Source organism: Pteronotus mesoamericanus, unplaced genomic scaffold (assembly GCF_021234165.1).
Source record: "Pteronotus mesoamericanus isolate MK-2021 breed Mesoamerican mustached bat unplaced genomic scaffold, CSHL_Meso_final contig_56, whole genome shotgun sequence".
Classification (NCBI taxonomy): domain Eukaryota; kingdom Metazoa; phylum Chordata; class Mammalia; order Chiroptera; family Mormoopidae; genus Pteronotus; species Pteronotus mesoamericanus.
The window spans coordinates 29,085,016-29,157,104 of NW_026555201.1; the positions used below are offsets into that span (position 1 = coordinate 29,085,016).

General features: G+C 34.0%; 1 non-coding gene and 1 pseudogene across 1 annotated transcript; both read right to left on the bottom strand.

The window, feature by feature from the left end:
• Positions 1-5,259: 5,259 nt before the first annotated feature.
• On the bottom strand, positions 5,260-5,367 carry LOC129076089 (U6 spliceosomal RNA). The gene has a single exon (XR_008529703.1). It is a non-coding gene; the product is annotated as a U6 spliceosomal RNA (small nuclear RNA).
• A 9,101-nt stretch (positions 5,368-14,468) lies between these two features.
• On the bottom strand, positions 14,469-39,890 carry LOC129075746 (heterogeneous nuclear ribonucleoprotein Q-like; annotated as a pseudogene).
• Positions 39,891-72,089: the final 32,199 nt, after the last annotated feature.

A 72,089-nucleotide genomic window follows, 5' to 3' on the forward strand; every position in this document is an offset into this window, starting at 1 on the left:
CTTTTATAGATTTCATTAATTTTTAAACATAGATTACCATGTTGTAGGTGAATATAGGCAGTTATTTCTTCCTAATGTGATGGCTTATTTTTTTTCATTACTGCAAAGACTAGAACTTCCCATGTTGTGGGAGTCAACATCATCGTCTTATTTCTTATTTTAAAGGAAAATTATTCAATTTTTTTACTGTTATGTATGATATTAGCTGTAGGTTATTCAAAGATACCTATTACCAGATTGAGATTGAGAAAGTTTCCCTCTATTTCTAGCTGAGAATTTTTCAATCAGGAATAGATGTTGGATTTTGTTAAATGTTTTCATGTGTCTATACAGGTGACTTTTTTCCTTTGTTAATGTAATAAATTATGTTGATTCATTTTCAAATGTTTAATTAGTATTACATTCTGAGATGAACACTTAATCACAGTGTAATATCAATTTTATACACTGTTGAATTTTTTCTTTATTTTTTTATTTTTCAATTGCAGTCAACAATATTATTTTATAATAGTTTCAGGTGTGCAGCATAGTGGTTAGACAATTATAATTTATGAAGTGATCCTCCTGATAATTCTAGTACCCACCTGGCACCATACATAATTATTACAATACAGGGTGGGGGAAAGGCAGGTTTACAGATGTATGTATGGAAAGTAATACATTAAGTAATAAATAATAATGCAAAAATAAACTTGTTTTGTATACTCAACAACTGTAAACCTACTTGTGCCTCACCTTTTATTATTGACTATATTCCCTATACCACACTTAACAACATTGTGACTACTTCATAACTAGCAATTTGTACTTCTTAATCTCTTCCCCTTTTTCTCCCAGCCCCCATCCCCTCTCATCTGCCAACTCTCAGCCTGTACTCTGTATCTAAGAGTCTGTTTCTATTTGATAGTTTATTTTGTTCTTTACTTATACATATAAGTGAAATCATATGATATTATTCTTTATCTGATTTCTTTCACTTAGTCCCATATTACCTTCTAAGTCCACTTATGATATCAAAAATGATAAGATTTTTCAAAAAGATTTTTTTTTTTAATTTTAGAGAGAGGGGAAGAGAGGGAGAAAGAGAGAGAGAGAAACATTGATGTGAGAGTAAAACATTGATCTGCTGCCTCTTGTATGCACCCTGACCAGGGACTGGGAACTATTGACACCAAGCCTACAATCTAGGCATCTGCCCTGACCAGAAATTGAACTGCAATCTTTTGCTTTGTGGAAGATGCCCAATAAACTGAGCCACACCTGTCAGAGCAAGATTTTATTCCTTTTTTTATGATCAAGTAATATTTCATTGTACACATGAACAATTTCTTTCTTATCCCATCATCTATTGATGGGTACTTGGGTTGCTTACACGTCTTGGCCATTGTAAATAACACTGCAATGAACATAGGAGTGCATGTATCTTTTTGAATTTGAGTTTTTGATTTTTCTAATATATACCCAAAAGTGGAATTTCTGAGTCATAAGGTATTTCTATCTTAATTTTCTGATGAACCTCCACTGTTTTTCATAGTTGTAGCTTCATCAGTTTGCAATCTCACCAACAGTGCATGAGGGTTCTCTTTTCTCCGTATCTCACCAATATTTGTTGTTTGCTGACTTATTGATGATAGCCATTCTGAAGGGTATGTGGTAATATTTCATTGTGGTTTTAATTTGCATTTCTCTGATGATTAGTGACAGTAAGTATTTTCTCATATGTCTATTGACCATCTGTATGTTCTCCCTGGAGAAGTGTTTATTCAGTTCTTTTGCTACTTATAATTGGATTGCACTTTTGTGTGTGTCTTGAGTTGTATAAGTTCTTTATAAAATTTAAATATTAACCTCTCCAAAAATGTATCATTGGTGAATATTTTTCCCAATTAAGTAGGTTGTCTTTTTGTTTTGTTAATAGTTGACTTGGCTGCTAAAACATTTTAGTTTGATTATTGTCCCATTTGCATATTGTCTCTTTTATTTCTCTTGCGTGAGGGGATATATCAGAAAAAATACTACTAAGTGAAATGTCAGAGAGTTTACTGTCTATTTTTTTTCTAAGATGTTTATGGTTTGGGGACTTCCATTTCAGTCTTTAATCAGTTTTTGAGTTTATTTTTGTATATGGTGTAAAAAAGTGGTCTACTTTTGTTTTTTGTACTTGTCCAATTTTCCCAACACCATTTATTGAATAGACTGTCTTTATCTCATTGTATGTTCTTGCCTTCTTTGTCATGTATTAGTTGTCTAATAGACAACTAATAAGTATGTATAAGTGTGGGTTTATTTCTGGGATCTCTATCCTGTTCCATTGATCTATGTGTCTGTTTTTATGCCAGTATTATGACGTTTTGATTACTAAAGACTTGTAGTATAGTTTTATATCAGGTAGCATAATATCTGCAACTTCGTTCTTCTTTCTAAACATTGCTATGGATATTTAGGGTCTTTTATGATTTCATATAACTTTTTGATTAGTTTTTCTAGTTCTGTGAAAAATGCCATTGGTATTTTGATAGGAATTGCATTGAATTTATAGATTACTTTGGAAGTATGCACACTGTAATGATGTTAATACTTCTTATCCACAAGCACGGTATATGTTTTCATTTATTTGTATCTTTTTTAGTTTCTTTCTTCAGAGTCTTATATTTTTTTGAATCTAGATCTTTTCCATCCTTGGTCAAATTTATTCCTAGATTATTTTTTATGCAATTGTAAATGAGGTTGTTTTCTGAATTTTTATTTCTGATCATTTATTTTTGGTATATAAAAATGCAATTGATTTCTGAATATTAATTTTGTATCCTGCTCTTTTACTAAAATTTATTTATCAGTTCTAGTAGTTCTTCAGTGGAATCTTATTTATAATCATGTCATTTGCAAATATTGACAGTTTTATTCTCCTTTTCCAATTTGGATGCCTTTTGTTTATTTAACTTGTCTGATTACTGTGGCTAGAACTTACAATACTATGTTGAATAAAAATAGTGAAAGTAAGCATTCTTGTCTTGTCTCTGATCTTAAGGAAACATTTTTAGTTTTTACTCACTGAGTATAATATTAGCTGTGGATTTGTCATATTTGGCCTTAATTATGTTGAGGTATGTTTCCTCTATTCCCATTTTGCTGAAGGTTTCTATCATAATTGGTTATTGGACTTTGTCAAATGCTTTTTTTTCTGTATCTATTGATAGGTTCATGTGATTTTTATCTTTCTTTTTTTACATGGTATATTGCATTAATTGATTTGTATGATTTTTTAATGTTCTGCTGAATTGTTTTATCAATATTTGAATTACATTTAGGATTTTTGTATCTACATTCATCAGGAATACTTTTTTATTTTTTGTAGTGTGTTTGTTTGGTTTTGAAATCATGATAATGCTGACCTTGTGAAATGAGCTTGAGAGTTTTCTCTCCTGTTAAATTGTTTTGAAATAACTTGAGAATGATGGGTGTTAACTTTTTTTTAGTGTTTGGTAAAATTTAACTGTGAAGTCATCTAGTCCAGGACTTCTGTTTGTTGGTAGTTTTATAATTACTGATTTGAACTCATAAGCAGTAGATCTGTTTTGATTTTTTGGTAATAAAATCTACTATTTTATTGTTTAATTTATTTATTTTGTATTATCTTTTAGAGATCTGTTTAGATTTTCTATTTCTTCTTGATTCAGACTTGGAAAATTGAATGTTTCTTTGAATTTATCTATTTCTTCCAGACTGTCCCACTTATTGGTATATAATAGTTTGGAGTATTTTTTTTTATGATCATTTGTGTTTACATGATATCAATTGTCACCAATTCTCTTTCATTACTGATTTTATTTATTTAGGTCCTCTTTTATTTTTTCTTTGTAAGTCTAGTTAAACATTTATTAATCTTGTTTATCTTTTCAATAAACCAGCATTTGTTTTCACTGATTTTTTAAATATATTTTTTACTTTATTTTGTTTATTTCTGCTCTAATTTGTATTATTTTCTTCCTATACACCCTTCAGGCTTTCTTGGTTGTTCTTTTTCTAATTCCTTTAAGTAATGATTAGATTATTTATTTGATATTTTTCTTGTTTCTTGAGGTTAGGCTTGTATCATTATGAATTTTCCACTTAGTACTTCTTTTGCTGTATTCCATAGATTTTGGTTCACTGTGTTTTCATTTTTATTTGTCTCAAGGTATGTTTTGATTATTTTCCTTTACCTCACTTTAACCAATTCATTGTTTAGTAACATGTTGTTTAGCTTTCAGTTGTTTTGTTTTTCAGTTTTTTTAAAATAATTTCTTTCTAGTTTCATTCCATAGTGGTTTGAGAAGATGCTTAATAAGATTTCAATTCTTCTTAAATTTATTGAGGCTTTTTTTGTGGCCTAATGTGTGGCCCATCCTGAAATATATTCCATGTGCACTTGAAAAGAATGTGTATTGTGCTGCTTTGGGATGAAATGCTCCCAAATTAAATCCATGTGGTCTAATGTGTCCTTTAAGGCTGCCTGTTTCCTTGTTGATTTTCTGTCTGGGAGATCTAACCATTGTTGGCAACAGGGTGTTAAAGTGTCCTATTATGACTGTATTACTGTCAATTTCTCCCTTTACATCCATGAAACTTTACTTTTTATATTTTGGTGCTTCTTTGTTGGTTGCATAAATATTTTCAAGGATTATATTCTCTTGTTCGATTGATCCCTTTATCATTATGTAATATTCTTCTTTGTCTCTTATTATAGCCTTTGTTTTAAATTCTACTTTGTCTTATATATTTCTACCCCAGCTTTTTTGAATTTCCATTGCATTAAATATCTTTTTCCATATATTTAGTCTATGTGTGTCTTTTGAGCTGAAGTGGAGCTATTCTAGATAACATATATATATTTTTTAATTTTATTTTTTAAGATTTCATTTATTTATTTTTAGAGAGGGGAAGGGAGGGAGACAGAGAAGGAAAGAGACTCAGAGTGTGGTTTCATCTCTCACACCCCCTACTGGGAACGTGGCCCGAAACCCAGGCAAGTGCCCTACTGGGAATCAAACTGGTGAAGCTGTGGTTCACAAACCAGCGCTCAATCCACTGAGCCACAACAGCTAGGACTGGTTTTGTTTTCTCATCCATTCAGCTACCCCAAGTTTTTTGATCAAAGCATTTAATCCATTTATATTTGTTATTATTATTGGGTACATAGTGTACATAGTACCATTTTATTATTCATATTTATATTCCTTTTTAAATTCTTCTTAGAGAAGTTCCTTCAACATTTTCTGTAATAATATGGAATACTTCATGAATTTGCATGTCTTTCTTGTTCAGGGGACACACTAATCTTCCCTGAATCATTCCAGTTTCAGTATATGTTTGCCAAAGTGAGCATACATTGTTGGATTTGATTACCAAAATCTTTATTTAGAAGTGTTACATCTATGTTTATGAAGAGCACTGGTTATTTGTATGGTATTCTTTTATTTTCATTTAATTTTAAATGCTTTTTAATTTTTATCTTTGACCTGTTCGTTATATAAAATTGTGTTATTTAGATTTTAAAAACTATTTTATACTGATTTCTAATTTAATTCCATTTTGGTTTTATGACCTAGAATTAAGTTTCCCAGATAAAATATAGAGTGTTCAGTCAATTCGAATTTTAGGTAAATGTCAAATAATTCTTTTTAGTATAAATGTATCTCAAGTATAACATTGGGCACAATTATATTAAAATATTATTTGATAAAGAGAATGAAAAGACAAGCCACAAACCAGCACAGGGAGAAAATGCTAAAGGCATATCTGATAAAAAACTATTATTTAAAATATACAAAGAACTTCTAAAACTCAACAGTAAGAAAATAAGCCACCATGCACTGGCTGTTGTGGCTCAGTGGATTGAGCACAAGCCTGCAAATCAAAGGATTGCCGGTTCTATTCCCAGTTAAGGCACATGCCTGGGTTGCAGACCAGGTTCCCAGTAGGGGCGCATGAGAAGCAACCACACGTTGATGTTTCTCTCTCCCTTCCCCTCTGTCTAAAAGTAAATAAACTTTTTTAAAAAATTTTTAAAAAGAAAGAAAATAAGCCACCAAATTAAAAAAATTGGCTGAAGATTTTAACAGAGGCCTCCACAAAAAGAATATGCTTATGGCAAATAAACATATGAAAAGTTATTTTACATCAAGTGTCATCAGGAAAGTATAAATTAAAATGACAATGAGATGTAATTACATATCTATAAGAATAGCCCTAACCCAGGACACTTATAAAACCAAATGCTAATGAAGATATGGAGCAACAGAAACTCATTCACTGCTGGTGGGAATGCAAAATGTTCCAGAGATTTTGGAGCATAGTTTGATGGTTTCTCATAAAACCAAACCTGCTCTTACTATAAAATTTAGCAATCACATTTCTTGGTATTTATCCAAAGGAGTTGAACATTTATACTCACACTAAGCCTGCAGAAGGATGTTTAGAGCAGCTTTTTGATCATTGTCAAAACCAAGAAGAAATAAGATATCTTTCAGTAGATAATAAATAGCTTTTGGTACATCCAGACAATGGAATATTATTCAACATTAAGAAGAAATGAACTATTAAGCCTTGAAATGACATGGAGGTACCTTAAATGAATATTTTTAAGTAAAAGAAGCCAATCTGAAAAGTGTGCATTCTATATAATTTTAACTGGATGACATTCTGGAAAAGGCAAAATTATGCAGATAGTAAAAAGATCAATGGTTTCCAATGGTTAGTGGGGAGAAAGGGTGAGTAGGAGGATCTTTAGGGCAGTGAGAATATTTTGAATGATGCTATCATGATAGATATGTTATTATACATTTATCTAAATGAATAGATTGTACAAAACCAAGAATGAATCTTAATGTAACTGTGGAGTTAGAGCGACAATGACAGTATAGATTCATCAATTGAAAGAAATGTACCATTTTAGTGGGGATGTTTATAATGAGGGAGGCTCTGCATTTGGGGAGGGGGCGGGAAGTATATGGAATGCCTCTGTACTGTCAATTTTGCCGTGAATCTAAAATTGCTTGGTGGGGGGTAGGCAGAGACATATGTATTTGAAAAAATAAATTTAAAAAAAATTTTAAAAAAGTCTTTAATAAAAAATAAATATCATTTAATGTTTATTTGAAATTCAAATGTAACATTCTTCTTTCTATGCTCTTGTTAAACTGACAATCTCACCTAAATATGGCTTATCTTGGTAAATGTACCTGTGTTTGAAAAATAAATGTGTATTCTGTTGTTGAGTGGATTTTTTCCTAAACATTAATTGTTTGGTTGATAGTGTTTTTCAGTTTACCCTAGTTTTTCTGAGTATCTGCTTACTTGTTTTATTAGTAATGAAAAGAGAGGTATTGACATTTATTACATTTGTGGACTTTTGTATTTCTTCTTATAGTTCTATCAGTTTTTGCTTCAAGTATTTGAAACTCTGTTATAAATGAGTGTGTTGAATACTTGGTTTTTCTTGACAAATTGACCCCTTTATTAGTACAAAATGAGATTATTTATCTTGAGTGAATGTTTTTTGCTCTAAGTATACTTTGGTATTAATAGTATAGCTTCTTCAGCTTTCTTTTAATGTGTTTTAGCATGACAGTTTACTTTTTTACTATTGTTCTTTTACTTTTATCCTATTTGTGTCTTTATATTAATTTATTTTAAAGATTTTATTTATTTATTTTTAGAGAGAGGGGAAGGGATGCAGAAAGAGAGGGAGAGAAACATCAATGTGTTGTTGCCTCTCTCATGCCCCGCACAAGGGACCTGTCCCACAACCCAGACATGTGTCCTGACTGGGAATCGAACTGGCGACCCTTTGCTTCGCAGGCCAGTGCTCAGTTCACTGAGCCACACTAGCCAGGGCTATGTCTTTATATTTAAAATGAGTTTCCTATAGCATATAATTGGACCTTGTTTTTTTAAATATACCCAGTATGCCCATTTACCCATTTCTTTCTTTTAATGAGGATGGCTAGACTATTTGCATTTGATGTGATCATTAACATAATTAGGTATGTCTATTATCTTGCTATTTGTTTCTATTTATTTTATCTGTTCTTCATTGTAGTTTTTTTCTTATTTTTCTGGAATCTTCTGGATTACGTATATTTTATGTTCCACTTTATATTCTCTTTGTTTTTGTTTTTTAGTTATAAATCCTTGTTTTGTTACTAAAGTGGCTATTTTAAGGTTTCACATCTTTAACTCATCATAGTCTACCTGGAAGTGATATACCATATAATGTAAAATGTGAGGATATTAAAATAGCATACTTTCATAGTTGCCCTCCAAGATAGATTTAACTTATTAGTTATAAACCTCATACTACTTTATTATTTTTCTAACCTAAAATGTAAGTCCTCAAAATACAGGCACGGTGTCTACTTTGCTCACTGCTTAATGCCTATTGCTGACCATACAGCCTTATATAAAATAATTATCCAATAAATATTTTGGGGATGAAGCAATAAAAGAATGAATGAAAATAAGATGTTTTATATTTAATTAATATTAGTTTTGTATTCATCCTCATAAAGGCTTTCATGGACACATTTTTGAATGTATAGTAGAATGCAGTGATAAGAGCTATTTTAATAAACTTGTTTGATTCTTCTATTTATGTCATTTCTCTATGTCAATTTAGATTGACTGTCTTTTCTCCTCATTATGGTTCATATTCCTCTGCTTCTTCACATGTCTGAAAACTCTGATTGTATGCCATGCATGATGAACCCTACCTTGTTTGATGCTTGTTGCTTTGTATGTTTATATATAGTCTTGAGCTTTATACTGGGACACAGTTGGATTACATATTCACAGTTAGATCTTTTAAGTCTTTCAATATTTGTTTGCTAGGACCAGATCAGCATTTAATATAGGGCTAATTATACTTTATTTCTGAAGCAAACCCCTTCTGAGTATTCTAAAAAATGGCAGTGAACTACAAAGATTTCCCTTATGACTTCTTGGAATGTTCACTGTCCCCAGCATTATATGAGCACTGGGTAATATTCCCTTTAATTTTTTTTGGATGGTGCTTTCTTCTACTTAAGGTAGTATTTTCAAATGAAGCACCAATCAGTATTCTGCTGATTACTTTAGGGAACCCTCTGTTGATCTCCAGAATTCTCTCTTTATTAAGCTCTTTGCTATCCAATACTCTTTCCTGTGAACTCTAGCTTCCTAGATTGCCCTGGATCCTTAGCTCTCTCTCTTTCAACTCAACTGACTCTACCTAGTGTTGAGCTTTCTCTCTCAGCTATTGCTTGGTAACTCTCAAGGCTACAATCTGGGGCAACCTTAGGGCTTACTTCAATTGTCTTGTTTTGTACATGTTCTAATATAATGGTGTCATCCAATACATGTCACTCAGTAATTTGCTTTTTTTCTCAATAATATAACTCCTAGTTCTTTACATGCTATTATTTGGGAACTAATTCATAATTTTTAGTCACTGAATCATATTCTGTAATCTAAATGTAATAGTTATTTTGCCATTCTTCTTTTTGATGAACATTTTGATTTTTCCAATATTTTGCTACTGTAAGCTAGGTGTAATGATTACCCAGGTATATGCTTTTTTATGCAATTATTTGGATATTTCTCTTGGCTAGATAATAATGTGTGGCCTTTTACATTTACAGAGTCAAATTACTTTTCATTGTGTTACAGAATGAACCTGTGTGAGAGGCCCAGATACCAATACAGAAACAATGATCTTCTCTCCCGTGGTCCCTCTGTTCTAGGTTCTTTGCCCACTGCCCTTAGGAATTATGGCTTCAATGCCAGAGTTTGGTGAAAAAGAAAGGAACTATTTATTCAAAAGTTATACAGGTTCACAGGTTTTGGTTTTGGTTCAGGGAAAAAAGTTCTACAAACCTTAAATCAGTAAATGGATAAAGAATACCAAAAAGTCATTTAAAGCTTTTTTTTAAATAATAGAAATAGGCAAGAAACATACTAAAACAGGTTTAGTTTCAACAAATAGTAAAGGAACAATTAAAATAATACCATTGTCACAATCAGATTGATGAGTATTAAAAATATTGGTAATATCAAGTATTGGCAACTCTGAAAGGAACTGGGTGTTCATAGAAACATTTTCTTCATCTTAAAGCAATCCCTTTAGCATACGCTGTAGTGCTGGTTTGGTGGAGGTGTAGTCTTCTGGCCCTCTTTTTTCTGGGAAACTCCTTATTTCACCTTCCATTTTAATTGAGAGCCTTGCTGGGTAGAGCAGTCTTGGTTGCAGACCTTTGTTTTTCATTGCTTGGAATATTTCTTGCTGGTCCCTTCTGGCTTGCAGGGTTTTTGTTGAGAAGTCAGATGCTAGCCATATTGGGGCTCCCTTATATGTACTACCTCTTTCTCCCTTGCTTGTTTTAGGATTCTCTGTTTGTCTTTGATATTTGCCATTTTAATGCTGATGTGTCTTGGAGTGGGCCTCATTGGGTTCCTCTTGAATGGGACCCTCTCTGCTTCCTGGACTTGTGTGACTTTTCTCCTCCAATTAGGTAAGTTTTCCATCATGACTTTTTCAGACAGGTTCTCTAGCCCTTCCTCTTCCACTTCTCCTTCTGGTATCCCTATTAGATGGATATTATTACATTTCAGGTTGTCTTGCATGTCCCTAAATGCCTCTTCATTCTTTTTGCGTCTTTTTTCATTTTCTTGCTCTTTCTGGGAGCTTTTTTCTATCTTATCCTCCAGTTTGCTGATTTGGTCCTTGGCTTCATCTAGCCTGCTTTTGATTCCTTCTACTGTGTTCTTCAATTCGGAAATTGTATTCTTCATGTCCTCTTGTCTCTTATTGATAGTTTCTATGTCCTTTTTCATGCTGATATAGTTTGCAGTAAGTTCCTCATAGTTTCCCTGTAGTTTTTCTGTAATTCTCTCTGAGCTCACTCAGTTCATTGAGCTTCCTTAGAACCATTGTTTGGAACTCAATATCTGATCGTTTACTTGCTTCTATTTAATGTAGATGTGTTGCAAATATTTTTCTATTCTATTCTTTGTCTTTTAACTTTTTTATATGTATATTACTAAATAGTCTTAAATGTTTAATGTAGTCATATTGTCAATATTTACTTAATAACTTCTGGGTTTCAATATTTTACTTCAGGTCATGAAAATATTCTATTTTCTTCTAAAACTCCTTAGAGTCTACATATTGATTTTTAACTCACCAGAATATTTATTTTATAATGTGTGAAATAGTGCTCTATATGTGTTTTATTTCAAGTAATAGTGGTCCATGCACCTTATTTGTTGAATAAACCTTATTTTACTCATTGATTTGAAATATCAACTTAATCATATATTATATTGTTAGATATATACATTTGTCTCTACAATGCTCATTATATTTCATTGATCTACTTATTTCTGTGCTGATGTCATATTGGTTTAATTGCTGAGGCTTTATAATAGTTTTAAGTTTTTTTAATATTTTATAATTAAGTTTGACATCTAAAAAAATAAATAAAATCAATCTGCATTTAAGAAAGAGAGAGAGAGAGAGGGAGAGAGATGGAACTCCTACCTTTTGCAACAACATGGATGGAACTGAGAATATTAAACTAAGTGAAATAAGCCAGTTGATGAAAGACAAATACAATATGATCTCACCTATAAGTAGACTCTATTCAACAAAATATATAACGAGCAAAATAAACTACAGGCACGGAAACATGGAGCAGACTGAAAGTGAACAGAGGGGATGGGGAAATAGGACAATGGTGGAAAGAAGGGGAAGGGATTAGACAAAGAACATGTATGAATGACCCATGGACATGGACAACGGAGTGGGAATTGACTGTGAAAACGGGAAGGGGGCGGTGGGGGCAGGATGTGTGGGAGGGGTAAAGGGGTAAAAATTGAGACAACTGTAACAGAATAAACATGATTTATAAATAAAAAAAGAAAATGGAAAAAATGACAGAGACAAATGAAACATTAGCATTCTAAGCAACTTTTACATTGGATTTCTAATTTTAATATGGTCTCACAGATAGTTTTGAGATTAAAATTAAAAAAGCAACCTACAGAAAAAAAAAAGTTATACAGATTCAGAATAGTGGTGGAATATTGCCATTAAATTTCAAAGTCCCTTTAGAACACCCACAGTCTGGCCTTTCCCCTTTGTGCAGTTAGGCCAGTCAGGCCTGTCAGGGGTACCGTCCTTCAGAAGAAAAAGAACAGAAGTCCGGGGCTCGGCTGGGCAGGCCTCTCCCGGTTCTCAGCACCATCGGCTGTGTCGCCGTGATCTCCAGCTCTTAATCCAAAACCATGTGGCATCTTCTCATGGCCCACTAACAAGAGTCCTTTCTTCCCTCTTTCTTCCTGAGTGGTCTTCGCATTGTTCCCACGAGTCTGTGTCCCTTTTTTTCTTCCACAGGCCCCTGTCTCTCCTCCTTCCTCTCCCAGTTACATTCTACATTAAGTCTTTCAAACCTTCCTGTTTAGCCTTGGTGACAGGCAAAATAACCCTCTTTGCATATGAGGAATGAAGGTATCCTATTATTGATATGCAAAATAACTCTGAATGGCCCTGCTCCAGATCTCCCATCCTCCATGGCGGCCTGCCTTCCGGTGGGGAGAATGTATTTTTCTTGGACACCCCAATTTCTGGACCCCATTACAAACACCCTTTGGGGGGCCCTGGCTGTGCCCATTACAGAACTAAGGTTCTAAATTCTTCTTTTTCTCCCCAAATATTGTATATAGGCAACTCTTTGAATGAAATTAACTGAACTTTTGGCTCAGTGAAGATTTTTAAACAGTTTAGAGCTCTAGATAGAACCTTTCTACTTCCTCTTCCTGAAAGTGTGATATCACTTTTGAAATTTTTGAAAGTGTGACCATTTTTGATATCAGATAACTCAGGCACTTGACAACATGTCAAAAACTTCACATTTCATTTTAGATTCTACCCTTCCGAATTTTTAGGGCATAGGGTACAGGCACAGATCAATATGCTAATTTCCTAGGAATATACATACACACTAAATAATAATTCAGGAGTTTTTCTGTTTTATGCATATTGTGAACTTTCCTTTTCTGTGAGAGTTTATAAAACTTAAGGATACAGCTCAAAGAAGTTGGAAGAAAGGATGAAATTATTTAACTGCCTCTAAAGACCACAGTCCCAGAAGCTTTTTACCTTTAATAAAAGTATACATCCAAATGATTGTGCCTCATCGTCCATTTTCACCCACAGGTGGCTGAGGAGTAAGTGAAATGGAGGTTCATTAAATATAAAAGCAAAACAATTAGGAGAACTGAAAACCAAGATTAGCACCCGTTATCAGACAGAGGAAATGGTGTGCTTAAAGAGGTATTTGCTTTTTAACCAGTTTCAATCTATTGCAGGCTATGAAATGATAATCTCTGCTTATTTTATTCCTCAGTAAATGTCTGCAATGACATTTCTGTTTACAGATGAATGGGTTTCAATCTTGAAATGTTTATTCTCTGCCTCTACTATAGAAAGAAAAGATTTTCCTAGCTTGCCTCTGGGAAAGCAATGTGGTCTGCATTTGTATTCTGAACTAGACTAAAGGAAGAAGCATTGAAACAGGGAATTACTCTATGTGCCTGATTGGATTGCAGCTTTGGGAGCTGCAAAGTGGGTTTCATGCTAATAAAAAGAGCAAGGAAGTGAGAGAGATTATATACTTCTTCACTGTGGGAGAAAGGTAACATCTAGGACATTAAATGAATGGAAGAATAGTTTTCAGCACAGCTTTGTGCCTTTTTATCTTAACTGCCTTTCTAACATACTGAGCTGAATATCCAACCCTTGGATCCAAATATGGAAATATTGTTGTGCCATTTTGGAGTAGCTTTTAAAAGTCTCTCTATTAAATATTCAGTACTACAGAGCTAAATTTTTTAAGAAAGAAAATGAATTACAATTATATTACTGCACTGAATTTTACTATCACAAACCAATTTTTCCTACTATGGTAGCATAAGATACAAATTAATAACAGCAACAATAATGACAGACATCTTGTTACTGGTAAAAATAAAAGTTCTGATAATAAATGGAGATACACTTAACCTAAAGTTTTCTCAGTTTGTTTCAACATATAAGTCAATAGTTTTAAGTTTGTCAGAGTCTGTAAGATTCTTTGTTTAAATGTCTTTTAAGGATGGAATTTGGGTACTAATGTAACTGAGCAGACAGGGGTACATTTACATGGCGTCTTGGTGCATGGCCCAACAGTATTGGAAGAAACATGTTTTTATTTATAATATTCCAACCTTGGGGTGCCTGGGAGCACTTCAGCTTAGAGCCCTGTTCTCCCAGGAGACCCAGCACTTCCCTTGCGCCCCACCAGCCTATAAGGCCAAAGTCCCATAACCAGAAGTTCCCCGTTTCCTTATTTTAATTTAAGCCAGCTACACAGACAGTTCTCCAGTCCCCCTGGAAGGTACAAAGGCCACCATCTTCACGTGGCAACTCTCTCCTTCAGGACCTGGGGGACATTGTCATCATCCTCCATGAAATAGTCCAAGAAAACATGTGCCATGTCACACTGGATCATGGTGAAACCCGGAAAGGCACAAGTCCCGAGAAACCAGATAGAGTCCAGGTTTGCAAGGCAGTGGTCAATGTCTTCCAAGGAAAAGTCCTTGATGGCTTCTGAGTCAGCTAGAGTGGGCACAATTAAAGTAGCAGTATGTCTCCTTCCGTACTATACCAGGCCACATGGTAGGATCTTGACTACAAACTACATAGCTGCTTTTTTACTTCTCCCTTCTCATAGCAGATCAGCTTCACTACAAATTGCCTAGCTGCTACATCATGGCTCTTTGTCCTATACGCTCACTCCACCCTGGTAATGAGACAGGCATGGCTACCAGCAGCATGGCTCCTTCCTTCCCTACAAGCTGCCCACCCTTAATTTCAGTCCTGACCCAGAGCCTCCTCTGTGACCTTTCCTCCAACTCCTCCCACTATGAACTGTATTTGCCAGTTTTGGGTATAGTTTACATTCTTTTGGCTGCCATTCCCAGTTAGGGCAAGAGTGACTCGGTGACTCAGGGGAAACTGCCTCCCCTGGCTACTTCACATCAGGAGTTGGAGCCAGGATATAGTCTGAAAGTCAGGCCCATCTTGTCCCAAGGACGTAGCACAGCTATTAACACAGCTATTGAACTAGCTACCAAGTTGCCATAATAATGCAAAGTACCTTAATCCTATCATCCCTTCTCTCCTATTCCCCAACCAAAGTTTATGGAGGCTTTGGTGGTGCATCAGTCTACATACCATTTCAATAATATGGAGTATATATTTGCAGAAGAAAATAAGTGTTAATAGCTTATGTTTTCCATTAGTAAACAATCAATTTTACTTTAAAATATATTTAAACTACGATAGGAGAAAAATAGATTTATTTGTGATACTATCTTTCAGAAATGAATGCTGTGAGTATTGTGGAAAATTCCTTTAAATCAATATTATATTCTTATCATTCTGAATTTCTTGGTATATGTTATTTATGCAGGAAAAACTCTTTCCAATGATAAATCTTGCTTATTCTACTTTGCTTTATGATATAAGTATTTGCACATCAATATAAACTTTTTGTAAACCACGAAATATTGCTTTTGTAAATATAAAAAAATTTAATGTCATTATGGTTACTCTCGAAGCTCTGCTATAATTTATTTAGTCTTTATTTTGGACATTTAGTCTTCTAAAGTAAGCTTTTAAAATTATAAGTGATGCTACAATAAACTTTTCTACTTAAGAAAATCACTGGGCAAGAGGGCATTGGCATTGTCAAGGTCTCTGATAAACAGTGACAACTCATTCCCCCTTCATTTGCCACAAATACCGGTGGCGCCCACTGCGACCCTGCTTGTGTGACAGGAGGAAACTCAGGGCTGTTTCCTGGGTTGTCCTTGAGCTTCCCTCCCACACATACTCGAAAACCTTGGTGGCCTGAAATACAGGGTCACAGGAAGGTTGATTCTTTGACCTTTCAAAATAGCTGAAGAACATTATAGCAGTAACCATAGTATTGAAAGGAAAACTTAATTTTCAAGAATCCTGCTTTTTAAGAGAAGAAAAGAATTCATCACAGGGAAAAACTCAGACACTGGGACAATACATGAAGTGTCTGCATAAGTGTACACGCTGCACAGAAATATATGTAAGCAAGGCCTAGGACGCATGCCATCTCACTCACTTATACCCGCTAAACTCTATGCCCATTTCAAATGCTTTTATTTCACATTCTACAGGTTTTAAACCAATTATAACTTTTAAATTTTAATCTAATTTTATCTTTAAGGAAGAATGAGAGTGGCTCACAGGAACATTTTCCTTGGACCATTCACCTTCTCAGAGAGAGTTTCATCCTCCCATAGTAACATAAATGCTAACAAAAGAAAAGAATGTGGTATGAGATGACTTGCTCATGGTAATCATCTGACAATTGAGCGGTACATATTATTGAATTGAATACTATTTTTTACATAGGTAATTGGTATCAAGACAGTATATATATGTAGCCCAAAATTGAAGAAAGGGAAATTAATTTAATAATAAATTCCATGAACATTTCCCAGTGAATTGCTAAAGATAGGGGAAGATTTTCTATTTGTGATTTTTAATTCTGCTATATTGTGAGTGCTCAACCAGCAGAAAGTTATAATTGTCAGGATAAGAAAACCTCTTTATTATGATGTGGTGTGAGTATACATTTGGTGGGTTTAAAAATGTGTTCATATTCAGTGGGAGGCAACCACACATTGATGTTGCTCTCCCTCTCTTTCTCCCTCCCATCCTCTTTTTCTAAAAATAAATAAATAAAATCTTTTTAAAAAATGTTCAGATTCACAACAAAATATAACCCCATTTATTTTTTAAATAAAATTTTTGTATCTTTATATAATTCATTTTCTTTTTAAAAAGCCACAGGAATTGGTGTAAACAATGTAAGATCTTCATTTGATGTATCCAAATAAAAAAAATTAAGCTTTAATACTACAATGTATTGGGTCATTGGATGTGTCATATTGTTTTTTTAAGCTGTTTTTAGCGTAGTGATTACTAACTTTAAAGTTTTTATAGAAAAAAATGCACTTTACTTGAAAATAAAAATCTAAAGTTCAAAGACTAGTATATTGAGATATCATTTTCTGTTCTTTTTTGAACTATGATAAGAAAGTCAGGGTAGCAGAACCTATGTTGAAATGCATAGAAACTGGAAAATTTAGCTCCTCACTTAGAAAATGTTCCAGAGAGCTGTATCTGTATTATTATGAATTGACCTTTAGCAAAAATCCTTTGAAGATTCTTTACTGTAAATGGTTTGAAAATAAACAGATTTTATAATCAATATGTCCCAAACTGAAAATTGTTTTCCTCCTCCTCCACCAAACATGTTTCCTCTCCATTGTTTACCATCTCATAGTTAGCACCATACATCTGATTGCTCCTGCCTACAATCTGGCAGGCGTTCCTGGCACTTGCATTTCCCTTCCTTTCCCACAGCCACCAGTCTTTACTTTTACTTTCCACCAGCCATTCACATCCATCCACTTCTCTATATGCTCCAAATCGCTCTGCCTGAGTAGACCATCTGAATTATTGCAAGCCATCTGCCTCCAGTATTGATTTTCTTCTCTGTTATTTGTACAACATAAACAGAACTATTCTTCAACCTTCAATCACAATCATATCCTCCTGGTTAAAACCAATTAGCAGCTAACTATCTATCTTAAAATAATACCCAGATTCATGGCATGGCTTATAAAGAGTCTTGATAACTATTTTTTACCCTGAATTCAGTCTCATTTCTGGTATTTCACACAATCACTGGCTCCCAACCCTACTTTCTTTACATGTCCATGATTCCACCAATTTTTCCTGTTGTAAACTTTCAGCTTCTAAGATTACATGAACTTTCATATCCTTGGGCACTTGCACATACTTTTCTCTGCCAGAAAAATTCTTGTCCTGCCAGGAGAATTCTAATTCCTCACTTTTGACTATCTTATCTTGATTCATCCTTTAAGTTAGTAGATTTGAAGAAATATTTCATGAAACAATGCCTATACATTTTATGTGCAATGGGTTTTTATAGTTTCTATTCTCTTCTACTCGATTTCCTAAATTAATTTTACAACCTCCAGTTTGAAAACATGCTTAGAGATTATTTTCTCTAGGTAGTCTTCCATGATCCTTTTAAACTAGCTTGATGCTCCTTTTCTATAATTATACTGGACTTTGTACTTCCCATATTATAGTCCTTGGCATATTTTGGGTTATTATTTATTATTTTCTGTTCTTCTAAAGAACATGTACACAGAGTAGACACCGTGTTTGTCTTCCTTCACATTCTGCATTCTCCATGAGTACCCAATCTGTCATATGTACTTAAAAATTAAAGTTGAATGATTTAATAATTTAAAAAGTGAAATTTTGATCTTTTTTAGTTAATCACTGAAAATATCAAGTTTTTAAAAAAAAATCCTAAGTAAGAAACCTAAGGGTGAGTGATTTCAAACATGTCATCAAAAATAAGAAAAAAGTAGAAGAATGTTTTAATAAACTACTTAAAAATTATAGTAAAGAAAAGAGAAAAACTGTCTGTTTGTTAGTTATAAGGATGGCTATCACCTCCGGTTACGTGTGGGTTATGAACTGCAAAATGCCAACATACACTGGGAGGATATCCTGAGAGTAATATATTATCTCTAGCTATTGTTCCACTGGAATGTGTTCCAAGAGAAATAAGACATGTTCTTTAACATTTAAAAGTTAAAACAATTAGTCTTTCTTTTTATAAATACCACTTCCAAAAAGCTACATTCCAAAAGTATGAGTCAGAAGGACATCATAAGTTTATTTACTTTATATGGTGCAACTTGCAAAGACTTTTTATACACATTTGTGACCATGATTTTAGCCACTTATAACTCTGCTTTAAATTTTAATAGTGAATTGAATGAGATAAGAAAAGGTAGAGAAACCTTCAGCAATTTGAGAGGTATCTCTTTTATGGTTCATTTTCATTAGCTGAAACACTAAAATACAATCCATGTATTTCTACTTAATATATTGCCAATATATTTTTTCAAAAGAGCTTTATAAACAAGTGTTTGCTCTCCAAATAATACAGTCACACTTTAAATAACCCATTTGTTGTGTTAAGGCTCTTCCCACACAGTGCACGGAGAGATGAAGCAATGCAATGGAATGTATATAGTCCTACATTATTTTTTTTTCTTAAAGTCACTATGTACTGTATATGCGATATTAATTCAAATTTATTTTTTTCATATAATAAAATGACTTGAGAATGCCAAACATGGAAAAGTTTATGTTTAAGGAAAATTCTTTAACTTTCAGCTAAATAATAATGATCTCATCTGTATCACTTGGGATAATCTTTGCTTCAAGGAATGAAAACTTGACTGAAACTTGTTTAAACAACAAGGAAATGTATTATCTCACATAACAGATATCCAGAGACAAGTTGGAATATAGGTTTTCTAATTAAGAAATTCAACAATAATTTAAGTGTGTGGTTTCATTCAGTCTTTCATATCTGCCTTCTTCTTTAGGCTGGTGGCAACAAGGCTGCAGCATTTCTTATACAATAATGTCCAGAAAAAGAAAAGAACACATAATTTGTTGTATATTTGTTAGTAGTAAAAAAAAAATTTCTCAATATCCTCTCTACCCAAGCAAATTTTTTTTCCTCTCACACATCTCATTGGTGAAAATTAGGTCGCATGCTTTTTTGTGAACCAAGAGTTAGCAAGGGGAATGAGACTGCCTTCAAACCAATAAGGCTTATACTTGGGTTGGAGCTCAAGTAGGCATTCTCTGTGCCTTACGGCCAGTTCACAAAGAGTAGCTGTCTGAATTTATTATCCAGGCAAATAGGCATAAAATGTAAGGTAGTATTTTTATGTCCTTGACATCACATTGAGGAAGATTGATAACTTTCCAATTTTTTACTGTGCTTTATTTTGTTTGTAGTCTACAAATTTACAGAGTATTCATCATATTTCACTTTATGTATGAACATATTCAAAACCCAAATAAAAATTGTTAGTGAAAAAAATAAATAAAAAAAAGAGTAGCTGTCTGAACACAACTTGAGATTTTGGGGAAGGAATATTAAGAATAAATGCTGGTAGGCAAAAGAAAAAAAAAATAGGATGCCTGCAACATTGTTACAGTGTTACATATATATAGTGTTATATATACAACACTAAATTATATATATATATAGTTACATATAACTATATATAACACTAAGACTTCATGTAATTAATATTAACTACACACAGACTTTTGCTTTTTGTAAAATGCTTTAAGTTTCATTAAGGTGAAGAAATTATTGTTTTAAACATAGTTAAGGAAATCATTATCTCTGTGCATGTTAATATTAATTATGGGTGTGTGTATGTGTGTGTGTGTGTTTTCTGCACCTTTAGGTTAGCTTTTCTGGCCTGTGGGCAATCAGTTACTAGTGAGAAAGGAGAATAATTAGATCAGTTGAGAGAATAATTGATAAAGGTACTAAAGTCCATGGTAGAAGTTTAAACTTTATTGAAGAACCATTGTTAAACTTATATAAATGATTATAGGGTTATGTAATTTTATGAACTAAACACCAGAGTCAGAAATTTCTTGCCACTCTTCTTCAATAGAGCAACACTTATCTTGTTTATTCCATACATTTGAATCTATGTTTAGCTCCAATTGTTGATTTTCACCTTCTGATAAGAAAAAAGTGAACTTTTGAAAAATGACCTCCTGATTCCATTTTCCCCTTTCCCATATGCTTGGCTAAAAGCAAAATTGAAATTGCAGTTGACCCTAAAAAATACACTGGGATTAAGAAACTGGCCCCTACGCAGTAAAAAATACACATATGTCTTTTGACCCCTTCAAAACTTAGTTTTCCTTTGATATACACTGGGGATTTGTTCCACAACCCCTGTGAATACCAAAATCCACAGTCACTCAAGTCCCCCATATAAAGTGCTATGGATCGTTGCAGTCAGTGCCCCTCATTCACAAACTTACAGCCACTAATCCAAAGCTACAGGTATTTATTTTTTAAAATATACCTGTAAGTAGACCCATGAAGTTCAAACAAGTGTTGTTTAAGGGTTGACTGTATAAAATGAGAGGGTGATACTGGAATATTCTTTCAGTTTAATTTTTTGGAGTATTTTTATTGTTTTAGCAATAATAAATATTTATATATATATATATATATACACACACACACGAATTTCTTCTACACCATTCATTACTCCTTTGATGGACACTGAAGTCCGTAAAACAATAATGATGAAGAGGAAAAAAAAGACTTTTAAAAATAGAAAGGTCACTCACCTGTAAAATGTAAAGATTTGATTAAATGATCTCTGGTCTCTTTTATGTATAAATTTTGATTATTGCATCTAAGTCTGATTAGAAGAGAAAAATAATATTAGGTGTTTTACTTTTATCACTTTTATTCTGTCAAGTCAATTTTGAAATTTACATTACTAGATGATTTATGCTTTACATAAAAAAATGAATTTTAGCCCAGTTGATTTCAGTAAATTAAAACTAAGAAATAGGAAAAAAATACCTATGTTTAATTCATGATATTGTCCAAGATTCCAAAGTAAGTGTAAAAAATAAAGTTATATTTCATTTAATATGGAGTATATTGCAATTACTACCTATACTCATAATGTTGTTGTTCTGGGGTGGGTGTGTGTGTGTGTGTGTGTGTGTGTGTGTATGTATTAAACTGAGCATTAAAAGAAATATATATAAATTATTTAGTTTATTTTTTACTCTTCTTTTTATTCTTTAGTTAATTAATGGTAAATTCAAGTTAACATGACTAAGATATTTACAAGGATATGTACTTTCCTTCTTACTTCATCCAGGTAAATTCTTATATTCAAATTTTTCATCATGAAGTCATTCCAAAAGGTTTACTGTTACGTGACTATCTTAAACTGCCTCCAACAAAATATCTTTTAGAGCCCTTTACTCCTTCTTCCTAGCATTTACTTGTTTATTTTATTGTATGAGCAGAGTCTGTTTCCCCCACTAAACTGTAAGCCTTTGGAAGACAACCACTGCATACTGAGCTTATTATTGAATATGATCTAAGGGCTCCTCAAATTTTGGGGGTGAAGCAATAAGAGTGAATAAAAAAAGAAGTTTTACATTTTTTCAATTTGATAATGGTTTTGTGCTGTTCTTCACAGAAATAATCTGAAATAGTAAAGCTATAATGGACAATTTTCTAACATTTAAAATTTTAATGTTCCAGCACCCTGAAAACAAATCACCAATAAATGCTAATATAAAGGATATATAGCAATTTAATATTTTATAAATTAAAAAAAACTATTAATGTCACCTCTTCCTTTTCACCTTTTATTTATCCCTACCTCACACTTACACAGAGGAATAATTTGGTCTTCATTATTTCTTTAATTCATCCATGTCCTGCTTTTCCTATTCTGGCTTATTTAATTTCTTTTTTTTAAATATATTTTGTTGATTATGTTATTGCATTTTTCCCAATTGTTGCCCCTTTTCTCCTCTCTGCTTTTTATTCCCATTCCCTCCAGCAATCTGCCCCTTAGTTCATGTGCATGGGTCATGTATATATTGTATTTTGCTGTGTATAATGCATACTTTTTGCCCAAATTTTTAAGGGAGAAATAAGGATGTGCATTATACATGGGTAGTACTAATTCCATAAATTTCTTACTGCTACATAAAATTTCTTGTATCTTGTATCTGTTCTTGTGCTTTGTAGTTATTTGTTAAAATTTCTTGTACCATAATATGTTCAAAAATAAATGCTAAAATTCTTTTATAATACAAAAAGCAAGTATCTAAATATAAATAAATAAATAATTGAATTAAAAATTAAAAGAAAAGTTTTTTTTCCCTGAAAGTTTGGGCCAAAAACATGGGTATGCATTATACACGGCAAAATAGGAATAAGTTCTTTGGCCATTCCGTTTCCTGTGCTGTTTTTGACTGCCCCTCGTCTATTTTGTACCTACAAATTTGTAATTCTTAAGAAGTAATTTGTACTTCTTAATCCCTGCACCTTTTCTCCCATTCTCTCCCTTCCCTTTCCCAGCTGAGAACCCTCCAGATCAGTAGTTCCCAACCTTTTTGGCACCAGGGACCGGATTCATAGACAAGTTTTCTAAGATGGGTAGGGGTGGGGTGGGGGTGACAGGAGGCAGAGCTCACGCAGTAATGCAAGAGATGTGCTGTAATGCCGCCTAAGCTTCACCTCCTAGCCTGCCACTCACTTCCGGCTGTACTGCTCCTGGTTCCGAACAGGCCACAGAACCGGCCTGAGGCCCCAGGGGATGGGTTTCCCTGCTCGAAATGATTGTCGTATGTATGATTCTGTTCCTGTTCTGCTCCTTTCCTTAGTTTGTTTTTTAGATTCAGTTGTTGATAGTTGTGAATTTATTGCCATTTTAATGCTAATCTTTACTCAAAACAGGAGAAGACTGGTCTCATAGGTCCCTTGTTTCTTTCCTGATCCACTTATTTTTCATTAATGTTGCTGGAATTATTTTCCTAACACACATATCTGTTTAATATTTTCTTTCCTCTTACCCAGAATTAAGCATGAAGCTCATTTTTGGAATGGTTTTAAGAACCAACCATAATTTAAACATCTTTTCACCCTTTTTACTCTTCTGCAAGTTTTAGACCTTACATGTTAACTACATTCAACCCTTCATTTACTTCCACATCTTTTATTCTTTCAGAACTGTTCTTTTCCCCATGACTGTTCACAATACTAACTCCTCATTCCTTAATGCTCAGTTTAATGTTTTTTCTTTATCAAAGAGTTCTTTAGAGCAACAAACGCCAGGAAAAAAGACGCAAACATCAGATGACATAGGCTGTAATTTCAGACTCTGTACCTGTATGATATATTTTTAAGAGAAGACCTTTATTCTTTATTAAGATATCATGCTGGAAGTTATGAAGACTTTCTGTTGGAGTGCATTTGAAAAACAGAATAGCTTTAGTTTAATAATTTGCACTGCGGAGAAAATCATTAAAGAAATTCATATCAAAATCCAAGCATTAGTTCAATGTCTTGTATTTGATCCCATGGTCTTCATAGGAAGGTCTTCTGCAGTAGAATATGCATCTATACAGCCAATATATTTATGGTTGCTTGATTTCCTTACCATTACTCCACAGCAATCTTCTGGTATAATCCCACATGCAAAGCCTGCCTGTGGGGCCTGTTTGTTGTTGGGATCCTGCTCTGCCACCCTGAATGCCTCTTGCTGATTCAAGATTTCCTCTTTGTGAATAACCAACTTGCTCTACCATGAGGAGGAGCAGCCCCACAACCTCTGGATAGAGCAGCATCCCTTACTCTACCACCCCTTCCTCTAGCTCCAACGTGAAAATCTTCGTAACCATACTATGGATCTTCATATCTACCATGATAGTTATAGTAATCATAGCCATAATAATCATAATAATATTAATATCCATAATATCTGTAGGATATCCATAATCACCTATAACCACAGCCTTGACCGATTGTTGGAGGCAGCATATGAGGTACACCATTATAGTAGTAATCATCATAGATTTGATTCTTTGCTACTTGCCTCTGAGCTTTTCTTTCTTTTCTTTTCTGATCTGGTAGCTTAGTCAAAGAAATTTCCATATTTTCTCCCTCCAAGTCCTTGCCATTCATTTGTTCCACAGCATTGACAGCACCATCTCTCTCATCAAAACGAATGAAAGTATAATCATATAGTTTTTTCATTCATTCTAGTTTCCCAAACTGACTAAATGCCTTTTCTAAAATCTTTTCTGTTACTACATGGGCAAGGTTGCATATAAACAGCATGTTTACCTTTGCCACAACCTCTGGATCACGATTTTTTATAGGAACAGCCCATTTAACAGTTTCAGCATTTCCCCAAACCTTGACTTCACCTCTGATTAACCTATGACCTGCCTGAGCAGCTATATTATGATCTTCATATTCAATAAAGCAAAAACCTCTTTTTTTTTTCTTGCCATCTGGTTGGTGGTATGAAATGACATCTTTAAGACCCTCTGTTACTCTACTAAATTCTTCAAGAATTTTTTCTTTGGTTTTACCCTTAGGAATAGAACCCACGAAAAGCCTGTTGTTGGCAACTGAGATGCAGATACCAATGTGTTTTCCAGAACAAATTTCATGATTATTATATAGTTTAACAGCTCCCTAAGCTGCTTCTTTTATACTAAATGTAACTAACATATAACCTCTATTGAGATCTGTGAGTGAATCCATCATCATATGAAGATCCCATATAGGTCCAACTTTCTCAAATAATGGAACAAATTTGTCCTCAAACAGATCTTGGGATCTTCCCCACGAATATCTCTGTGCCAACAGAAGGATACTGACCTGAATAAATGGAATCTAGAGGTGGTCCCCCATACTTCCTCTGTCCAGCGGTCATATCAACTGTGTAGCATGTTCATTCCAAGAGAGCCTTAATTTTTACCTTACCTGGTCTTTTACTAGGGTGTGCTACTTTGGGCCCCTGTTTTTCTCTCTGCCTGTATCTTCATGACTCCACAGAAAAGGCAGTTTTGTTCCAAATATTAGAGAGATCACTGTTTTTAAACTGGTAAAGAACTGACAATGTGCCATCTTTATTGAGTTCTTTAAAAGCTTCGATAGTTCTTCCATCTAAATCGCTGTGTGCAGCCAGATGAGCGGGTGCGTGCTGGGCTGGTCCGAGCACTGTGACCGAGTCGCCTCTCCAGGCAGTGTTTCGCGCTCCTGTGCCTATGTGATGGGATCTCGGAAGATTCTTTGTTTTATATAAAACTCAGTTGCCACGTCTGTAAAATGAATATTTAAGATAAATAAATAAGAAAGAATTCCTTTCTTCTGTCCATTTCTTTTTTTTTTTAAGTTTTTTTAATCTGTCCTAAAGTTTTTCTTACATACATATTTTAAAGCCAGTTCTGTATTTTTCTGACTTCACAGGATTTGTGAAGAAAATTTATATCAAACACATTTTTAACATCTCATTATATGGACACATAGAAGATATATAATGAATTCTTGTTCAATTAAAAACAATATATTTGGTCCAATCAACATATCAATACATATTGATACATGCCAAAATGAAAGTACTCAAAATACTTTATTGACAAATTCTAAATTCATCAATTGAAGGGTCACTTTAGAATATATTTTTTTTATTATTCACACTTTTTATGAGTTGGATTTAGTACACTAAACAGAACTTCAACATTGTTTGTCTGTTTTCTGTCAAATCTAAAATCTTCCAAAACTTTTATAATACATATTCTTAAATTCATCTGTATATCACTTTTCTGAAAAAAATATTCTCCCTGAATGATATTCTATAATATTCTTTTTTATTTTATGAAATGGTATATTGCTTAACTTTACAATTAATATGGTTTAAAGTAGTCTCGAACATAAGGCAATATACCTTTCAAATGACAAATGACCGTGCTGAGGGGATTCTCTATGGTTGAACATAAATGAAATTATCAAAGTAACAATAACTATGATTTTTCAGCAAACTAGAAAGAGCAAAAATACCACAAACCTCAAGAAATGGCGCAGAAAATGGCTATTTCTTTTTCCATTTATGCCTTCAGAAACAAATCAAATGCAAGCTCTAGACTTATTTTGCAATGACTATAATATATTATTTTAACTGCTGGGAAAAGTTATGATTAGATTTAGCTAAATACTATAACCATATTGGGTATGATAATAACAATAATAAATGTTTCTGTCTGAATAGAAGTTGTGCTAATTATTGAAGAGTACTCTAAATTACAGCATTGATAATCTCCTATATTGATATTTCTTTAACATAAGACATTTGTTTGTATATCAAGCCAAGAAAATTTGAAGACCATTTATAATATGTATTATTCTAATACGTGTCATTGCTAAGTTACTGTAGAGAATTCTTAATCTGACCCACCCCAGCACTCCTAGTCCTTTGTACGGTCTAGGCTTATGAACAGAATCCAGGCAGTGTACAGAAAAAAGAAAAGTAAAGGTACAGGCGCAGAATTTCTGACAGATGTTGTTTCTAGTTTCCATTTTTTTCCCCCACGGTTCTGATTATTTGCCTGTCTTCGGGCTCGATTAGCCACTGCTGTATTCTTATACTAATGCCTCCACTTTACATAAGTCAAGCTATTGTCCATTACTTACAGTCAGTTCTAACTAATATATTCACTGTGTAAGTACTTTAAAGGATTAGAGGAAATGTATTTTAAATGTTTGAGCAGTGCTTTGCACGCAGTCAGAATGCTTTCTTATGATAGTAATTGCCCACATTTTAGAATATCTATTGGTTTACTATGGAACTATTTTTTTTTTTAATTTAAAGCTAGACTATAGAGTTCTGTCTGGATGTCTACTCAAAAATTACCAGCAGTAAAACAGACTGTTGTTACTAGAGATTTCATAATACTTTAAAATTGACATTGAAATGCTGGTAGGGAAGCAAAAGGCAACATCTTTACCTAGTTTTCCTGAATAAACCTTCTTTTCTTAGATGATTCACTTTAGTTTTATGTTGCTGCTAAGCGGTTTTATGACACAAAGATGCACCAGGTTTTATTGTATGTATTCCCCTTGTAGTGTAGGAACTTTAAGAGTTACTGTTAATAAGAGAAAACTGGTTCTTATTGCCAGCATAGTAAAGAATTAGAGACCAGCAAGTCTATAAGCAAGTCTACAAGCGAGCAAGCCTGCCAGCCAAGTTTATTAGTGCTAATTTCTAATGGAAGAACAAAAGCAAGGGTGGCAAGAGCAGGGTGGCCAGGCCAGAGATTGGGTGTCAAAAAGGGAGTGGCCAGAGGCCAGGTGGCCTAGCCAGGGGCTGACAGGCCAGGGACCCCTGTGTGGCAAAAGGGCCAAAAGAGAGAGTTCTTTGTTCTGAGGACTTTTAAATAGAAGGTGGAATGGGGGTGAGGGAGTTACATTTTGATTGACAAGTAAAGGTGGTGCCAGCTTCCTTCCAGGGAGACATGACTACTAGAATTTACATACGTGTGGGGGTCTGTTAGCCAGAATCCTTACCTTGCTCCAGACTCTATTTGTTCATTTTGTATACATGATTGGAGGTAGGCAGTTAACCAAGCTTGTTTTATGGGCCTTTTCTTTGGACACTGAAGACCCATCCCCCTTTCATGCCTTGGGATGAATACACAACCTCAAGGTTTTCCTTTTCCCAACTAGTGGAGACTTTCAAAGGCTCCCACCACCCCACCCCCACCCCCACCCCCACCCCCATCCTCACCCTTGAGACCCAGTACTATCATAGTTTTGCTTGTGTTTGGAATGCCTGGCACTCTTATCGAACCAGTCTCAGGACCACTGGGACAGCAGGTGAGACATATCTTCCTTTGTTTTAACCTCCTGTATTAAGTTCTTTGCCAGATTGCAATGGTAAGCGCCCTGCCTTTATTTCTTCTCTAGGAGCTCATTCTTTGCTGTTACGTAAAGTGCTAAAAGGTGTTGCCTGGAAACCAGGATGCTAGCCTGGATGCATGGTCCGCAACAGCAGTGCAGTCTCAGAGTTCTTCCTATACTATCTCCTGCATCAGTACCTTTAAGATCCCAGAGTTCTAGCAATAAAACAGTGAAAGTACATGAGTGTGGTGACTCTCCAGGTAGTGCTTCATGCCCCTGAAATATAAGAGAAATATAGATCCCCAGAGACTATAGTACAATAGCAAATAACTACACAACATATACCAACCAGGTGACATCCAAAATTACTATAATTTGATTCAGTTAAGTATTTCTAATGAACCTTCTATATGACAGATAGTTCCTTAGAAACTATAGCTTTAAATGTGAATATTAAAAATACTTTAAGGACCTTATAGTCTAAATGGGAAGACAGATAAAAATAACTAGAATGCAATGCATAAATTCTATAATAGAGCTCTAGTCAATAGGTAATAAGTGGGAACATATATTAAAAGGATTCAATTTCTGTTAGTCAACAGTAAGCTGATTTTTAAGTGGAAGAATTATACTTTCCTTACGTACTACACCTTAGTTGTATACTTATGGTCTGCCCTCCAAAATCCCTGCCTGTTGGAATAAAGAGGTGCTTTCTGCCTAAGACTGATGCCTTCAGTTGATACTATAGATAAAACCAAAATTGTAAGCTAGAAGTGTTTAAAGAACACAGGGAATAATAATTGGGTTTGAGTATACAGGAGTTACTATTTTTTAATATGAATATATTGTAAAATGTTTTGCCCTCTTAAACTATATATGTGAATAACTTTGATAAAAATTCAAATAATTTTTAAAAAATAGAAAGCCAATGAAATCAGACTTAAGAGGTGCCAGGTACAGCCCTCCCCCCACCAAAAAGTACTATTTTTGGTTATTCTGAAAATGTTGGCAATGATATTGACCTTCCATATAGAATGAAAAGAAAATAAGTTTTATTTGTTTCTCAAAGAAAGGCCATCTCAGAAAGATGTAGGACTAAGGTTGGATTTACTCATAGTAATATATTTCTCTGATTAACATATAACAGAATTTTAGTAGGTATATGTTATCCAAGTTACATAATAAAAAAATAACTGAAATGATTTGTGAATAATTCAGTCCTATTACACTGATCATTATTCATTAAAAAATAAAGCCAAGATATCTGGATACCAGAAACCTGGTGAATAGCAGCTGATGTATGGTGAATAAAAAACAAATTGAAGTAAAACCATTAGATGATTGAGCTAGATATTGTGATTAATTTTTAAGTGCTTTTTACTTCATTTAAAACTAGAGTGAAAATTATATTTTGACTCTGGTATCTGTTCAGATAAACCCAATTTACCAAACTATCCAAGCTTCAACTATAGGGAAGAATCTACACAGTTAATTGATCCTCCTCAAGAAAGGAACATAAAATGTCAAGGTCATTAGAATAGCTTAAGTCCAAAATTTAACGTGACATAAAAAACATTAATGTGTCATGTTAATATAAAATTATTGTAAGATTAGCATACTGTCAATAAAATATAATTTAGATAACCATCAAAAGTGATTTTTTTGTTTTATAAATAATGCGCATTTATTTTTTTCTCATACATTACTTTTGTTTTCATATCTTGCTACATAAAACATAATGGATATCTAATAAAACAAAGCCTTTTCTAATAACGTGGATGGATTAGAAGTAAAACATGTATTAAAATAAATTTAAAAACCTTTAGCTATTTGCTAAGTTTTAAAAAATCTCATCTATTTTTTAAGAATCGCTACTTATTTCATATTTATTTACACTGAGATGTACTTCAGACTTAGAATTAAGACATTATTTCTATGCAATTCATGAATAATCACTTATTAAAATTACTATAAAGGTAATGTGTCTAGCAAATGAATGCTGACCAATGTGAAACTTTAATGTTGCTTTTTTCTCTGTCTCTCAATTATGGTAAGGCAAATACGAATGGAGTTTTCAGTTTATTCCTTTAGCAGATACACTCTAAGGTGTTTTCCATCATTTTCAAAACCTAATACACCTTTTGAATGTTGGCGGAAACTGCAATAGCTTCTAACCAATTGAATATGGCAAGGGGGATTGGATGTCATTCCTGTAATTGTTATATTGCAAAAGTGACAGCGTTTTTCAGATATCATTATGGTTCTTAACCAGTTTGAAGTAGTCAAAATTGAGATTATACTAAGCAGGAGGTTTCACCTAATACATAAAAAGGTGAAAGATTTATATGATCTGAAGAAAATCCAGAGTATCCCCTAATATATAAAAGAAGGCTTAGGCTTTCCCTGAAGGCAGACACTGCAAGTGGGAGAGACTCTTTCTGTTTTTGGTTTGAAGACATAAGGTGCCAGGTATTCTACCATCTCACAGGGGTGTCCAAACTTTTCATGTCTCTGGACCACACTGGAAGAAGAGTTATCTTGGGCCACATGTTAAATACATTGCAACATGTAATCACACACACAAAAAAATCTCATAATGTTTTAAGTAAATTTGTGATTTTGTGTTGGGCCGCATTCATAGCAGCATGAGGCCCACAGGCTGCGAGGTGGACACCCCTGGAAGAGGAAATAAATTCTGCCCAAGTCAGGGAGAGCCTAGAAACTCATCCAGTCCTATCCCAGGCTCCCAATAAAAAAGCCCAGCTGACACCTCACCAGACTCTGAAGAGAGGTCCCAGTGAAGCTGTGCCTAGACATTCGTCCTACTGAAAGTCAGGTAATAAAATAAGTTTTGTTTTACAGTGCTAATTCTTTGGTAATTTGTTATGCAGCATGTAAAACTAATACAAAGTCTCTTAATAAAAACTCCTAAAAACAGACCATATGTCTTTACATTTCCAAAACAACCTTAGCTTTTAAAATGAACTATTTTAATGTTTCATCAGTTCTCATTGTAATGTCAAAACAGTATTTTTTGCTGCTAGGCAACCACTTTCCTTAGTAATTTCTGCTTACAAATATTTAATATTTTTCAGCTCTTTCTCATTGTTTAACACATGTTGGTCAAAAAAATTGAAAACATAAAAGCTATGTGCAGAAACTCCATAGTTTTCATTCACATTTCTTTTCTCTTTCCTACTAAACTTATTTCTGGATATTTCTCCTGCTGCTCACCTCAGATGCACAGCACATCCCCCAGGCCATTTCACTTTGATTTTCATTCTGTTTCTGCCATGTCAGTTAGATTTTAATGCAGAATGGCCGTAATATTATTTTACTACTTATCAGTCTGAATGAATTTCCATCTGTTAATAAATACTGAGATACCCAAGGCAGGTCTGTGCACTGATTAATGAAACTGACATGGCCCTGGCTGGTATGGCTCAGTGGATTGAGCACCAGCCTGTGAACTGAAAGGTCGCTGGTTCAATTCCCAGTCAGAGTACTGCCTGGGTTGCAAGCCATGTCCTTGTTTGGGGGCATAGGAGAGCCAACCCTGTCGTCAATGTATCTCTCACATATTGATGCTTCTCACTCTCTCTTTCTCCTTCCCTTCCCCCTCTCTAAAAATAAAAAAATAATTTTTCTTAAAAAAAGAACACATGATTTTGAGCATTGTGTTGGTTTCTAACCACATGACCTTGGAAAAATTATTTAATTTTTATGGAACTCCACCTTATTATTTATTAACTGGGGAAGATAAGGTCTTTATCATATTAGTAATGTGATTAAAATTCACAAAATAGTTAGCAGTGCCCGGCACATATTAAGAGTTCAATATATACTAATGATTTCTAAATACTTACTATTTATAAGTCATTGTGCTTGTCTCTCTCTCCTGCTCCCTCTTCTGCTCTTTCAATAAAGAGGTACATTTAATTATCACAGTAATTATCATAGTAAGAATGCAAGATGAACTTCCTTATTCTTATTATGTAGATGAACAAATTGAATCTAAGGAAATTATGGGGCTTCTCAAGTTTGCATAAGTAGTGAAAGTCACAACTAAGAAATGAACCTAACTCTTTTTAATTCCATTTTCATTACAATTACTTCATCTGTGTCCTCTCAACACCCTAAGGCTATACCCCTGAAACAATCTATTTGGAAACAATATTCAATTAAAAAAAAAAAGAGTACATGTCCCAGGGAAATTTCAAAAACTCAAATAATTTTAAACTTGAAATAAATATATCTGAAACCATGTATGTAGCCCCTTTTATTGACTTTTATTCATTAAGAAACAGATTCAATTATTGAAAGGCTAATTCAGATTATTAAATTATGTAATGTTTGTTTGCTATTATCAGTGTAGTTTCACACACAGGTATATATACAGGGATGAGCAAAATTAGTTTTATAGTTTTTCAGATGGAAAATACAATAATTAATAAATAACAATATAAGAATAAACTCTGTTTTGCACACTCACAGCTGTAAACTTACTTTTGCTAACTCTTTTATTTTAAATAACTTTAAAAAAATTGTCCTGAGGAAAAAAAACCATGAGACAAAATAAAGAGAAGATTTGAAATTTACTATTTTTAATAGAATTAATTAATTATATTGTTTGTTTGTTTTTGAGCAGTTTACGTTCACAGAAAATTTGAGTGGAAGTACAGATATCTTCCATGTAACCCATGACCCTCAAACCTCCTTCACTATCAACATTCCCAGCCAGAGTATTACATGTGTTAAAATTAATGAGACTATTTTGGTACATCATTATCAAGCAAACTCCATAGTTTACATTGGGATTTACTCTTTTTTCTTTTTTTAAGATTTTATTTATTTATTTTTAGAGAGGAGAAGGGAGGGAGAAAGAAAAGGAGAGAAATGTCAGTGTGTGGTTGCATATCAAGCAACTCCTCCTGGGGACCTGGCCTGCCACCCAGGCATGTGCCCTGCACTGGGAATCCAACCGGCGACCCTTTGGTTCGCAGGCCAGCCCTCATGACAAATATGTAATGACAAGTATACACCTTTGTAGTGCCATACAAAATAGTTTCACTGTGCTAAAAAGAGTCTGTACTCTGCTTATTCATCCTTCTCTTCCTTCACCTCCTAGAAACTACTGATCTTTTCACTGTTTTCATGGTTTTATCTTTTCTAGGTGTCACACAGCATGCAGCCTTTTCAGATTCTTTCACCCAGTAATATGTGTTTAAGTTTCCTCTATGTCTTTTCAAGGTTTGATAGCTCATTTCTTTGTTTTCAAATTTTTTTATTTGATAGCTCATTTCTTTTTAGTGCTCAATAATATTAAATTATTTAAATGCACCATTTTATTTATTCATCTACTGAAGGACATCACGGTTGCTTCCAAGTTTTGACAATTATGAATACAGCTGCTATAAACATCAATGTGCATTTACGAGTGTGGACATGTTTTCAAATCCTTTGGATAATTATTAAAGAGTATAATTGCTGGATCATATGGTAAGTGCATGTTTACTTTTGTAAGAAACTGTTAAACTGTCTTCTAATGTGGCTGTACCTTTTGTACTCCCACCAGCAATGAATGACAGTTCCTCTTGGTGCACATATTCAACAGTATTTTGTAGTGTTAGTGTTCTAGACTTTGGACATTCTAATAGGTATATAATAGTATCTTGTTTTAATTTGCAATTCTCTAGTGATATTTACTATTGAACATCTCATCTACATTCCTTCTTTGCCGTCTGCATATTTTCCTCGGTGAGATTTTTTTTTAGGTATTTTGACCATGTTTTAATCAGGTTGTTCATTTTCTTATTGTTGAGTTTTAAAAGATCTTTGTATATTTTGGATAACAGTCTTTTACAATATGTGTCTTCTGCAAATATTTCATCATTCTTTTGTTTGTCTCCTTAGTTTCTTCACAATGTCTTTCACAGAGAAGATGCTTTATAGCATGTTTCAATAAAGTCCAGCTTACCAATTATTTCTCTTATGGGTCATGCTTTTGTTGTTGTATCTAAAAAAGTATAACCATAGCCAAGGTCACCAGTTTTCCTCTTGTTATCTCCTAGGAGTTTTATAGTTTTGTATTTTACTTTTAAGTCTAACAGTCCATTTTGAGTTAATTTTTGTGAAGGGTATAAAGCTTGTAACTAGATTAAATTATTTTGCATGTGAATATCTAGTTGTTTCAGCAGCATAAAGACTGTCATTTCTCCATTGTATTGCTTTTATTCCTATGTTAATAATCATTGACTACATGTATCAGGTTCTTTTTCTGAACTCTCTATTCTGTTCAATTTGTCTATATGTCTATTCTTCCACCAATGATACACTTCTTGATTACTCTAGTTTATAATATTACTTAGAATAAATCTTGAAGTCGCATAGTGCTCAGCTTTGTTCTCCTTCAATACTGAGTTGGCTATTTTCGGCCTTTTGACTCTTCATATAAACTTTAGAATCAGTTTGTCAATATAAACAAAATTACTAGCTGGAGTTTGGGATTGCATTGAATCTATAGGTGAAGTTAAAAAGAATGAACATATTTACAATATTATCTTCTCATCCATGAGCATGGAATACATATTTAGTTGTTTGCTTTCTTTCATCAGAGTTTTGTAGTTTTTAAATAAATATGTACATATATTGTTAGATTTATACTAAAGTATTTTATTTTGTGGGGATGTTAATGTGTAAATGGTAATATGTTTTTAGTTTTAAAGTCCACCTGTTCTTTCCTAGTATAAAAAAAGTGATTTACTCTGGTATATTAACCTTGTATCCTGCAACCTTATTATAATTACTTATTGGTTCGAGGATACTTTTTTCCCCTCATTTCTTTTTTTTTTTTAATTAATTTATTTACTTTTTAAATACATTTGTCTCTGCCTTCCCCCCACCTCTTTCCCTTGCCCCCTCCCACCTTCCCTCCCTCAGCTCTTCCCCTTTGGTTTTGTCCATGAGTCCTTGCTATATGTTCTTTGACTTTCCCCTTCCCTTCCCTTTCCCTGCCCCCCCTTCCCTCTTGTCTCTGAGAATTTTCCCCTCATTTCTTTCAGATTTCCTATATAGAAGATTATACCATCTGCAAAGACAGCTTTATTTCTTCTTTTCCAATCTGTATGTCTTATAGTTCTTTTTCTTATCTTATTGCATAAGCTAGAACTTTCAGTAAAATGTTGAAAAGCAATAGTAAGAGGAAACATTCTTGTTCTGTTCTTGAACTTAACAGGAGCACTTTGAGTTTCTCACCACTTAGTATGATCTTAGCTACAGAGTTCTTGTAGGTATTTCTTATTAAATTGACAAAGCCACCCTCTATTTCTTTTGCTCTGAGTTTTTAATCATGGATGGCTGTTGGATTTTGTAAAATACCTTTTCTGTTTCTTTTGATCTAATCATGTGATTTTTCTTTATTTTGTTGATATAATAGATTACATTAATTGATTTTGAACTGATTTGTATATCTGGGATAAATATTACTTGGTCATGGTATATAATACTTTTTATACATTGTTGGACTCAATTTGCTTATACCTTGTTGAGGACTTCTGTGTCTCTGTTATGAAATATATGATCTGTAATTTTATTTTCTTGTAATACCTTTCTCTGTTTTAATCATAAGGTAAGGTGACCTCACAGAATTAGCAAGTTTTTCTTGTGCTTTGTTTTCTAGAAGAGATTGTAGAGAATTGGTACAATTTTTTCCTTAGACATTTAGTAGAATTCACCAGGGAACCCATCTCTGCTCAGTGCTTTCTGTTTTGCAAGGCTATTATCTTAATTTCCTTAGGATAGGTAGGTTTACTTGGATTGTTCATGTCATTTCATGTGAGTTTTATGATATACATTTACAATTAATCTAAATCCACTTTCTGAAAGCACTATACCACCTTATAGGTAGCGTATCTTATAATAACAACATATCCCAAAATTTTCCCTCCGAACACTTTTATCATTGCTTTCATTCATTATACTTTTTCTTGCCTGGGAAGATTTTTATCTCTCTTAGTCTAAGTGATAGCCTTGTCTGGTAGAGAAATCTTGGTTGTAATCCTTGTTTTTCATCACTTTGAAGAGTTTGTGTCAATCCCTTATGGCCTGTAAAATTTCTGTTGGGAAATCAGGTAACATCAACAAACAGCTTAGGTAGGGACATAAAGATAAAAAGTGCAATATAATATTATGTAGAGTAAAAAATTCCCTAAATACTTGCACATAATAATTCTCTCACTTTTTCTCATTCTGTGTTAGGAAATCAGAAATAAAATTTAGGTAAATTTCTTTATAACATGATATCAATCTCTCAATAACTTGGGTAACTACTACTACTTTTTTTTACAAAATGGAATATCATTGTGATTAGACATTTATATAACTTACAAAGTGATCCTACCAATAAGTCTAGTATCCACCAGGCATCATACATAGTTATAATATTATTGACTATATTCCTTACACTGTACTTTAGATATCTGTGACAATATTGTAGCTGCCAATTTGTACTTCTTAATCCCTTCACTGATTTCACCCAGCCTCCTAACTCCCTTCCCATCTGGCAACCATCATTTGTTCTCTGTATCTATGAGTTTGTTTGTGCTCTGTTTGCTCATTTATTTTGTTTTCTGGATTTCACATATAAGTAAAATCATACAGTATTGGGATGGCCAAAATGTTTGTTTAGTTTTTTTTCCATAAAATAAAAGATGCATTTTTTATTTTCATAAATAACTTTATCAATTTGGATATTCTGAGTAAGCCAGGTATCTCCCATGTGGTATAACATTGTAGCTTTCAATTACATCACAGTTTAATAGCTATCAACTTCAACTCCGACCATGGAGCAACATCCAGTGAGAAATCTTGAGCATAAAACTTCGCAAACCACTTTTGACTCATTTGATCAGTCATAGAAATTTCTCCACACACTGAACAATCTTTTTTTGCTTTTCCGCTGCATTTTTACCTGTCTTGAAATAATAAAGCATAGTATGTTGAAAATGTTATTTTCTTCCATCTTCAATATTAAGATGACTATGCAAAAATTCACCAATTTTGATAAGATTTTTAAAATGCACACAGATATGACAGCTGTCACAATGCAATCTAACAAACTTGTTTCAAATGAACTTAAAGACAACTAAACATTACTAAAGCTATCTTACAGAAAAAAACAAGTGAACTTTTTGGCCAACCCTATATATGTCTTTCTCTATCTAACTTATTTCACTTAACATAATACCCTCTAGGTTCATCCTTGTCACAAATTGTAAGATTTCATTTTTAAAAATGGTGAGTAATAATTTCTTGGGTATATCTGTACCACTTCTTTATCCAATTGTCTTTTGATAGACACAGGTTGCTTCCGTTTCTTGGTTATTGTTTGTTTATTTTGTTCTTTTGATTTTATACGTAAATGAAATCATATGGTATTTGTCTTTCTCTGTCTGGCTTATTTCACTTAGCATAATAAAAAATTGTGATACATAAATACAATGAAATACTAATAGGCCATAAAAAATAAAGTCTTACTGTTTGCAATAGCATGGATGGAACTAGAGGTTATTATATCCTATTATACTCATTTAAAAAAAATTTTTTTTCTCTTTTTGTTCATATTGATTTTTTTCCACCACTTTGTCTTCTAGTTCTCTGATTTTGTCCTTTGCTTCAGATGATCTACTGTTGATTCTCTGATATATTCCTCATTTCAGTTGTAGTCTCCATTTCTGATTTGTTTTTGTTTTTTTTAGATTTTCTTTCTCATTTCTTGAATTTTGTAGATCCTTGTCGAAGCTCTCACTGAGTTTGTCTATTTTTCCCCTAAGTTTATTGAATATTCTTATAACCAGTGTTTTGAACTTTGAATCTGATAGATTGCTTGTCTCTATTTCATTTAGTTCTTTTCCCGGTGGTTTGTCTCATTCTTTCTTTTGGCCATGTTTCTTTACCTCCTCATTTTGGCTGACTCCCAGCATTTGTATCCCTGTAGATCTGCTGTATCTTCCGGTCTTTGCAGTGTGGCCTTTCTTAGCAGGTGTCCTGCATGTAGGCTGAGTGGTACATTCTCCCTGGCCACCTGAGCCGGGTACTCTGGGGATGTTCCTTGTGTGGGTTATATTTATACTCTTATTGTAGTTGAGCCCTGACTGTTGTTGGCACTTCAATGAGTGCAAACTGACCCTCAGACTGATTGACTACTAGTATATTCTGTGACTATAATAGACATGCTTCTATGTGGGGACTGGCCCAAGGAAGTGGATGTTGCTTTACCTGGGCTCTGGTGCTACCTTTTGTGTGTGTGTGTTTGTGACACTAATTGGGTGGTACTCTGATGTGGTCTTAAGACTGCCACCAGGTGTGTCGGTTCCGGGGCCTCTTGGGAGGGGCTCCAGTTCAGGCCAAGGTCAGCTGCTGGCTGTGTCCAGCCAGGAATCACTTAGCAGGAGCTATATAAAGTGATCTGCAGTTGGTAGCTGCCTGTACTGGACTTGGAAGCACCTAGGAGAGGCTATGCTGCAATCCAAAGCTGGGTTTCAGTAGTGCCCAGCAGAGGACTGTTTAACAAGAGGTACTTGCACACCTGAGTCCAGCTGCTGCTCATTTTGGGTTTGTGAATCTTTGTGAGATTTTAGAAAAGTCCTCAGCACAGGCTGATGCTGGCCACCTGTAAGGAAAAGCTGCTGAAAAGGCTCATGTTGGTGCATGAGTTGGTGAGGGTGCTCAAGCGTGGGAGAAAGAGGTGTGAGGTATTAGCTAGGTTAATGGAGACTCAGATTTGGTGTCTGTTTATGCCTGTAAATTGGGCAGGGGCAGGGGCAGGGCTCCGCAAAGAATCAATGGCACCTTCCAGCAGTTCTGTGGCAGAAAGAGCGGCTCCTCGAGCCCTCACCTAAGCCAATCAATTCAACTTCTTCCTATTTGCCTCAGACTTTTTTGAGCTGGTGTCTTCTCCCCGAAGCTTAGGGTGAGTGTGAGTGCATGGCTTTGTGCTTGGGCCCTTTAAAAGGGCACCTGTATCTAAAGCAGCCCTCCATCTGACCCAGATGGCATGCCTGCTGATTTTCACAGCCAGATGTTGTGGTGACTTCTCTTTTCAACATTGGTGTTCTGGACTTAGGAAACCACTGTGGGGGGTGGGACTGCTCGCTCTTCAAGATGGATCTCCACAGCTGAGATATCTCTACTGATTTTTAGCTGCCACCCATGTTGTGGGACTAGCATTTTTTGTGTCTCTGCCCCTCCTACCAGTATTAAAGTGGCTTCTTGTTAATATTCTTAGTTATGGGAGTTCTGTTCAGCTGGTATCCAGGTGGTTCTCAAGGACTGTTATTATAATTTAGTTGTAATTTTGATTGGGTCATGGGAGGAGGTGAGCACGGCACTTACCTGTTCTGCCATCTTGACCAGAATTCTTGCATGCATCTTTTATTTCACTTTTTACATTATGTTTAATTATATGTTTATGAGATAATTTTCCTCACAGACACCAATTGTGTCTTATTCTGCCACTTTGCATAGAGGCTTACACAGAGTAGGTGATCAATAAAAGTTTGTTAGACCCCATTAATAGTAATCATCATGACATAACATAGCCACAAATTCCGTCTAGTTTATTGAATCAAAATACATACAAAATAATCTTGACTTTCTTCTTGAGCCTAATTACATTAGCTTGTAATTAGATTAGCTTGTAATCATCATGAGTAATATTCATGAGACAAGTTAGATATTTGTACGTTTTCAGGTTAAGAAGTTAAGACAAATAAACTTTGTTTTCAATGCATTTATATTCAGGGTTTAAATATTTTCGGCACCTTAGTTTTTGTCCTGGACTGGAAAAACTTGGTGTCTTAAACTTCCAAAAGTCATTAAACTACAAAAGTTAAATGGTTAAAATACTTCTCTATAAACTTTCAGAATTGATTTAAAACATATTTTAGTATTGAATTCAACAAACCATTTGAAGAGCTATTTTACATCAGCCATTATATCCTAGTTGTTGAAAGATATTTTTGTCTTTATGAAGTCTATAAATCTATTGACAAATGTGAACTCTGAAAATGTCTTTAAAATAATGAAAAATGTTATGTAATCTAGTACCCAAAGGCACTAAGCTACAGTACAGAATCTAGTACCCAACGCTAGAAATACAAATGTTACAGAAGATCAAAGACATGAGTGATTTTCATGGGATCGGGGAACCATGGAGAATCTTGGGAGGTTAAAAGAAGAATAAAGTGTGTTACGGTAATATTGATAGAGGAAAAAGACATGTTTTAAGCAAAACTCCAGCAGTAGCAAGAAGAGCAGGCAAAACAGAGGAATAGAAAAAAGAGAGATATTTCCAAAATAAATAAGGACTTAAACTTGTTAGACCATAAGATTATATCGGAAGCTTAACTGAAGATATGTCTATAGAGAAACCACGAGGGAAGTTTGTAGAGATCCTCAGAAAATGGTGAAGGCTCTCAATTTAAATCCTTGAGAGAACCATGTTTTGACCCTCTGATTGCAAGCAGAACTCATGGGTCAGCTCCCTAGGGGAGTGAGAAAAGGAAAAGATGACGCAATGATCATAATCAGATCATCAGGCTTCTTAATGGGAAGGGAGGTGACTGGATTGTGCCTAAAGGAAATTAGGTTTTACTGGGGAACATGGATTTGATACTCGATAACAAATAATTAATAACCACCCACTAAAATAACATTTTACCTATATAATTTTCTAATGTTAGCTTTTAAAAGTTACATATTTAATTGAGAACACAGATCAATTATTAAAAGACAGAAATTTGAACTGTTAGCCTACAACCAGATGAAAATGCTCAAGATAATGAGGGATATTTGTAATAACCCAAATCATTGGTGGTTATTAAAGTTGCTGCATAGTTTACAATGAAAACAGTTCCACGATACCATGACTGGTCAATCAGAAGTAAGCTGGGGTACTCCATCTATCAGCGCGCAGGCAGGTCTTAAATGCTTTGCTAAAATACGGTTTGTATTATTATGAGAAAAAAATGGCCCCAAACATTGTGTTTTTAAATAATAATTGATGACATGATCAAAACCAGTTATGCAAATATTTAGGAAAAACCACCAGACCCCTTTCAACTTAAAACTACAAAACATTCTGGACAAGGAACAAATTAACACAAACAAACAATTAATAAGTGTTACTGGAAGCTTTCTTCAAATTCTCTTTAATAATTACCTTGGAAAGTGAAACATATAATTAGAAGAAATGGGGATAAAAGGGTAACTAAATTTTAGGTTGAAAAGGTGAATGTATTTCAATTAACACACTGAAATAATGGGTTCTATTTAGATCTAAGTAATATACTTCACAAAATGTTACAGTTATATTTGAGTCTATGCCTCCCATTGGAGGAGGTCTTGCAGAGGAGGTGATCGTGGACTGATCCACAAGCTGGACCTCGGCAATCAGAGGCTCCTTAGTCTCTTCTCCCCTGCCCTTGGAATGTATGTCCCATCCACCATTCCCACAATGGGAGCCATTTACAATGATTCAGCTTTGAATTCCTCCCTGGAATATCCTTGATTTTCTCAGGGTTTCAATTAGATAATAAAATTATGTATTTCATAAAAACAATTGTATAGATATATGGTTTTTAGACAAATTTTTAAAGAAATGTAGTAGAAACACTAAAACTTGATTTACTTCATAACAAGCAAATATGTTTGTATTGTTTAAACATGTCCTAGTCATAGTTCACAAGTTCAATGTCACATTGTCCATTCTTTTAATAAAAAAACATTTCTTCGAAATAAATGCTAAACATAATATGTGAATTAACTCATTGTTTATCTTAATAAAATGAACAATTAATTTAGTGGATTTTCTTTCATTTCTGATCATTCTCAATTCTTAACTGCAAGGCACAATGTGAATATTTTTATTGTGCCTTAAAAAATTATGCAATGAAATAAAGTTAGATAGTTGGATATCCTGATATAGTCTTCAAGACCTACCTACCTGAAACTCTTTGTGTGTGAGGACAGTTAAAGTACCAAAGATATAGTAAAAATCATCAACCTACCTTCATCATTAAAAACATCGCTGAGAGAGAAAATCAAACTGACTAGTGAATCAGTGACATTTTTTTATTTATTATACTACACAAGAAATAGTATGTCAAAATCATCCCATTAGTATCATTTTGAATATCTTTTCCTTGATAAGTGCTCTGACAAACTTGAAAAATTATAGTGTTTCACTTTATCCACTATTAATTAGATTCTGGCTCCACAAATAATTGTTACACCAAGTCAGAGAGGCTGGCCTTATTAGGCATGTCAGAACTCTTCGATTACATCATTATTTTTTTTCTTTCTCCAGAATGAATATACTAAAAGTCACAGCATCACAATCAAAGCTAAGTCAGAAGGATAGAATATGTTCTTTTGGCAAGTAAGTAAATCATTTTATATTGATATAAACACATACAACTCAATTGTTCTCTGGACTCAATGGCTCTCACTATTATGGTTAAGTTGCATTTCTATGAATGTGCAGTATATGATGATGGAAGATCTTTCCTGTGCTAAGCACATCTCAGAGTGTCTTCAGTTGCTTCTGAGTGTTCCACAGCGTATTTCACATGTGCTTGGGGACACGCCCCATATGTCTTCTCCTCTGAACTCTCTTTTAAACCCACATACCTCTAATAATGAGATAACACCACTGTTATCTGCTGTGAACACTGAGAGGAAGTAACTGGGTCCTCCTTTATCATTCCAGACCAAGCACTGAAATGGTTTTCTATCTTTTTGTGGTCCAACTAACTCCAAACTCAACATTCAGCAATATTTTCTAAGGCTTTGGGGATAATAGATAAGGAGAGAGAAAGAAAGCACTCAGGCAAACTCCCCGTTGTTTCATGGGGCTATGCTCAAAGGTTATAAGCTCATTTTCAGCATCGCCTATAGAATACTACTCTGCTGAGTCTCCCCTGCTTCTATGTACAAAGTCCCAGCTCTTTTATCACTGAGGATGTGCTAAAGGTATTTGGTCTTTTGTTTCCAGACTCAAGGCACACAAGACACAGAGAGAACCAAGTGTCTTTCTTTTTTCAGTCCAAGGTCCAACACCCCAATTTAAACATTTGCTCACAGTACCCAGTGCCTTAGAATGTTTGAAAGAGTTACACTCATTATTATGCAGAGAAGTGCTATTGTCCATGAGCTGGGCTGAGATTTTATGTTTCTTACATAACACATTATCAAGAGGTAAGAAGGTGCTCTTAATGTGTTAATGGCTCAACACTGTTAAGTCCCTGGACTCCGTGAGTTCTTTAGCTGCTTTCTCATGATGTATAATAGTTTTCTCAGATAAACATACTTACATTTAGAGTGAAAGAGGTAAGGAATGGGGACATCTGTTTTTTTCTTTTCCCTATTGAAAAAGCAAATACATCTCCAGAAGAACTACCCATTACCCTTTTGCTTAGGTCCTATTGTCCCAAACAGTGCCATTTGACCACTCCTAACTGGGAAAAAAAGGGAAATCACAATATAAAGGAAAGAGAGCTGGGAATGAGTGTTGAGTTAGACAACAGTGTACGCAAAAAATAGCAATGTGCATAGAACACAATAACCTACTCCAGTGTCACTAAACTCTGTCAAATCCAGTAGTCCAGTATCATATACCCTCCTTCCATCCAGATGAGATAAGAATCATTCATAACATTCTTTCTACAGTCTTTATATTTTTATCTTGTAATCTAAGCAACTGCTTTAAAAACTACCACACACTTACACAACCATATACAAGCAGAAGTATAATTTTTAAAGTAAATTGTAAATATATAATTTTTAAAATACACTTTTTAAAATAGGAAATCTAATCTGCAGAGACATAGCTTTGACTACAAAGATAATTGTTTCTTCTTTCTTGTTGTCAAAAAAGGATTAGCTCCTTGGTACCACAATATCAGAAATACTGCCATTTTAAAAGAATGTTTTCAGCTTCATTGTACTAAAAGCTACGTTAACATGATTTCAACAACATCGGAGAACAGCCTGATTGAGTTCACTTTATGTCTCTACTTCTTTTGTCACAAAAACAATGTGAGCTAGCTTGCTTGTTTACTATTTATTTTGTTTCTGTACATCAAAGTTTTAATGGCCAATACTAAATTTCAGGGAGTAAACCAACTTGTATGATGAAATAAGATTTAGATTTAGATGACTTTTAAAGTTAAAAAAGAAGACAAAAAATGTGGGGTTTTGCAACATGTTCTTTTAATCCCAGCTTTCCAAACCATGTACTTAGATTAGAATATGTTGTTCTATCCTCATCTGAAGAACAGATGGGAAGTAAAAGCATATGTCTAGATAGGTTCTCAGATAAAATAAATAGAGGAAAAAGTGTAAATTTGAAGATAAAAATAGAGAATATGCTAAAGAGGAGGAGAAGAGATGGAGGTAGGGCTGGGGTTGGCTGAAGGCATACAATTTCTTTCTTTCTTTCTTTCTTTTTTTTTTTGGAGAATTGGGATGTATAATCCCCTAGGCTTATACAAAGATAGTGGACAAGTAGCCCTCAAACTCTGAGCCATGACCAGGGTCTATGATGATGCCAACTTGAAAGTTTGGAAAGATAGTATGCCGAATAGCAATAAGTCATTGATAATTGCTGAATAAAGTGCAGGGCTTTTGTTTAGTCACATTATGAATGTAACAGGAAAATCTGAAAGTACAGATTGTAATTGGTGCATAAACAAACTAGAATACAGAGAAGTAAAAACATGGACAGCAGTATCCCTCACACCCAAGAAGTTTTTGTGTGGTTTGATGTGGTTAATGTAGCAAGAGGGCCATATTAAAGAGATGAGGTTGGAACAAGTAGGATTAAGCCAGGTTGGAACTGTGATGCTGATAAGGGCTCACTGTGATGGTGTTGCCTAGCAACATCATTACTTCCATTTGTTTGTTCATTTATACTCTGGTTAGAAGGAAACAACTGATAGACACCCACACAATCATTACTTTTATGGCAGTACATGTTTATGAGAGCCTGTTGCCCACATTCTGTCGTATAGAAGACTAAGAGTGAATGAGCTTTGTAGCTTCAGTTTTCATGAGAGAGGTTTTCAAATACCAAAACTTACTTAAGGTGGACTTAAAACATCGGAAGATTTGGGGGAAATGGAATTTAATATAGAAAAGAGTGCGATGCCGTGGGGCTGTCAACCCTGCACTCCAGCTGAGGTGGAGGGTCTAGTGAGGGCCTGTGGGAAATGAGGTCAGAAAGGTTGGACAGGAACCAGTCATATAATGCTCATTTGGGTCATCTGCAATAGCAGTGGATCCAGAGGTTACAACAGATTGTTAAGGCCTAGAGTAAGCAATAGTTTGAAAAGCTTGAGCTTTCTGGTATACATTTTATTTTATTATATATTCACTATATAGTTTATTTATTTGACTATTACTATCCCTGACTTATAAATATAATATTACTGGTGTGGAATCCAGTGGAAATATAAAGTAGTTATTTCCTCAAATAATTTACATGGCCTTTTTAATCACAAATAAGTTATTATACATTAATAAATATTTCTGTAGGAAAACAGAACAAAGTATATAGATGTATTAATCAATCATTTTTCAAAAGAAGCTTTTTAGAACATTCAGAAAAAGAAAAAAGGAAAAAATTCTGGGTCTGGGAACTAAAATCCTTAGCATGTTTCTAGAATAAATAAATAAAAGGAGTATCTACCTTAAAACATATCTGAAAATTTCAAATGTAAAAAAATCAGAAATGAATTCTGAAAACATTCAAGCAGGGAAAATAAATGATCCCTCAAAGAACTAAAACCAGGTTAGTAAAGACTTTAATAAAACAATAAATTTCTTAAGAGAGAGAAACAATGTCTACAGAGCTTTAATGGGGAAAATATTGTAACCCATTAATTCTGTAGCTATGCAAATTATCTTTCCTTAAAAATTAAAATGTTTGGAATTTGTAAAAAAAATGGTAGTGAATATGGAAATGCATTAAACATGAAAAAGGAAATTGCTAAAAGTTTATACTACAAGTGAGAAATTGTAGTATAAACTGCTGATATTGATAAACCCAGATGTGAACATTCACTTATTCATTCAAGGGAAATATATCGAACATATCACTATATGGCGAATTCCCTAAATTAAACATTGAGTTAATTACTAACAATTATTAATCCAGGAACAGAGTAAAAATGGAGGCCTGAATTGTAAATTTCTAATGTTTAAAATTTATAAATTAAATTACTTTAAAAAATATACTGTCATAATGAATCAAACTTATGTGCTGTTATGTTTTAAATGACTAAAAATCAGCAAAATATGAAATATGATTAAATTTGACTTCTAATACATGTATTTTGGTGTTGTGTGATTGAATCAGTGATATTTGATTTATAGACATAATAAATTATTGTTTATTTATTCTGACATTTTCTTGCCACTACTATAATAAAATCAATAATTATATTCTTATTACAATTTTTGTGTAATTTGTGTTGTATTGAAAATATGCCAAATTAACCTTTCTTGCCTTATTATAATTCTTTGATGATTTTTAAAATTAATTTTAATTAATTAATTAATTTTTATTTTTAAAGAGAAGGGTACAGAAGGAGAAAGAGAGGGAGAGAAACATGGATGTGTAAGAGAATCATCAATCTGCCACCTCCTGCACACTCCCAGCTGGGGACCTAGCCCACAGCCCAGGCATGTGACCTGACCAGGAATCCAACCAGTGACCTTTAGTCCACAGGCCAGTGCTCAATCCACTGAGCCTCATCAGCCAGGACAAAATTAATTTTAATTTAGAAAACCTTCAGACTATTGAGGCAGAGGCAACCAAAATTATGACTAAAATTCTCAAAGAAAAATTGGAAGTAAACCATGAATTTTGCATACAGTTTTTAAACATTGAAATAAGATTGTATAGAATCAATTCTTTTTATACAGAAATGTTAGTTTCATACATAAACTATTATATAACAATTATCTATAACAATTTTACAGCCTCATAAAGCAACATCTAGATCTAAAAACCAATGTAAATTATAGGAATTATATTTTATGCATGTTGTATTTGGAACAACTTATACTTTATTTTAAGAGTAATGGGAATTGTTTAATTTCATAAAATATTCCTGAGGCACCATGAGCAACTATTGAGAGCATCACATTAATTCTTGGGCACCTCTAGAACTATAAACTGGAAGAGAAAAAAGCAATAGCCAACACTACTATAAAATACTTTATTTTATGCAAAAATGTATTGCATTGATATAACCATAAAGGAGGAATTTTATGAGTTAAACTGATTAATTATGAGTTTACTTTTTTCTACCTAAGGATTTTTACCATTCACTTTTTCCCACATTCCAAAGCAATATTTATCACCAGTAAAGGAACAACTCAATCCCCACATCTTCACACAGCATGGGGAACGGTTGCCTGTTTCTCAAATATATAGGGTAAGAGATGTGGGGAAATTTCTGGGTCTCAAACTGCATTAGTCATGACTTTGAAAACTGAGAATTATGGATTGCACAGTATCAGTACTGAGTGCTGGATCCTATGTGTCCAGATATTTAAAGGATCTGAGATCATACACTACCTATAGTGAATAACTTAACCTCCCACAGTTACACAGAGGTTTGCAGAGATTCCTGGGTCAGAGACAGAGGTTTATATTTCTTATGGAATTGAAATCAGAATGAGCTTCACATTTGCTCAGCCCATGGGGTTGATGAGGAACAGCTCAGGTGGATGCTGTGCACATAATGCATCACAGCTGAAGAACTCCAAGCTTAGGAAACCCCTGTTCTTATAAGGAGGATGCTACTGAACCTGCCCAATATTTTTCCAGAAGAGAAGCATTACCTTTAATATCCAGATCAGGAAACACATCTCTGGAAGAAGACACTATTTCTATCTTCCAAAGCTATCTGTTATAAAAACATCCTTGAAAAGACAGTAAAGAACAAGAGCATGGAGCAATGCAAGAGACCATGGCACATTATCTTTCTATAGGTGCCCATGTGTTTTTGAATAAATTGTTTTATGTGTGTTTATGACAGTCAGGACTTTATAAGGTGCTAGGTGCAAAGCAGAGACCTCTCTTGCTCAGATCAATGGATGATACTTACAGTCGTGAATAAAATGTCTTATTTCACAGAGCTTACATTCTAGTGGTGGTGACTAGCCTTAAAAATAGTCAAATATTTGATAGCAAATCAGGTAAACAAATACAAAGCAAGGTAGGAAAATAAAGAATGGACACAAATTGGGTAAAGAGAGTAAATGGTTACTTTAAAAAGGGTGAGTAGGAAAATTCTCATAGAGACCTAAATAACTTGTAGAGGGGCTATGTAAATATATGAAATAAAATTGTCCCATGAAGAAAAAAATATATATATAAAGTCTGAAGACAAATGCTTGCTTGTCATTCCTAAGAAATATTAAAAGACCCAGTATGTCTGAGATAAATGGAGTAAGGGGGAGAGAAATAAGAAAGAAGAAAAGAAAGCAGTGAGATGTACCAAGGCAGCTTATGCAGGGTCTTACGTACTACAAAAACTTCCATTGATTTTAGTCTTAGTGAAATAAGAAAACCATGGAGAGTTTTGAGTGACATGATGACTCATGATTCTAACTGCCTACTCCCACGGCTTTGTGCAGGCTAGGCTGTAGGAGGACAAGGTTGGGAAAAGGCAGATTAGCTTAGGTAGACCACAGTCGTCAATGATTTATCTGACGGTAGTAAGGGTGAAGATTCTAGATACATTTTGAAGTTAGAGCTATCAGCATTTACTGATGGTTTGAATGTGGAATCTGAGCAAGAGAGAGTCAAATATGACCCCAGGGATTTTGACGGTAGCAGCTGGAAGGATAGATGAGGGACTCTGGGATGAAATAGTTTTTGAAGAAGAAATCAAAGTCTTGATTATCTGATGTGTCGAGTTTCAACTATTTATTTTTCATCTGAGGAAGGACTTTACTAAGGAGCTGTTAAGCAAAACAACAACAAAACACTCCCACCTCTTGTAAATAGGGTAGATGAGAATTATTATAAATTGTAATTTGAAAGGAAACATATTTTAGTCTGAGTTTACTGTTTAAATGCATTCTAAAAATTAGACAATATTAAACAAACAGTAATCTCAGGTTTAAAATTAATATCCCAGAATATCTGTGAAATATGTATTTGAAAAATGTACATACTGAGGATATTTTAATATCCTGTGTTTGTTTTGAGGGTTGGGAAATGCATAAATTAACTGCACATTTTTATTATGAGTTCTAGGAAGCCCAAAACCGAGGCCCTAGAGGAACAAGTAAGGAAGCTGTTATAAGGTTAGTGTATTTGGTAAAAGTACTAATTCTTTTACATGAACAACAGTATGGTGATAGAGGGAAAGGAGGGTGGGGAGAAGTGCAAGTGGGGAATGAGTGGGATAAATGGGGGCAGAAACAGACTTTAGGCAATGAGCACAGAATGCAGGATGCAGATGATTTTTTAAAAATTTACATTAATTGTTAATTGTATTTTCCTGTTCGATATATCCTCCATAATCCTCTTCCACACACACACTCCTTTCCCTACTGCAATCACAACATGTCCATGTCCATTTAGTTCTTTCGCCTTCTTTTTTCTTCTTTGATCAATCCCTCCAACCTCCCAGTCCCCTAAGAGCTGTCAGCCTGCTCTTTATCTGAGTCTGATGCTATTTTGCTTGTTAGTGTAGTTTGTTCATTAGATACCACACATGAGTAGAATCAAATAGTAATTGTCTTTCTTTGACTAGCTTATTTCACTTAGCATATTGTTTTCCAGGACCAACCATACTATGGTCAAAATAAGTAAGTAAGTAAATAAATAGATAAATAAATCTTTTTTTTTATGGCTGAGTAGTATTCCATTGTGTAAATGTATAATGGCTGTTTTATGCTCTCAACTTCTAATGGAAACTTGGGCTGTTTCCAAATTTGGCTATTTTAAATAATGCTTCAATGAATATAAGGGTGCATATATTCTTTTGAATAGTGTTTTGTGTTTCCTTGGATAAACTTCAAGAAGTGGAATCACTGGGTCTTAACACAGTTCCATTTTTATTTTTTAAGGTAACTCCATACTGCTTTCCACAGTGTTTGCACCAGTCTACATTCTCACCAACAGTGCATGAGGGTCCTTTCTCCACATCCTAGCCAATACCTGTTGTTTGTTGATCTATTGATGATGGACATTGTGACAGGTGTGATTTGATATCTCACTGTGATTTTTATTTGCATTTCTCTGATGATTAGTAATGTTGAGCATCTTTTCACATGTCAGTTGGCCATCTGTATGTCTTCTTTGGAGAAGTGTCTATTCATGTCCCTTGTCCATTTTTTAAGTGCATTGTATTTTGAGGGGGCTTTGAGTTTTATAAATTCATTGTGAATTTTGGATATTAACCACTTATCAGATGTTCAGTGGGTTTTCTTTTTAATTTGTTGATGGTTTCCTTTCATGTGCAAAAACTTTTTAGTTTGATATAGTCCCATTTGTGTATTTTTTCTTTTGTTTCCCTTGCCTGAGGATATATATCAGAAAAAAAATTGCTACAAGAAATGTCCAAGATTACTGCATATGTTTTCTCCTAGGATTTTTATGGTGTTGAGCCTAAGATTTAAGTCTTTAATTCATTTTGAGTTTATTCTAGTGTGTGGCATGAGAATGTGGTCTGGTTTAATTTTTCTGTATGTATTTGTCCAATTTTCCCAACACTATTCATTGAATAAATTATCATGAGCCTATTGTATGTTTTTGCCTCATTTTTCAAACATTAATCGACTATAAAGGTGTGGGTTTATTTCTAGACTCTCTATTCTGTTACATTGATCTATATGTTTGTTTTTATGCCAGTACCAGGATGTTTTGATTACTATGGCCTTGGCCTTGTAATATAGTTTGATATTAGGTAGTGTGATTCCTCCAACTATGTTCTTCTTTTTCAAGATCACAGCTATTATTCAGGGTCTTTTGTGATTCCATATAAAATTTTGGAACATTTGTTCTAGTCCTGTGAAAAACACAATGGTATCTTAATAAGAATTGTGTTGACGCTGTAGATTACATGTGTAGTATGGACATTATAATGATGTTAATTCTTCCTATCCATGAACTTGGTATGTGCTTTCACTTATTTGTATCTTCTTCAATTTCTTTCTTCAGTGTCTTATTATTTCCAAATATGGGTCTTTCACATTTATGGTTAAATTTATTCCTAGGTATTTAACTCTTTTTGAAGCAATAATGAATGGGATTATTTTCTTAATTTCCCTCTGATAGTTCATTATTGGCATATAAAATGTAACTGATTTCTGAATATTGATTTGAATATTGCTACTTTGCTGAATTCATTTATCAGTTCTAGTAGTTTTTGGTGGAATCTTTCGGGTTCTCTATATAGAGTATCATGACATCTGCAAATAAAAACAGTTTTACTTCTTCCTTTCCAACTTGGATGCCTTTTATTTCTTCTTCTTGTCTGATTGCTGTGGCTAGGACTTCCAGTATTGTGTTGAATAAAGAGGTGAAAGCAGACATTCCTGCCTTGTTCCCTATCTTAATGAAATGTTTAATATTTTGCCTATTTAGTATGATGTTCACTGTGGGTTTTTATGTATGGCATTTATTTCATTGAGATATGTTCCCTATTCCCACTATGCTGAGAGCTTTTATCAATGGGTGCTGAATTTTATCAAATGCTTTCTCTGTATCTATTGATATGATCATGTGGTTTTTATACTTAATTTTGTTTATGTGATATATCACGTTTATTAGCTTGCAGATATTGTACCAACCTTGCATACTGGGAATAAATCCCACTTGAACATGGTGTATGATCTTTTCAATTTATTGTTGTATTCAGTTTGCTAATATTTTATTCAGGATTTTAGCAGCTATGTCCATTAGGCATGTTGGCCTATGATTCTCTTTCTCTGTAGTGTCTTTATCTGGTTTGGAATTAGAATAACGCTGGACTCATGAAATCACCTTGAGAGTTTTCCCTCCTCTGAGAATTTTTGGAATAGTTTGTGGAGAGGTGTTAGATCTTTTCTGAATATTTGGTAAAATTCTCCTATGAAATCTTCCAGTCAAGGGCTTTTGTTTGTTGGGAGTTTTTGATTATTGAATCAATTTCCTAGTTATAGTGTCTATTCAGATTTTCTGATTCTTCTTGAATTAATTTTCAGAAAATTTTATGTTTCTAGGAACTTATCTATTTTATCCAGATCATCCATTAGTTGGCATACAGTTATCTGCAGTATTTTCTTACAACCCTTTGTATTTCTTTGGTGTCACTTGTTACCTCTCTTCTTTCATTTCTGATTTTATTTATATTGGCCCTGTCTCTTTTTTTATGAATATGATAAAAGGTGTCTCAATATTGTTTATCTTTTCAAAGAACCAACCCTTGGATTCATTTATTTTTTGTATTATTTTTATAGTTTCTATTTTATTTCTAACCTGATCTTTCCTTCCTTTTACTTACTTTGAGCTTTTTTAATTGTTTCTTTCAATTTCCTTTAAGTGTAAGTTAGACTGTGTATCTCAGCTCTTTTGTTTGTTTCTTGAGACAGGCTTGTAATGCTATGAATTTTCCTCTTAGGACTGCTTTCCCTGTGTCCCACAGATTTTAGGTTTTGTTTTTATTTTCATTTGTTTCAAAGTATCTTTTGATTTCTTTCTTGATCCCATTATTAACCCACTCATTTTTTTAGTAGAATGTTATTCATCTTCCATATCTTTGTGTATTTCAGTTTTTTTCTAGTGAATGATTTATAATTCATAGCATGGTTAGAGAAGAAGCTTTTTATGATTTCAATCTTTTTAAATTTATTCAGACTTGTTTTATATCTCAATATGTGGTCAATCCTATAAATTGTCCCATGTGCACTTTAAAAGTGTGTATATTCTGCTGATTTGTGGTGAAATGCTCTGAGGATATCAATTAAATCCATTTGTTCTAATGTGCCATTTAAGGCCATCATCTCCTTGTTAATTTTCTGTCTGGAAGACCTATCCATTGATACTAATGGGTGTTAAAATCCTCTACTATGATTGCATTTCTGTCAATCTCTTTCTTCATGTCTATCAATATTTGCTTTATATATCTAAGTGTTCCTATGTTGGGTGCATAAAGTTTACTAGGGTTATATAATCTTGTTGGATTTTTCCCTTCATCATTATGTGGTGTCCCTGTTTGTCTCTCACTACATCTTTGGTTTTAAAGTCTATTTTGTCATATATAAGTATTTCTACCCCAGCTCTTTTTACTTTCTATTACCATGAAATATCTTTTCCATCTATTCACTTTAAGTCTGTGTATGTCTTTTATTTTCAGTGGGTCTCTTGAAGATAGTATCTTATGGGTCTTGTTTTCTTATCCACTTAGCTACACTGTCTTTTTATTGGAGCATTTAAGCCATTTACATTGAAAGTGATTATTGATAGATAAGTATTTATTGACATTTTAAAACTATGTTTTTCTGGGGTCTTTTTCTTTTGAATTTTTCTATTTTTTTCTTCTGCTTCTTAAAGAAAGCCCTTTAAATTTTGCTGTAATACTCAAAATTACATTTTGGTGGTAAAAATCTCTTTTAGTTTTTTCTTGTCCAAGAAGTGTTTTATTTCTCATTCAATTTTAAATGAGCCCTGCTGGGTAAATTAGCCTTGGTTTAGGTTTCCGTTTTTCATCACTTTGAATATTTTATGCCAATACTTTCTGGCCTGAAATGTTTCTGTTAGAAATCAGATGGCAATCATATGATATTTCCCTTGTAGGTAACTTGCTGTGACCCACGCAGAGTGGTGGTGGTCCCTGAGTGGGGGAGTGATAGGAGATTGAGAAAGGGCAACACAACACAAAGACACAACACAAGACAATTTAGAGAAAAGCGGGGGCCACGTGGGGCATTGTCCTCTGATGGAGAGACAATGACAATGACCACGGTCTCCACGTTTATTTTATAGGGGTTGGTTAGATAAAGCTCAAGGGAATTTTGCAGACTTAGGGGAACGCCATGGGCACAAATTGTTCCATTCCCAAGCTATCTACATGATAAAAATTTCTTCTGCAAAGGTTGCAGTCATCTTCAGTGGAACCTTGCAGTTATTTACTCCCTTCTCAACCAACCCCACCACCTCCCTGGGTTCCGGCTGTCACCAGTTGCCAGCCTGCTCTGCCTTGCAAATACAAGTAGTCAAGTGTGGCCTTGGCAAGTGCTTAACCTGGCTTTTGACATCAGCCTTCACTGTGCCCCTACAGTAACTAATGGCTTTTCTCTTGTGGTTTTTAATATTCTCCTTTAATCTTTGCTTTTAACTATAATTTTAACTATTATGTGTCTTAATGTGGGCCTCTTTGGGTCTATCTTGTTTGGGACTCTTTGTACTTCTTGGAATTCTGTATCTTTTTTCTTCACCAGGTAAGGAAATTTTTCCATTATTATTTCTTCAAATACGTTCTAGATCCTTTGCTCTCTCTCTCCTCCTCCTCCTTGTACCCTATGATGCAGATGTTGTTAAGCTTCTTGTTGTCCCAAAGATCCTTTAAACTTTCTTCATTTTTTTAATTCTCTTTTATTTTTGCTGCTTTGATTGGCTGTTCTTTCCTACCTTGCCTTCCAAATTGCATATTCCATCCTCTGTGTCATTTAACCTACTTTTTATTCTTTCCAGTGTATTATTTATTGCAGACATTGCATTCTTTATTTTTTTGACTGGTCCTTTTTTATGCTTTCTATGTCTTTTTCATTCTGTTGAGCATCCTTTTAATCATTACTTCGAACTATCTGATAAATTGCTTGCCTCCATTTCATTTAGCTTTTCTTTTGGATAATTCTTTTATCTGAGACCTGTTTTTTTGTGTCCCCATTTTCACTGCTTTTTGTGTTTGTTTCTATGTATCAGGCAGATCTGCAAGACTCTGGTTCAGACCTATGTCAGACACTGATTGTGACTGGCCCTCAGCAATCTGGAGCTACAGCAATCCACAGCTTTTGGTTTCCTTTGCGGGGTCTGGGTGCATGTGGAGAGGACTAAGCTGTGCACCATAGCCAGCTTTTACCATCACTGGTCCCAGGAGCAGGCCAACAAAAGTCTCAAAACATGCAGAGATACACCTCCACCTTCTGGCTGCCTGTTAGGCTTAGTCACTGAAAGAGACTCCAGCTGTACTCCTCAGCATAGTTTAGGCTCCACAGAATGGGATAGGAAGGATTCCTGTGGGTGGGGTTATTATTTGCCCCCACGTTGATGCCACTTGGAGGAGAGTGCTGTGCCCTAGAAAGGTGGCTTCTGCAGTACTGAGGAATGCTGAACACTTGGATCCTGGTGGCTGACCCAGAGCCACCAAACCCAGCTCTTTCCCCAGAGCCACTAATTCTAGATTCTCCTCACAGGGCTCTGGCCCACACTACCTTCCTTTTACCAGAGCCCAGGGTAAGTGGCTGCAAACAAAATTTTGTTCATTGGCCTTTTAGGAGGGGTCTGCCTCTCTAGCCAGCTTTTCCTGGTAAAGAAAAACCCCACTGTTTTTCACAGCAGTATATTATGTAGGTGCCTTTCCCAGTTCAGGTGCTGTATGCTGTATGTTGGGGTTTAGACCCCACACTTCTCAGGGGGAACTCCCTGAAGCTGAGATATCACTCTGGAACTTTAGCTGCTGCCCATGAGAGCCCAGCCAGCCTTCTCATGCCTCTGCACTTTCTACCAATCTCAATGAGGCTTTGTAAATCCTTAGTTATAAGGCTCCTTTCCAGCTAGTCTTACACTGATTATTCAGGATGATTTTTCTATAGTTTAGTTATTATTCCTGTTTGGTCCTGAGAGGAGGTTAGTGTAGCTTCCACTTAATCCACTGCCTTCTTGTATCCTTAGAGATACTGTTTTTTCTTTCTTTTCTCCTTCTCTTCCTTCCTTCTTCCCTCCTTTCCTTCCTTCCCTCCCTCCCCCCCTTCCTTCCTTTCTTCCTTCCTTCCTTCTTTCCTTCCTTCCTTCCTTCCTTTCTTCCTTCCTTCCCTCCCAGGATCCAAGTTCCTTCCTTCCTTCCTTCCTTCCTTCCTTCCTTCCTTCCTTCCTTCCTTCCTTCCTTCCTTCCTTCCTTCTTTCCCTCCCTCCTTTTTCTTCTTTCCTTTCTTTTTCATATGATGTTTTATTGAGTTCTACTCTTGAAACCTATATAGCTTTAACAACCAATGTCACCCCAGTAAATTAAAAAAATAAAGTCAAGTTTAAAGAAATATTTTTGTTAACTTTAGATAAATTATTTTAATAAACTTTCAAAAATAAAAACATACAATTCAACAAGAACTAATGAAAATGTTTTAGAATGCTAGTCATAATGCAAATCAGAAATCAAAAAGCACATATCCATGTACAATTTAGACATATATGTTTGTTAAATTTAGATGCATAGGCACACAAATAAATATGCTTTAAAAGATAACTAGCGATTTCTTTTTTAAAACAAAAAATGTTTTGAAAAGTGAATGATGTAATTAATACACAATAAGGTTGTACTTCAAAATAAAAGTATAGGGATTAATTCTAGTCTTTATTATATGCTATATTGCAAGGTACCAATTTGATGATTTCTAAAATTACTCCTATATTTTAAAAAAATCAATATATGCAAACTGAGTACAGGGAAATACTCTAAGGGTTAGAGCCACTTTTCTGGCTATGAAGAATCAAAGCACTGTTTTTCCCCTAAATCTATGGTGAAAAAAAATCTGGAAACTCATTGTTCTTGGCTGCTTTTTTAGTTAAATGCATTGCAATTACAACTTAATTTTTTTCCTATTAAAATCATCTTTCTCTGAAACATTAGCATAAGCTCAGAAAGTCCTTATTGATAGTTTATGAAAAAGGAGAAATATAGCTTATTAGAAAAATCATCTTCAATAATTTGCCACAAAGTTTGGGCTAGATAATTAATCTTAGTGTCTCAAAAGATTAGACATTAATTACCAGTGTCTCGAGAGATGTTAAGATTCAATCTTTTGAGATTCTCAGTAGTTTTTTATTTTTGTATTAGTCATCAATATTTACTAGGTATAGGGGATTCAACAGTGATTAAGGCAGAATCTCTACCTACCTTCAATATATCCTGTTAGGTGATGGGCAAGGAAAGAGAAAACTGCAATTTACAGAAATTAAGTTCTAATTTTGACACACAGATTGGTCCCTTGACCTAGTCTTGTTCATTAGAAAAGTGTTCCAAGTAAATAACATCTGAACTGAGCCACATGTGGTGCAGAAGTTAGTGTGATAAAGAGCAACATGAAACAGATCAAGCAGGTATATGGCCAAAGCTAGAAAGACCTTCCAAGTATTTTGAGTTTCTTCTCATAATTGAGGTCTAAGCTATCATGGAAGATCTTCCTGGCACCATATTTTCAACTGTGTCCACATGTGCCTCCCCTAATTCCACTATAGCCTTTTTTTTTAATCAGCACATTATCCTGTGTTATTTATTTCAGAGCACTTATCTGAAATTAACTTCTTTATTTTTAATTTATCTTCCTTTTACCCAACTCGAATGTAAATTAGTACCTTTTTATAATCATTGTATTTTTATTGCTTAAAAATAAATCAGGCATAGATGTGGTACTCTTTAAATATTTATTAAGCGAATAAACATATAGAGTGTCAAAGATGAAAAATATTGTATCTCTTTTGTAGAAATCCAAACAGTTACATAGGATTTCACGGGAGGCTTATGGACTGAAATTAGTCCTTTAGGTGCAATTAATTTTGACATAAATAAGTCTTTACTCAATGAAGATCCATCCCCTTTTTTTCACTTTTGAAAAGCATATTCTTGATTAAAATAGAGACTGAGAAGAAAGAAGCTGGTTATTTGTGTTTTTTCCTGGTTTCATGTAAATTTTAGGGTTATTTGTTTTAATTTTGGGAAAAATTCCACTGCTATTTTGATAGCGATTTCATTGAATCTGTAGATTACTTTGGGTAGAATATTCTTCTATTTATTTGTGTCTTCAATTGCTTTCTTCAATGCCTTATAGCTTTCTGAGTATAAGTCTTTTACCTAGCTGGTTCATTTATTCTTAGGTATTTTATGATTTCTGATCAAATTGTAAATGGGATTGTTTTCTTAATTTCACAAAGCAATATTGCAAAACAAGAACAAACCTGGAAGTATCATGTTACTGATATAAAACTATACTACAAGGCCATAGTAATCAAAATAGCATGGTACTAGGTATACAAACAGAAACATAGATCAAAAGAATGGAATACAGAGCACAGAAATAAACTCATGCCTATATGGCCACTTAATCCATGACTATGGAGGCAAGAATATGCAATGGGTTAAACACAGTATTTTTATAAGTGATGTTGGCAAAACTGGATAGATACATGCAAAAAAAAAATTAGACCACTTTCTTACACTATATACCCAAATAAGTTCAAAATTGCCTAAACACTTAAATGTGAGACCTGAAATCATAAAATTCCAAGAAGAAAACATAAGAAATAACTCTTTGACATAGGTTTAGTAATTTTTTTGGATAGTCTCCTAGGGCAAAACAACAAAAACCAAAGTAAAAAAAAAAAAACGGGACTACATCTAACTAAAACACTTCTGTACCCTAAAGGAAAACATCAACAAAACAAAAACACAACCTACTAAATGCAATAAGGTATTTGCAAATTATATATCCAACAGGGGGTTAATATCCAAAATATATAAAGAACTCATACAACTTAACATTAAAAAATCCAATTAAAATAAATTTTTTAAAATTCAGAGTACATGAATAGATATTTCTCCAAAGAGGACATACAAATGGCAAACAGATACATAAAAAGATGCCCAACAACACTAATTATTAGGGAAATACAAATCAAAACTACAAGAGATATCACCACATACCTGTCAGAATGGTTATTATCAATAAACCAACAAATGACAAATGCTGGCAAGGACATAAGAGAAAAGAAACTTCCATGCACTGTGAGTGGGATTGCAGATTGGTGCAGCCACTGTGGAAAACGGTATGGAGGTCCCTCAAAAAACTCAAAATAAAACTACCATGCAACCCAACAAGCAATTCTACTCCTGGGTATTCATCCAAAGAAATCCAAAACACTAATTTAACAAGATATATGCACCCCTATATTCATTGCATTATTTGTAATAGCCAATATATAAAAGCAAATGAAATATCCATTAATAGATGAATGGATAAAATCGTGAGACATGTATACAACAGAGTATTACTCAGAATGGAATCAGGTCATTTGTGACAACATGAACAGACCTAGAGGGTATTATGCCAAGGGAAATAAGTCGGAGAAAGACAAATACCATATGATTTCACTGAAATGTGGAAACAAAAAACACAGTAAAGGAACAAACAAAATAGAAACTTAATGGTTGCTGGATGGGAGGTAGATTGAAGGGTGAGTGAAAAAGATAAAAGGGATTAAGAAGTACAAAATGCCAATTATAAAAATAATCTCAGGATGCAAATACAACAGAGGGTATATAATCAATAATTTTATAATAACTATGTATGGTGCTATTGGGGACTAGATTTATTTATTGGAGTGATCAATTTATAAGCTATATAAATGTTTAATCACTGTTTTACACCTGAAACTAATATGATATTATATGCCAACTGCAACTGAAAAGTAAATTTTAAAATTTTAAAGAAAAAGAATGTAGCCAGATTAGTGACTACTAATCACAAATGAAAGCAAGAGAAGAGTATATTCCATTTAAAGAAACCCTTAGATTAAGAAGACTAGAATTTGGTTTATAATGTAATGAGTATGGTTTATAATTCACCATAATTTGAACTGTGCAATTTTACAACTATTCATCAATAGTCTGTTGCTTTCTTGATTTCTTTCCTGTTTATACCTCTTGAAGATCTTTCATTTTGAAATTTAAATAATCTAAGGTCCACCATAAATCATTTACTCCTCAATGTCTTTCTTTAACAATCCCTGGGACCAAAGAGTACACTTTTCAATTGTTTTATAGTGAAGACAACACATAGCAGCACAGGTGACACTTAATTCATGTAATATTTTATCTCCCAACATTGGTCCATTTTATGTTTTCATATTTTTACCATTGCAATACCTTCTCAGTGTATAAATATTTGTTAAACATTAATCAGATTGGATTAGAAGACAACTGTGGTGTAATTCCAATATTCCCCAGAGATTTTCTGGCTAAAAGTAAGCCAAAATAAATGTCATGCTTCCAATAACATGAGTATCCAAGTGCTACATAATTTATGTGATGTAGATAATGAAAATTTCTAGATGTAATGTATATTTTGGTTGAAATAATAAGCCATAAAATCTGGAGAAAATATTGTTAAGGACTCTTTGCTCAATAATCTGTTTTCATAATGTGAAAAATGAGGTCACAAAGGTAATGAATAGACAAAGATGCCAGAGTTCTGACCTCTAGTTCAGAGATCTTCCCATCCTACTTTGTCAAATTATGTCTATACATTGCTTACAAGGCCATCTTATACTTGATCTGGTATGACTTTTTATCAGATTCTGATTATGCCATGTTAAATGCCTTAAGTAAGTTTTGCAACCACAGAACTTTCTCACTTTAGTACTATCATGATACACTAAATTTATTAGGAGAATTATGGCAGTGAACAAAAGGATAGCTTAACAATCCATCAAATTTTAATAATTTTAATTTTATTCATATTTTAAACTGTTCTATTGTGCTTAATTATAAAAAAAGATTTTTAAAAGAGGCACATTACTTGAAAATCCAAAATAACCTATCATCAGTTATGTCAAATATACTAGCCATTTGTCAGCATCTCATTAATATTTTAGGAAAAGTAGAACAAGGTCTATTTGATTTAAAATAAAACACATTTTAAAATCAGATATATATTTTTGGCATCTTTAAAGCAACACATATTGGTACTAATTGAAATCTTGCTATGATCTTTAAATATTAGTAGATCTTAAGTGAAGTAATACTCTCTAGCCCATTAACTCTTCTGTGTCCTGGAAATAAATGATTGATTTTGTAACGAAAGAGCTCTGTCCAGATTGTTGGCCAGAGGGGAGGGACCTCTGAGAGGGTTGGGAAGTGCAGACAATGGCAGGATTTAAATCACTACCAAATCAAAGGACAGACTTCTATACCCCTGGGTGAGGGTAAACAAACCAGAGAGTGACACCTTGCCCTCGGGGGAGACACTGTGCCCCTGTGTGTGGCTAGAAACCCTCCTGCCCGCTTCTGGATCGTGGGAAAAGGAGGATGAACAGAGATGTTGTGCAGACTGATAAGCATGGTAAACACAGCTAGATTGGCTGGGAATCTGGACATTTCCACCTCACGCAGGATTTGGGGGCAGAAGATATAAATGGAGGGCATGTGGAGATTTGGCCATTTTTGTGTTCCCTTCACTTTCCCAGTCAGAGGGTCCAGAGTGTTCATGGACTTGGCAGGTGCCGCCCTGCTCTCAGTTCTTGCCTTACCCTTGCTCGCCTGTAGGGTGTCGGCAGGCAGGACAGTGCTTCACAAGCGACAGCCTATGGGATACTGCGGCCCCATGCTGAATGAGGCCCAGACCACTCCCCTTTGTTTGCTCTGAGAGCAGCACACACATGCACGCGTTAGGACTGTTCACCAGCCCAGGGTTGCAAGCCGCCTTAGATGAAAGGGCCACGGAGCCCATTGCACAATCGGCTGCAGTGATTTGGTAGCACAGCCCTGGCCCCAAGAAAGCGAGAAATCTATAGCGAGGCAATGGCAACACCATCCCCACAAGTACTCACTCCAAAGAAAGAGAGCCTGAATACTGAGACTCATACATGTAACAACCTTGGGCCCCAGGAAGACAGTAAGCAGGGAGTGGTGTGTCTGGGCACTACTTTGGTACTGGAGGTGGCTGGCTATTTTCTGTGTTTTGTGGAAGAGATTGGCTTGAAGCCAAAGTGTCCCCCAGCCCCTAGATTGGGAAACCTTTTAATAAAACCCTTTTTCCTTCCTCCCCAATTTTTGCATTATGCTTGTGTTTGGCAGCAGGAGGCTGAATTCCACTCTGTTCAGTAACAATTTTACAGTAAAATCTTAAATTAATACAACTCAGAGTACTAGATCTGTTGGACAACCATAATATAGTCAGTTTGTTTAATGTCATATACAAATTTCTCTTTGTACTTATTCACTTCTTTACACTTGTTTTAATCTCTATTCAGAGACAGACCTTAGCTGGAATTAGTGTATAAGAAAAACAAATATACTAAAAACAATTTCTATATGGAAACTTTCATTAAGAAGAGATATTCAAAGTAATAAAACAAAGGAGGGGAAATAAAAAGAAAACGTGTTCTTTCTGAGGATAACAATGGCCCACCATAATTCATATTTAAAAGAGGACATGACCACTAAAAATACTTGTTTCTTTAACAAAAATGTTACAATTTTCTACTGTGTTCAAATATATAGAACTTATATTGCTTTTTTCTTTTTTGAAAGAGTGATTATAAATATCTCCTCAATCTTCATTTATAAGTCTGAATTACTTTATATCCTAATCACAAAAAAATATATTTAAGCTTGTACTCATTTGTCCATTCATTCATTCATTCATTCACCTATTCTCCTTGGAGTTCTGTAAAGTATTTAAGACTGCTCATTTTTTCCCATTATTTCATTATATTTACTCATGTTCTGATATCTGTAATAGTTTTCCTTCAAACTCAAAATAGATTTCAACCTTAAAACCCCTTTAGTACTTAATCACTTGACAATTTGATCAGTTCATATTCTGCTAACATATTTAGATAATGTATAGAAAGTAAAAACCAGAAATTTAATTAATATATTTTTGCTTTTATTTACTCAGTATTAATGTTAACACAACTGTTATTCCTTTTATATTAGCTGTTTTCGCCTCTAGAAACCCATGAGTCAACAATATGTACTGTGTTCCTAGGAAGATTTATTAATTATGTGATATTACAAAATTTAAGTAGTATAAAAAAGTATTAACTTTCTGTAGTCCAAGCATAATTGCTATGTCTTCCAGTCATCTAGCATTCCAGAGCTCCCCTTCCTCTTAGTATTTATGCAAAATGACTTTTAAAGCCTCCCACTTAAAATTTTGGTAAGTCTAACATCTTTCCCAATATTTGTATGGTAATAGGGAGGTATTTGCTCTTGTAGATAACCCATTACATATTGCTCCTTAGTCCTTAATTATTTCAGACTTTCTTGTAATTGGATCTGGGCATTGTTGCCAGTATCTTGATTACCCTTTTTTAAATAGTTTTATTGTGATGTAATTCATATGCCATAGAATTCTCCCATTTCTTAGTTCTATTTCCATAACAAAAACATGAGAACAAGCTTCTTACCTTTCCCTAAAGCAGATTTTTCCTGGGGTAGTATAATAGACACTTAAAGAAAGTACTGAATAATTTAAAGCCAAAATAAGAAGCCAGTATGTTTAAAACCTTGGGTATTCCTGCTTTAAAATTATCTAATGTCACCCTCCTCTATTCTGAGGCTCTGGCTTGCCACCCTATTGATGTAGGTGCCTTCAGAGAATCTTAGTTCAAAGAACAGCAGAAATGTTGGTATTAACATATTTCCTTAATGTCTTTATGTTGTTAGTTAAATTCCAAGGTAAGCTCAAGACCAAAGAATAATAGGAAAGAAAGTAAAATATTTATTTTTCCTTTTTTACAGATTTTTGTTTTACCTTCTAGTAATAAAAGTGAAGCCTAAACATGCTATATTGAATGTTTGTACCAATATGCAAACATTGAATAGAAAGTTGTGCTTAAAGCTAGACTTTCTAATTTCCATTTAGTAAATAGAATATTGAATTGAATACTTTGTTACTATTTTTCACAGAGCTGTCCCAAGACAACCTCCATCAGAATTTCAGAGGCGACAACTTGATCACTATGTCCCAACGTAAATGAAAATAATCAAGATTTCCATTTGCATTTTATTTAAGCACCACAGGTAATCTTCATATACAAAAAATTATTCTTAATTTATTTATTCTCATTACAGCTAAATAATTACAAATTTTCAAATATTTGGCTTTTCTCACATTAATAGTCTTTAAGTAGTGCTCAAATTACCAATAATTTCTCCATATTTTTTTGTTTGTGCTTTTCATCTTCAACCAAGTTAACTTTAAAAGAAAAAAAAAGTTAAAATAATTTGTCCATTGTTTTTAAGATTTAAAGCAAACCTGTCTCTGGTATTTTACCTGATGACTGTCAACTTATATTCTATATTATTTGATTTTAATATTTTTCAAATAACTTTAATCTACCAAAAAATATTTATTGACTATTCCCACTATGTTTTGTGTTCTTCTATTTTAATGCAACTTGCAGTATTTTACATGTCATTATTTTTAAAGGAATCTTTTTAGTGAGATTTTTAAAATTCATTTTATTGTTGAGGGACATTTTGGTGTTCTGTTTTCACCTGCATAGATAGTGGTGTTAGGGACATACTAGTGTATGTTAATTGGTAAAAGTATGTATGCAATTTTTAAAAGATTTTATTTATTTATTTTTAGAGAGAAAAGAAGGAGAGAAAAAGAGAGGGAAAGAAACATCGATTTGAGAGAGAGACATCGATCATTTGCCTCTCCTACACACCCTGACCAGGGACCAAACCTGCAACCCAGGCATGTGCCCTGAACGCAACTAGAAATAGCAACCCTTCTCTTTGAGGAACAACACCTAACCAGATGAGGCACACTTTGTCAGGGTTGTATGCATTTCTTATGCATACATTCCTTGGAGGGAAATTATAGAACCATAGGGCATGCATATGTCTGGATGTAGTCAATACTTTCACTTTTTCAAAGTGGCTGTCAACTGTAATTTGTCACTTGACTTCCTCACCAGCATTTTTTGTTTTAGCCATTTGGGAGGGTTGTGAAGTAAAATTCTAATACTATTTTAACATTCATTTCTCTGATGACAGATGGAGGCATTTACTGTCCATTTATTGAATAACCTATTTTTGAAAAGTATCACTTCAACTTGTGCTCTTTTTTGTTGATTGCTAATATTTTTCTTTTTTAATGTATGTCTCAGCAATTAATAAGTTAATTCTTATTGCTACATTTCATTGCCTAATTATTATTTAGTGTTTTGTGCTATGTTATCTACTTATCTTAATTTTTGAAACAATATATAGACTTAGACATACGTATTTCCGAAGAGAATTAAAAAAATTATTAAAAGTAAATCTCCTTATCACTCCTAATACCAATATGTCATATGTTTTAGTTTTCAAACTATCCAAATCAAATTTCTCTAAGCTGTTTCTCCATATGTCAGTGTTGACTAATTTATGAAAATGATAGGATATAGCAATATTGTTTTTACAAGATTTCTTAACCTGTTACTCATATATGTTATTAAGAATTGGCATTTATGGTTATTGTTGTGTAGTTTTAACTCATACCCACCGTGTTAGCACATTTCAGTTAACCATAATACATTTTAAATATTTTATTTTAATTAATCTACTTGCTTTTTATGTGTGTTTGCATTATTATTATAGTGTTTGCTCTAGAAATTACAATGTGCATCTTAACTTTTCACATCCACATAGAGTTCATTTTGGACCACTCCCTGGAAAAAATATAAACATTGTATAAATTTACAGGCCTATTTACCTTTTCTCCTGTTTTTTATTATAAATATTTTAATTTCATCAGTTGGCTTGAACAACACAATTAGCCAGGTTTTCTTTGTATTTATTTTGTTTAGAGTTTGGTGTGTTCTTTGAATATGTAAATTTATTTCCTTCACTAAATTTAAGAAAAAAATTTAACATTAATTCTTTTGGCATTTGTTCCAATCTTTTTTTTTTTTTTTTGGCTACTTTGCCTTTGGCTCCAATTACACATGTTAGAATTTTTGATATTGCTTTTCAAGTTTCTGAGATACTGTTATTTTTTATTTTTCGCATCTGTTATTCAAATTGAATTGTTTCTATTGATGTTTCTTTTTTTTAATCCTTACCCAAGGATATGTTTATTGATTTTAAAGAGAGAAGAAGCTGTGGGGGTCGGGAGGAGTAGAGAGTGAGGTGAGGAGAGAGACATCCATGTGAGAGAGAAACACTGAGCGGTTTTCTCCCATGTGTGCCCTGGTCGGTAATTGAGCCTACAATCTAGGCACATGCCCTAACCGGGAATTGAACTGGCAACATTTTCAAGTATAGGAGGACACTCCCAGCTGAGCCACCTGGCCAAGGCATCTACTGATGTTTCTTTAAATTCACTGGCTCTTTCTTCCATCATTCAGACTGCTTTTAAGCCTTTATAATGAATCTTTTAATTCGTGCTCCAATTTACTGTATTTGCATTCATTCAAAGTTTACTTTTTATTTCCATGGTTACAAGAGCTCTTTTATTTTATTTTATTTTTACTTTTTGCATCACCGTTTGTTCCTCCTATACCCTCCTCCACCTCTGCCCACGCCCCTGTCACCCTCACCCAGTGATCACCACACTGTTGTTTGTGTTCATGAGTTCTCTCTCTTTTTTTTCATTTGCTCAAGACCTTCACCCCCACAGTTGTCAGCCTGCTCTCTATCTATGGGTCTGTCTCTATTTTGCTTATTAATTTAGTTGGTTTATTAGATTTCACACATGAGTGAAATCACATGGTACATGTCTTTTTCTGACTGGCTTATTTCGTTTAGCACAATATTCTCCAGGTCCATCTATGCTATCACAAAGGGTAAAACCCAGTGATTCCACTTCTGGGAATTTATTTGAAGAAATCTGAAACACTAATTTGAAAGAATATGTGCACACCATGTTCACTGAAGCATTATTTACAATCACCAAGATTTGGAAGCGGCCCAAGTATCCATCAGTAGCTGAGTGGATAAAACAGTTATGGTACATGTACACAAGGGGATGTTACTTAAGAGCTCTTTTAAAGCACTTCTCTGGTCATTACAATATTTAAGTCACTTCAGCCTGTCCTGTTGATTATATTTTACATTTAGAATGAGTTACATTTTCCTTCTTCATATGTGAAGAAACTTTTGCTTCTAAATGTTACGTTGTAAAAACTTTGTATTCTACTGTATTCTTCTGAAATTTGCTTAGAGTTTTGTTTTAATAGGCAATTAACTTAGGCAGACACAAATCGCTAAACTGGTCTTTAGAACATCAGCTTAATATTTGGTTAAGTCTTTCATCTTTTGCTGAATCCCTTTGGTTATGTTCTTAGTGTTCAGGTTATGTTCTAGTTCAGGATTTAGTCAGAGACTTGGCAGCCTGTACACTGATGCTCCTCTTCTGGCTGTTTTATACCCTGGATTGACCCATCACTTTCCAGTGCCTATGGCCCTGTTCATGGTTGTCTGGTTTCTCAGACCAGAAATTTGGCATAAGTTTTTTTGGAACTTTAGAGCAACCTCACACCACTTAGCAGCCACAACTTGTCCTTCGGCCAAAGCTCACCAAACATGGTACTTAACAGACGTCAGTTCTTCCTTCCAAGCATCAACTTCTCTTCAAGATACTCTTTCTTCATTTTTAATGAAATAGCACTTTAAAAAATCTTATTAGAAGACAGTTTGACAATATTGCCTTGGCTGGTACGGCTCAGTCGGTTTGAGCATCAGCCCATAAGCCAAAAGGTCACAGGTTTAATTCCTGATCAGGGCACACATCTAAAGTTGCAGGCTCAATCGCAGGTCAATGTGTATACAAGAGGCAACTGATCAGTGTTTCTCCCTCTCTCTCCCTCCCTCCTTACCCACCTCTCTAAAATCAATAAGCATGTCCTTGGGTGAGGATAAAAAAGAAAGACAGTTTGGCATTAAAAACAAAACAAAATGCATAATATATATATTATAGCATTCCAACATATAATTATACTTGGAAGTTAGTATTTGGAGAGATAAAAGATAAACCATGATTTCATCATTGCAGTATTTTTAATATTAATAAATTGGAAGCAAACCAAGCTCAGTACAATGTGGGTAAAATAGTATCCACATTTACAATTGAAAACTATGCGTCTGTTAAATTTTTATATTTATATTTATTGACATTATCAACATTTATGACACATTGCTGGAAAAAAACTGATAAATACCAAGTATATTACTTAAATCTCACCCTTTGAGGTCCAACTCAAATAACACTTTCTCTAGGAAGTTTGCCTTATTTGGATCACTATAAAAACATATGGTCTTATGTTTTGTATCTTAGTTGTAAATGATACATTAAAGCATCATTATGATTTTACTTTGATAAAATAAGAACAGAGAAATTAAATACTTTTCTCAATGTCAATAATATAATTGACAGACTACTAGTAATGGTCTTGTGATCATGATAGGCCACAAATAAAGAACAACAAAATTAATTTCCTCAAGATTCTAAACACATGGGACTTTTAATTTGTAAAAACATGGCTAGATAAAGGCTGTATAAAAGTATGTGGTTAATTTAATGTGACACCAGTGAAATGAATTAACAGCCATGCAATTTGATCACTAGTACAACTAAAATGATTGTTCAGTAAATCCCAAATATAGCAGTCACTCTTAATACTTGGTATTAAGAAATATGAGGACTGAAGCTTATTTTTATTATTATAGCAAATACAATAATTTTCCTACCCAATTGCATCATTTAACATTTAAAAACACACATTAAATCCATTATAGAGATTATCTTTCCATTTTTAAAGGGAGATAAGACATCTAGTTGCCTGAGAATAACTATTTAAAGTTAAAAGTAGTTCATTTGTCAGTTTGAAATTGCACTTGACAGTTATGAGGCTAACTTTAGTGCACTGTAATTTTTCACTAGTCAGAGTTTCTGATTGCCAAAACAAAAACTAAAGCTGATTAGGTTCAGCATGAAAAATACTTAAAATTGGGTGGTTCATACATTTAACAAAAATAGCTGCATAACAGAGACCAGAAAATGAGCCCAGTTAGCCAAGAACACAGACCTATCACCCTGAAGGATCCAGGGTTAGCATGTTATATGGGATTCACCCCCATTGGCACTCTTCTTTGTATTAAGACTCCCAGTTACACTGAACACCCCCCCAAATATACCAGGTTTCTCCACTGGAATTACCTTCAAATTTTTTGTGCTTTTAAGACATCTGCTTTAGAACTGAAATTTTTTTTTGTCTTCTTACTTGTTTTCTTTCTTTCTTTATCTTTAAATTAATTAATTTATTTCTTTCAAATACATTTGTCTCTGCCTTCCCCCACCACTTTCCCTTGCCCCCTTCCCCCCTCCCTCCCTCAACCCTTCCCCTTTGATTTTGTCCATGAGTCCTTGCTATATGTTCCTTGATTTGCCCTTTCCCTTCCTTTTCCCCCTCCCCCTCCCCCCTCCTTCCCTCTTATCTCTAATGGTTTCCTTTCCTTTCAGTGTTGCTGGTCTTATTTTCCTTGCATCTTTGTATTGTTGGTTAGGTTCCACTTATAGGTCAGATCATATGGTATTTGTCTTTCGCCCCCTGGCTTATTTTGCTTAGGATAATACTCTCTAGTTCCATCCATGCTGTCGCGAAGTTTAGTAGTTCTTTTTTTCTTTCTGCTGTGTAGTATTCCATTGTGTAAATGTACCATCACTTTTTGATCCAATCATCTACTGATGGGCATTTAGGCTGCTTTCAACACTTGGCTTTTGTAAATTGTGCTGCCATGAGCATTGGGGTGCATTGGTTCTTTTGAATTGGCGTTTTGGGATTCTTAGTGTATAGTCCCAGCAGGGGAATCGCTGGATCAAAAGGTAGTTCCATTTTCAGCTTTTTGAGGAAATTCCACACTACTTTCCACAACGGCTGCACCAGTCTGCATTCCCACCAATAGAGTACTAGTGTTCCTTTTTCTCCACAGCCTCACCAGCACCTGTTGCTTGTCGATCTGTTTATGATGGCCATTCTGACCGATGTGAGGTGGTACCTCATGGTGGTTTTGATCTGCATTTCTCTGATGGCTAGTGATGCCGAGCATCCTTTCAAATGTCTCTGGGCCCTCTGTATCTCTTCCTTGGAAAAGAGCCTGCCCAGGTCCTTTGCCCATTTTTTGGATCATTTGTCAAGAACTGAAATTTTGAGTAGAGAATTCAACAGGCAAAATCTATGTAAGATGTATATATAAATATATATATACATACATACACACACACACACACACACACACACACACACATATATATATATATATATATATATATATATATATATATATAAGTTTATGTAAGACTATGTATATCCTTCGTGCCAGGGGTTGTGGAGAACAAATAATGTTTTCTAGCCAAAATTAAAAAGTAGATTAATTTATCAATCAAGAGGACTTTAATATTTGATAGATAATATATCACAGTAATTTCTCATGTTCAAGCTGGCATTGTGCTTAAATATTTAAAATCACAAATATCTTTACCTTCAGTATACATGTTTACTTTTAGGCTTCCCTAATTTAAACTTATTTTGAAAAAAGTTAAAGATAAGAAATGTTTGCTGTTTAGACTTATATGTAAAACACTTATGATAAAATGTTACATGAAGACTAAAGTTGCAAAATTTTATAAAACGTAAAAATAATACTTATTAAAATACTTTATACTGCAAGATGATAACTGGTTGTATTTGAGTTATATAACTAAGCATTATATATTCATCTGTGCATTTTAATTTTCCAAATTATATAAATATATCATGAACCTGTATATTTTAATAAAAATAAAATAAGTGTTATTTTATTTAAAAGAATTATAGAAAAAACCTGATAAAAATACTTTCTCATCATTTCTAAGAAAAATAACTTCATGAAACATTAGAAAAATGTTATTTTTAAATCAGTTATCAATGAAAAGAAACATAAAACTAAAAATGAAATAAACTATAAGGAGATAGGAGGATTGTCTTTTAAAGAAAGCATAAAATTATCGTATATAGAAGAAATAAAATGGTTTTGTGATAACAATTCTTACTAGCTAACAGCTTCCTTAGTATGTTCAGAGTTTTTAGTTACAAAAAAACTTTCATTTTATTGAAAATAAAGTCATACTTTATATATATTTTACTGAAACTAACATTCTAAAAACATGTTTCTCTCCACATCAATTTTTCTGTACCATAAAAATTCTATCAGATAACTTGCAGTCAAGACAAGGTATAAAACTATAGATGTCACCTAATAAATCCACCTAATTTCATCTTTACTTGTATGCTTGTTTTTATTATAAGCATTTATGTACAACGTGTGATTAGAAGCACAATACAAATCTTTCATGATATATTCAGTCACAGTAGTTTCTTAATCAAAAAATAATGGTGATAAATTAAGAGAAAATAACAAACATGAATGCAAACTTAATCTACAGTAGATGCACATTTATTCACCCAAACTTGGACTTGCTGACAAAGGTCTGGTTTGAGTATGTCTGGATCCTCTGACATCAGCTCCACATCAGCATATTTTTTAAAGATTATTAACCCAACCATAATGCATT